This window comes from Carassius auratus, chromosome 32 (assembly GCF_003368295.1).
Source record: "Carassius auratus strain Wakin chromosome 32, ASM336829v1, whole genome shotgun sequence".
NCBI classification, from domain to species: domain Eukaryota; kingdom Metazoa; phylum Chordata; class Actinopteri; order Cypriniformes; family Cyprinidae; genus Carassius; species Carassius auratus.
Genome location: NC_039274.1, coordinates 23,439,450 through 23,511,538, shown reverse-complemented (window position 1 = coordinate 23,511,538; position 72,089 = coordinate 23,439,450). Strand labels below are relative to the sequence as shown.

Below are 72,089 nucleotides of genomic sequence, written 5' to 3'. Positions count from 1 at the left end.
TAGCGGCGCAGACCGCGCGTCGTAATCAATACATTTTCGGGGAAGACGCTAAATACAGGTTCGCGGCTAGAAAGTAGTGCGGGAGCTGCGTGGAGTTCCGATCACATACATATACGAAAATTTCAGATCCGATTTGAGCCTCGGATGCGTTCAAATATTTGAACTTCTGCGACTAGGCTGTATGCGAACGCCCAACCAGATGTGATGTATTCTAATAAAATCTATCGGTGCGAGATCAGAATTACCAATATTTTGTTAATTTTAACATTATTCTTTAAACACAATTTATGTAAAATGGTGGTTTATAATAATTATGGGAGAAAGAATTATTAAACCATTATTTACTTGATTAGCCCCATAAAACCTACTGTTTTATTTTGGGGGTCATCTGATTGTGACGATGTATTACTACATTATATGTCATGTACCATGGAAGGTGGCTTAAAGTTTGTTAAATGAGGTTATGACATAGTTCTGTTGGATGACGATGCCATTTTTTACCACGGAGCTAAGGCATTTTTCCCAGAGTCGTCATCCACACTGAAAGGTCCAAAGATATTATCTGCCTTACCGTGCATGTTTAAACCTCACACAGACATAAGTTTCATGCAATTATTTTGGCAGGACCAATTTATTTAGGGACATATTTCACCATTTACTGGCGTGATCGCTTAGAATTTATCCAATACACCACTACCCTCATTTTGCCGCAGGACAGCAAGAGTGAGTAAAATTCTGTTGTCTTCCTAGGACTATAATATGAAAAGCATGCAAGTAAATATCTTTAGAAACTGCTTGGAAGTGAATAGCACATAACTGCAATTAATGTTATTGCCATAATCATGTATATTGGTATGTTTTACAAGACTAAATGATATTCATTGTTTTAAGAAGCCTCTGTTTCCACAGTCTATACTACAATGTGAAACCAGTGTTCCAAATGTATCCGTTTTGGAGGCTGTTTAAAAAGGCTGGAAGGCCAAAACAAGAGGAATGATGCTTTTCCAACAAGAACGTACTAATGTGGACAAAGGCTTAAGGAATTGTCAAATTAGGCAACCAATCGCTAAGCTGGCAACACGGTAGGCTACGCATTAATTTTTTAGGTTGCCCCATCAAATGTTACTAATCTGTCTACTCTTCCCACAGCCAAGGAGGGGGAAGATGGGCCTAATGGTTAGAGAGTTTGACCCCTAACCCTAGTGTTGTGGGTTTGAATCTCGGGCTGGCAATACCATGACTGAGGTGTCCTTGAGCAAGGCACCGAACCCCCAACTGCTCCCTGGGCGCTGCAGCATAAATGGTTGCCCATTGCTCCGGGGGTGTGTTCACTGCTGTGTGTGTGTTCACTGCTGTGTGTGTGTACTTTGGATGGGTTAAATGCAGAGCACGAGTTATGAGCGTGGGTCACCATACTTGGCTGAATGTCGTGTCACTTTTTTCATTGCACTTTAAGAGGTAATCTGGTGTGCGCAATATTTTAAACAAGCCTCACTAACTAAGTTTAATGCCACAGAGAATGTTAGAATGTATCTCATTCTTTTGTTTCCGTGGTGTTGTGTCGGTCCGGAGCGCATACGACCAATGCATCAGTTTCAACTAAACCTTACTCCAAATATATTTACCTGTTTTGAATACTATATTTAACATGTTCGTTTACGTCCATATTAGGGTTTAATTGTTGAACTTTAAATGAAATCCTCTATTGTTTCACCATTTACCAATTTCCAGTGCAGCTGGAAAAGGTTGCATCCGGTTGATCCAACCTTTGCCTTTTCCGTAAAAAAAAAAAAAAAACCTCCTTCACTGTCTGGCCAAATACTGGCCATACAACTTTACCTTTCCGTCTTACGTTCAGAGAGGCTTTCCCGTTTGATGTCGTATTTACCTCCCATCAGACGTCGGTGAGAGTCTCCCGTCTAGACCACATTACTTTTTCCTTTTCCACTAGAGTTAATTTAACACTTTTACATATATGGGGTGGGGGGGGGGTACTCTAGGTTCGGGCCAGCTTGGAGCCCCTTACCCGGACAGCACGCCAAATATGCATTATATTACTTCAGCTAATTATATGTAAGTGTGAACTCGTGAACATTACATTATTATAAAATTCCCTTAATCATCCATCAAAATGAGAAAAACCAAAGAATATATTTCTGATGTGCAGCAAAAGATAATTGAGCTTCACAAATTAGTGAAGTGGCTTTAAGAAAAGAGCTAGAGCAGTGAAAATTCCCATTTCCACCATCAGGGCAATAATTAAGAATTTCAAATCAACAGAAAAATGTTACAAAACTGCCTGGAAGAGGATGTGTGTCTGTATTGTCCTAATGCATAGTGAGAAGGAGAGTTTGAGTGGCTAAAGACTCTCCAAGGATCACAGCTGGAGAATTGCAGAAAATAGTTGAGTCTCGGGTTCAGAAAACCTTAAAAATAAATTGTCAAACAGAACCTACAGCACCACATGTTGTTTGGGAGGGTTTCAAGAAAAATTCTCCTAGCTCATCCAAAAACAAAGTAAAGCATATTCAGTTATCAGACACGACTGGAAATCAAATGGGACTGGCTTTCTATGGTGAGATGAAACAAAAAATGAGCTTTTTAGCAGCAAACACTCAAGATGGGTTTGGTGACAGAGATAAAAAAATACCCCATGTGTACGATGAAATATACTGCTGTATTTTTAACGTTGTGGGCCTAAATTTCTGCTGGAGGTCCTGGACATCTTGTTAAGATACATGACATCATGGATTCTATCAAATACCAACGGATAAAAAATCAGTAAGTGACTGTGTAATAATAAAATCTCCATATTCATCGGGAAGAAGGAGGCGGGAACCGCCGGACAATCAACTGACATTTTAATTATTCAAAATAAACACAAAACAGCGCACCAGCCCCACACGGACGACTGGTGCGTGCAAATAAAAACCAAAACATAAAATATAGCCCAGGCCTGGTCCTCTCTCGTCCTTCACGGTCGTCGCTCCAGTTTTATATCCTTCCATCTCCTACGTGGGACTCGAGACCGGTGGTGGGTCGCAGGTGTAGCTCATCTCCAATCACTACATTAACATTACAGCAGCAGTATTTTAGCAGTAGCTAAAAGCACATCTTTTTGTTTGTTCAAACTGCGATTTGTATTTGTTCGTTCAGGTGCAGGAGGGACTTCGAGAAGAACTTCGCAGAAGAGAGCTCGGTTCAGTGTCGCTGTCTGTGATATGCGACTCTCTCTCGTGCGCACCGAACACAGCGTGCACATAACCAGCTACTCTGTTCGCGTCTTGTGTTTGGATGCTTTAATGTTTAAATCGACAAGCTGTAAGGCTTGAAAAGACGTGAAAAAGATAAGCTTTCGTGACGATGCGCAGCAATGGCCCGTCAACTGTCCTGAGCATCTTTTTAGGCTGGCCTCAGCCAGTCGGTTATTTGTAATATCAAGGTGAAAGTCATCATAGCTTGCTTATTATAGACCCAGCTCCCAACCCAACTTTGAGAATAGATTAACGGCAATATTTTTTTATCACCCGATAAGAGTCTCATGTTAATGCAGCACGTTAACGCCAATAACGGCCCACCACTACACTGTAAAAAATTTCTGTAAATTTACAGCATATTAACAGCGTAAATATACAGTACTGAACTGTTTTCTAAAATTACGGTGTCTTACCGTAAATGCACACGTGATCGGTGGGAGAGGGGGAACCAAAGGCTAGCTGATGCATGGAGAAGCATGGTTTCAGTCAAAGTTTTATGGATTTCATCTCAAGTTGAGGCTCATTTACAGGTAAGCAGATCAAAGTCTGAATACATTTTTATCTTAAACTGCAGCGTTTTTTTTAATGTGGGCACAATATTTTAATTTACCTTTTGACAAATCTTGCCAAGACGGTGAACTAGCATGTATGCAATTTTTTACAAATTTCTCCTGAAAGTTAAGCGTGTATGAGTGTGTTTGTGAAGGATTTTCATCGGGTTTTTTTTTCTTTCCTGGTGTAAAATCCTGTAAATGTTAAACTTGTAAATAGTTAAATATAAAATACTTGCGTTCGCTGATTATTTAATTGGATATGAATTTAACATATTCGGCAACTTTAGAAGATGAGCACGTGATCGGTGGGGGAGGGGAGCAACGGATAGCGTCTGATACCAGAGAAAAGTCTCTGTGAATAAAACGGATATTATCTCAACTATAATCTCGATTACAGATTGCAGATAACGAGGATATGAAGTAAGTGTGTTATCCTGATTTTCTGAAACACTTATTTGCACAATTATATTTACATTTTGCATTGGCGCCAACCCAGTGTAGTTTAAAATGGAGGATTTGTTTTATTTGCATTAATGTTGCTAAGTTAGGTGCGTATAAAGTTGGTAACTTATATATTATCCTTATATATTGGGAAATCGAAAATAGGCCTGTAAACTTAATTTTACTTAGGAAGCATAAACTCATCGCCTTTTGCATGAGCACTTGACTGGATAGATGGAAAGAGTAGCGTTAACGTTATGGTGAGAAACGTTTGTTTTTTTCGGAGTGACACATTAGTCTTTTAATATAAGTCGTATCTAAAACTAGTTAGAGTGTAATCTAAATATATTCGAACTTATTGTTAATAAAGTGGGCTTTGTATGTGAGCACATTTTAATTTTAATTTTGCACTGGATTTATTGGCACAAATCTCTATATCACAGAGGAAACGTTACTTCATTCACTTACATTTTAACTTGTTCCTCAGCCTCAAATACAGTTTTGTGTGTGAGAGAGAGTGTGTGTGTGTGTGTGTGTGTGTGTGTGTGTGTGAGAGAGAGAGTTAGAAAGAGAGGAAGAGGAGAGAGCAGTAGACAGAATATTTTTAAGTGTTTTTAATGAAAAGTTGAAGGATGTCCTAGGTTGAGAACATAGATATGGTACACCTGCTTGTCAAGATTCTAACGTTAATGTCCCACTTCCAGGAACATGAAGATGGACTGGTTTCACATGCAGATGTAAGTATTTAATTTTCTTCTTTCCACTTCACCACATTATATTATGTAATATTATTATTTGTGTATTGTGTGTTCTCTACAGGTTGCAGCATCTGCATCTGAGGTTGAGAAGACACTCAATCTACCTGCCAATCCTCATCTGATTTTGCTGGGTTAGTGTGTCATTGCACATGATGAAGAAGAAACATTTACTGATGGCTGAGATCTAAAATTGTTAACATTGCTGTTGTGTAGTTTGCATTACATAAAATAAAATAATTTACAGCAAAGAAACGGTTTTATAAATAAAATCCACAAACCTATATTTGACCCAAAAAAAAGTTGTCAGTGGCACTGAGAACTACCCTGAAGAGGATACAGTCCGCACTCATTACAACCCCTATGTTATCGCGACTGTTCAGTCCCAGGTTACACAAAAACTATCCAAACACACAAAAAAATTTCGAGGTTGAAATAATATAATGATTTTATTAAAACCATGAATTTTTTTTTTTTTTTTTTTTTTTTTTGAGTACATGCACACTATTAATCAGTTTAGTTGGTCCACTAATGTTGCTCAAAGTCTGCTTAATATTTAACTTAACACTCATGAAGAAATTAAGTAAATATGTTTTATAATTTTTTTTGTTTTGTTTTAACTTTTTCAAATTACATCTTAATGGTTAAAATACATTTTAGAAATACGTTTTATTCTCAAATTCCATTTTTATTCCTGTTACAATTAAAACATGGAATAACAATTGTGTAATTATTCCTTAAACATCATTTTTAATGATTATTATTATTTTTATTACTATAATTCTTATTTGTATTATTATATTACTTTGAAAATGACATATTCTACTGTACAAAAGTGATATATTTCCGTCACAATCACATTACATTAGAACAAACCTTTATTTTGAAGGATTGATGTGAAGACACTTGATTTTTTTTTTTTTTTTTTTTTGTGTATGTGGGATAGAGCTGCAACTATTGATTATCTTTTCTGTAAACTAATGTGACGTGTGTGTGGAGCTAAAGAATCACTAGCGCCAGTAGGCTTTTGCATTGAGAGCGTTTGGAAGTTGTGACATTAGCGTGAGGAAAAAAAAACATCATCCAAAACAAACCATGGTTAACAGTCAGATTCAGCCGTTTATTTATGATCCAGAATCAGATCCTGAGGCTGAAACTGAACGAGAGCAGCAGCAGCAACGACTCGCTCCGAGCGGGGCTCGAACCCTGGTCTCGGCATGGGAGGCGGACACACTAACAAGGAGGCAGAGATATTTGAAGCAGTTTTACTCACCGCCTGCGGTTCCAACACACGATCGTGACCCTTTTTCGTTGGGATTGCATCATCCTTAAGAAATAAACTATATGCAAATCCGGCGTCAAACTGGGCCTTGTTTGTAAAACAAGCATCTTCCAAATGCAGGGAACAAACAAAAACACTTGCACAACTCCGTTGATGCTCTGTAAAAATAAACTCCATCCACTGATCCCTTAATGCTGTTTTTTTTTGGTAATCTGTGCAGGGTTGTCTTGCCCTGGCAATCAAAAAGACACTTCTTTGTGACATTTTGCGACGCTCTGATCAGGGAATGTCTGTGCTTAGCCTCGCTATACGTGAGCACGCGCTCTTCCGGCAGAAGTGCCCTTAGGACCCATATAAGGAAATTCTGCTCCATCTAACGTCACACAGAGCCATACTCGAAAAAAACTTTCCGAAACTTGTGACAAACCGGAAGGAGTATTTTTGGAACAAAAGTACTCCTTCAAACGTACAAACGTACAAACGTTCAAACGTACAACTTAATTTTTGAAACTTTGTCCATGTTTAGCATGGGAATCCAACTCTTTAACAGTGTAAAAAACTCAGTATGCATGAAATAGCATTTCACCCCCCCCCCCCCCCCCCCCCCCCCCCTTTAATCTAGTGTTCCCTTTTTTGATTAGCTAATTAATCCTTTGGATAACTTTACAAAAATTATAAGTACAGCTTCTAACATAATATTGCAACTTTTATTAATTAATACACTTAATCCACATCGCGATTTCAGTTAGTGTACACTATTTTATTGTATTCATCACAAATGTGACAAATTCTGTGACAATCCACATTATTTGCCTAATTCCGTTTTCATGATTTGATTCCGTGATTGCCTCCACGCTTTTCACATCGTGGAAATCGTAGGGTCCTAAGTTTCTGAAATATTTTATATTATTATGCAGTATACATGTTTTTTGTTACGTTCTATTAAAATTCTGCTGATGTTATTTTAACTTAAAAAGGAATTTTCTCAATGTTTATGTTTCAGACTACACCCCTCCCTGGCTACACTTGCATCAGAGTTGGTGACAGTTTTATGCTTCTGAAACGTTCTTGGACTGTTCTACAAATCCTTGCCAGGTTTTGACTTATTAGACCAAAATACGATTCTTGTTCAGAAGTTGTTTGCCATTTCTTAAAGGCTGTTTTTAGGGGAACGTACACTCCAAGCCCATGCCCATGCATTGTCATACTCATAGCACAAAGCTAGACCTAAAATGGCTGCTTGTTTTGTGTTTTATATGGTCAACTTAAATTAGTTTAAATATGTCCACAGACTTCTGCAGGGTTCATTTTGCACATTGTCTGTTTTGTAAATTGGTTAATTTTCTTCTCTCTTCATCTCATCTTTCTCTAACACATACAAAGACTGACTCTTCCATTTTGATTGCTTTTTTTTTGAGAAAGCATTTGAATTATTGGTTGGGCACTTAAATAAATAGTGTTCTATAAGAAATACCCCCTTGGTCTTCTCTTTTCTGTCTATTTGCTGCCACTTTTTAGTATAAATGAAATGCCAGTTTGTGAATTTGTTAAAATACAGATATTTTTAATAAAGTTAATGATTGGCAAAATTGCCAGTTCTACGGTTTAGAAAAAACAACAACAACTAGAATACAGTAATGATCCTGAAAAATTACGGTACACCGCTGGAAACCCTGCTGCCAGTATATTACTGTTAATTTACAAAAAAAGCTGTAATTCAGAAAACTGTAAAATAACGGTACACAGCTGGAAACCCTGCTGCCAGTATATTACCGTTAATTTACAAAAAAGCCGTAATTCAGAAAACGGTAATAAAACTGTAAAATTACGGTACACTGCTGGAAATCCTGCTGCCAGTATACTACCGTTAATTTACAGGACAATTTTTTACAGTGAATATATATAAGCCTATGTATATATAAGCCTATATATATATATATATATATATATATATATATATATATATATATATATATATATATATATATATATATATATATATGTATATATATATATATATATATTCTTTTTTTTTTTTTTTTTACAACAGTTCAGTAAACAAGTTAATTAAGAGACATGCGTTTTAGACACCATATTGCCTGTTTCTGCTCTATTTCGACAGCAAAAAATAATTCCAAACACAGCCACGAAAGCAGTTTTGTGTCTCTGAGCAACATGACAGTGTTTAGTTCCTGAATAAATCTGCTTTTTAAATGATTGGTTCAATCGCAATTACTCACTTATTAAGACTTCCCTCCTTCTGGCTTTAGAGTCGGTCAGGCGAGTGTGTGACCTGCAAGCACTTTCAGTCAGCACTTTATATCTTGAATTTGGGCCTAACGACTGTAGAAGACTATGCTAAGCTATGTGCCAAAAGTGCTCTCCACTCCATTCAGAGCACAAGTCATTACCCTTTTAGCGCTACCCACTTCAAAAGGTGAGCAGGGTCCTAACCACCCAATCCAGTTTGGGCCCTTAGAGTTTTTGGCTGCATCTGAAAACTGAAAAATGCTGCCTTCAGAGGTCGCATTCCAAGGTAGGAAGGCATCAAGGCACGTCCGAAATCAATGTCAGCTTCATTTCCTGTCTCCTGAGATGCCTTCATCTGGCTGGTTTTTGAAGGCAGCATAGATGCATTCCATTCTGTGACTGTTAAGCCAAAAAATAAAGATGGCGTCTGAAAGTTGCAATCGGTGGTCAGTTTGTGTGTAAATGTATGTTTCTGAACAACGTTTTCCACTTTTTATGTAATTTCTAGTGAGAAATTAATATTGCAGTAATGAAATATCCACTTAGTTATCACCAAAGCTCTCTATATTTTGCTGTAGATCATTAAACCATTACTCCACCTCAGAAGCCTGTCCGAAATCCGTTTCATGAGGTGCCTTCGGGCAAAAACGCTGCCTGCAAAGTCATTGCCTGATTAGACAGCAAGACAGCAAGTCACCTGCCTAAGTTTTCGGATGCAGCCTTTGTTGAGCACTCTGGCCCATTTCCGCACTTAGAGCAGCTCTTTTGAATGCTTTGGAGGCCGCTTTAAAGTTCTGCTGGTGACAAAGCAGGACAGTGAATGCTGTACTGTATAAGATTTCTATTCAAACTGAAAGCATAAATATAGGCCACCCAATGCTGTTTTCAAAGCACAATGCAAAACTGTGACATTCATTCACTGATGCTTTTTAATCAGCAGCTGCGCTAAATCCGGAAGCGCATATACTTGCCGACAACCCGGCAAAATAAAAGCATTAATGAAATGTTTAATCATTGTAAACCATCTGTTAAAAAAAGTGCATGATCATATACATTTTTTATGACATTTTTATGTGAATATCAGGGGTGTGACGGTTAGTATATAACCGTGAGACCGGCGGTTATAGTTGAACACCGTCATTAGAACTCTATAACCGGCAAAACCGTGTCATTAAAATATTTTTTACAAACATTTTTTATCAAAAATTATTTTCATTTTTTAGATAGGATCATAAGATGCGCAATATATCGGGAGACATGGTTTTTACCACTTAATGAAGTTTTGTAAATCGTCAGACATATTTACCACTTCATTAAATTTTGTTTTGTAGAAAACCTTTCTTAAAAACGAATTTCGTGAGGGCGCTAGTGAGCACCGTATGGAGTAGTCGTGTTTTTCCAGGGCTCCTCTCCACGTTTGAAATAATTTGGTCATAACTTAATATTTCACCTACTTTCCCGGTTTCGCCGCATAAATAATTTCATTTAAGTGCCTCGTGATGACAAAACCAAAATCTGAAAGAGGGAAGCGGCAAGAGAAAGCCTCAAGTGAGGCTGATGAAGATGGCCAGCCATGTGCGGAGCTAGCTGCTGCGGCTCCGGAATTAGCCAAGGAGTCTGCTCTGGAGTCTGAATCGAGCATCCTCGCAGCGATACGAAGTATGAGCAAGACGATGAACGACCGTTTCAACGACTTGGAGGCATCTTTGGCATCCACCCAGGCGACGCTGGCGAGTCTTGGTAACCGAATACAGGAGGTGGAAAATGCTAGCTCGGAGTATGACCGGCGCCTCTCACTTGTTGAGCAGCAATGTACGAAAATGCAGTCGGAAAACGAAATGCTTCGTTTGAAAGTAACTGATCTGGAGGCTCGCTCCCGACGGCAGAATATTAAAATAGTCGGCTTGCCTGAGAAAATCGAGAACGGACATCCAACGGAGTTTTTGGCCAAGTTCATCCCTGAGCTGCTGGGCGCTGACAACTTTCCCAAACCTCTGGAAGTGGACCGGGCTCATCGGCTGGGAAGGCGGCTCTCTGAGAACGATGTGCGCCCACGTGTAATGATAGCACGGATTCATCATTTCCAGCTGAAGGAGAAAATACTACAATTGGCCCGCCAGCAGTTTCCTCTGCGCTACAACGGCAAAGCGGTTCACTTTTTTCCTGATTACCCAGCGGAGGTGATGAAGCAGCGACAGGCATTTGATCCCGTCCGCAAACGACTCCGAGATGCAGGTGTGAGGAGCGGTTTCATCTACCCGGCACGGCTGCGGGTCTCCAGTGACACCATGGACAGAGTTTTTTCGTCCCCGCAGGATGCTGAGACTTTTGCAGAGACTCTGTCTTGACTTTCGGTATGTGACTTTTATGCTGTTTGTATAGCAACCGGGACATTTATATGACAGCTTGCGTTTACATATATATTTTTTTTTTCCTTCGCTGTTGATTTTCAAAAACACTTGTCCTCATTAGTGGAGAGGATGCGGGGTCCCTGTGTTAACTTAGTGGCCGGTTAGTTGTTCCTGTATGGTCCGGCAGTCCCCAAGAGAGTATGTTGGGTTTGCAATCTCACTTTGTTTGGGAAAGTGGGAGGGGGGGAGGGGGGTGATGTTCTTGCTCGTTTTCATGTGTTCCTCTTGTCTTTCTTATTATTTTATTAGGGCATTTCATTTGTACGCTGCTACTATGCAAAATCTGTATGCATCCTGATACACCTTCGTCAGGTGGTGGCATTACTTTTACTAGTTGGAATGTGCGCGGCCTGGGTCACGTTCTCAAGCGAGCTAAAGTGTTTTCTCATTTAAAATCTCTGTCTACTGATATAGTTTATTTGCAAGAAACGCATATCAGACCCACAAAGGAAAAGTTACTCAGATGTAGCTGGGCCAATCAGATTTTTCAGTCCACATTCTCCAGTAAAGCCCGGGGAGTGGCAATTCTGATCCGCAAGACTGTTCCTTTCAGGCATGTTTCTACTGTGAGTGACCCAAATGGCCGGTTTATTTTGGTAACTGGCTACATTCACTCATTTCATGTTACGCTCCTTAATGTATATGGTCCAAATTTTGATGACCCAGCTTTCTTCCGTAAGATATTTAGTTCACTGCCTGATCTCTCAGATACACATTTAATTGTAGGCGGTGATTTCAATTGTGTGCTTGACAGCCGTTTGGATAGGTCAGCCCAGTCAAATTACTCATCTACCTCCTCCATGGTTTTAAATGACTTAATGTCTTCTATGAATCTAGTTGATATTTGGAGGCTTGGACATCCTACAGATAGAGATTATTCTTTTTTCTCACAAATGCATAAATCCTTTTCGAGAATAGATTATTTTTTAATTGACTCTAAATTGATATCCAACGTTATTGCCTCAAAATATCATAATATTCTCATTTCTGACCACTCTCCTACTTCATTGGTCCTTGATCTTAATTATAAAAAACAGCAGTTTACCTGGAGTCTCCACCCATCATTGTTCTCCGATGCATCATTTTGTCAATATATATCCACTAAGATTTCAGAATTCCTAGAGAGTAATGACAATTCGGAAGTCACAGACTCCACTTTATGGGAAACTTTTAAAGTTGTGATTCGGGGTCACATAATATCTTTTGAATCTTCTCTGAAAAAGGAACGGCGTAAGCGACTGTCAGAAATTGAAATTGAACTATCGCAGTTGGAACTTTTCTATAGGACCTCCTCCAGCCCTTCCACCTTACAAAATATTCTTAAACTTAAATATGAATATAACACTATACTTTCCAATCAGATATGCGATCAATTGTTTAAGATCAGGCAGAAACATTTCGAGTTGGGGGATAAGCCCCATAAATTGTGGCCCAACAGTTGAGAGGCTTGCAAGCTAGTAGAGCCATTCATAAGATTAAATTAAAGACTGGAGATCTAGTTATTGATCCTAAAAAGATAAACGATCGTTTTAGGGAATATTATGAAGAGTTATATAGGTCAAAAGCAAAAGGGAATGTTTCTGACTGGATGGAGCATCTAAGACTGCCTAAATTAAGTGCGGCTGCTTGTGAAGCTTTGAATTCTGACATTACCACGCAGGAGATTTTGGATGCTTTAAAATCATTTCCCAATGGCAAGGCTGCTGGCCCAGATGGTTTCGGAATTGAACTGTATAAAAAATTTTCTATGAAGGTTGCTCCTCTTCTTTTGAGGATGTTCAATCATTCATTTGGAGTCCAGAAATTTCCGCCCACATTATATGAAGCTAATATTTCATTGTTATTAAAAGAAGGTAGGGACGAAGCTGAACCTTCATCGTTTCGTCCTATCGCACTACTGAACTCAGACATTAAAATTTTTACCAAGTTACTAGCAAACAGGTTAAATAAATATATATCATCCATCATTCAAACTGATCAAACTGGCTTTGTCCCAAATAGATATTCCTTTTTTAATGTCAGAAGATTGATGAATATAATGTATCATAAGTATAGTAAGGGCTCGAAGGTGGCTGCCCTTTGCCTAGATGCGGAAAAGGCATTCGATCAAGTAGAATGGGCATATATGGTAAAGGCCTTGGAGGAGTTTGGATTTGGTCGTCAATTTGTATCGTGGATTACAATGCTATATGCGCATCCATCTTCCTCCATTCTCACGAATCAAGAAAGATCATTGCCGTTCCGATTACACCGCGGGACACGTCAGGGCTGCCCCCTCAGCCCATTGCTCTTTGCCATTGCCATTGAGCCTCTTGCCATTAGTATCAGGAATCACGCTTCTATTGAACCCATCCGACTGGGTAATGTTGATCACCATATTTCCCTATACGCAGACGATGTTGTTCTTTTTATATCACAACCAGAAAAATCAGTTCCTGTATTGCTGGATCTTATTAAAACATTTGGTGAGGTTTCCGGATACACAATTAACTGGCAGAAGAGTGAGTTCATGTCACTGGGCGCGGATCTCAACACTGAATTTTTGCATAATCTCCCGTTCAAAATTACAAACAGGCTGAAGTATCTTGGTGTAGTTTTGCCGAAAGACCCGAAACTAATTTTCAAGATGAATTTTCTTGAGAAACTGGAGAAACTGAGGAGGGACATTGAAAAATGGAGGACTCTCCCTCTTTCTATGCTGGGTCGTATAAATGCCATTAAGATGGTTTCCCTGCCGAGGTTCTTGTATCTCTTTCAAAATTTACCTATTTTTTTGGCACAATCTTTTTTCAAATCGTTGGATTTGATAATTCTTCCTTTTATTTGGGGCTTTAAAGCACACAGAATTTCAAAAACTCATTTACATAAGCCAGGGAAAATGGGTGGGTTAGGACTGCCGAATTTTCTGCATTATTACTGGGCAGCGAATGCTAGAGCCCTGGTTTATTGGCAGGAAGGATATAATATGGAGGTATCTGCCGAGACTCCCCCATGGGTTGCCATTGAAATGAGTGATGTCAAAAATAGCTCTCTTCCAGCACTTCTTTTCTCAACACCCAGACCTCCTGCAACTGTTAAGATGGATAATATGATTATCTTTAATTGCTTAAAAATATGGCAGCAAATTAGGAAAGACTGCCGACTACCAGGCACTTCTATCCATGCTCCGGTATATCGCAATCATGCATTCTCTCCATCCCTCTCGGACGGGTCTTTTAACAGTTGGAGGCTAAAGGGTGTGGTCACTTTGAAAGACCTGTATGTTAATAAAAAGTTTGCCACATTTGCACAGTTACAAAATAAGTTTTCTCTTCCCGCAACACATTTTTTCAGATATTTGCAGATTAGGAATTATGTTCGTCAATGTGTGCCTAACTTTGAGTCTCTTCCGGAAGATAAAAGGATCTATAAGCTTTTGTTGGGCCCACTTGATTCTAGAAAATTGGTCTCTGGCTTTGTAAATATATTCTCTGAACGAACAGTTTATGCTACACACTTTTTGAAAAACTCCTGGGAGGAGGAGCTGGGAATGCAGATTGGCGATGATGTTTGGAGGGAGGGTCTTGCTAGGATCCGATCTTGTTCTATTAGCACCAGACATCAGTTAATCCAATTTAAGGTGATGCACAGGCTTCACTACTCAAAGACCAAATTGCACAGAATTTTTCCCACCATTTCATCCCTTTGTGACAGATGTAAATCTGCAGAGGGCTCCCTGACTCACATCTTTTGGACATGCCCGAAACTGAATAATTTTTGGTGTAGCATATTTAAGTGGTTCTCTGACATGTACAGCTGTATATTTGAACCTGACCCAATGATTGCATTGTTTGGGGTTTCTCCTTCTTTACTTAATCACAGAGTTTCGATGCAAAGCACAATTATGTATGGAATGGTAGTTGCAAAGAAAATGATTTTAAAACTTTGGAAGTCAGATACTGCGCCTCAGTTTAGGATCTGGTTAAGTGAGCTCATTGGTATATTGCATATGGAGAAGGTCCGCTATGGCATGATGGACAATCTTAATAAATTTTCAGATATTTGGGAGCCATTTTTGGCTCACCTTGACAAATATAACACTGAGTTGGAGCAGCAAGGGAGTTCATAGAGTGCCAACCACCTTTATCATCTCTGTTTAGTACTTGTGTTGAGATTCTAATGTCAGTGGTGCAGCAGTGTACTTAATTATTGTTGTTTTTTAATATGCCCTGTTTGTGTGTTTTTTTTTTTTTTTTTGGTGTTTGTGTTCTGTTTTGCTTGTGGTTTCTATTCTGTATATTTTTTCCTGTCTGTTTTTTCTTTTGTTACTTGTATACAAAATTCTAATAAAATATAGGAAAAAAAAAAAAAAAAAAAACGAATTTCGTTTTGTACAAATTTTATCTTAATTTTAATAAATGTTTCATCAACCAATTGCATGTATTTTAATAAATAAAAAGCAAATATAGCAGACAATGATAACCGTGACATGGAAGCACCAGCGTGCCGCGTTCACTTGCACTGCACTGTGAACTAGAGCGCATCTCATCGTAAATGAAACTCAGCGTAGGCCTATGCCTCATACATTAGCATTAAATATCTTTGCTGCATCCTTTCTAGAACAGACGGGTGCGGCTTTGAAATTTGCTCAAAAAACTGTGGCGCGGATGATGAGTTTTGTGACACATCTCCTTAATAAACGGAGGTCTGAAATCTCTGCCCCTTTACCGATCAGAGCGCGCGCTGACACGGAGTTAACCCGCTATCTCCAAGAACAACCAACTGACTCTACGACAGATCCACTAGCATACGTTATGTTATGTTATGAACCGTCACATTTGACTCACGTCATAACCGTCATCACCAATTCTGAAACTGGCACACCCCTAGTGAATATATATTAATGATCTATTTAGCATCATGTAATGTTTGTTAGTGGATTAATAATGAACGCTATTATAAAGTGTTACAGTATTTTTATCTTGTAATGTTACAAAACTGATATTTCTTTTTTAAATGTGAAAAATGTGAGAGAGAAAAAATTAAGTACTTAACTGTAACAACAAATTTCTTCATGAACTACAAAGTAAATGTCTGAATGGCATCTTTACTGAAGAAGAACCAGTTGTCTTCAACCATCCTGGTGAACTTTTACCGGTGTGCGATCGAGAGCATCCTGACCAGTTGCATCACAGTCTGGTATGGGAACTGCTCAGTGGCTGACCGCAAGGCACTGCAGAGGGTGGTGAAAACTGCCCAGCGCATCACAGGGACACCACTTCCTGCTCTTGAGGACATCCAGAAGAAACGCTGTCTACGTCGAGCTCGCAGCATTCTCAAGGACTCCTCTCACCCTGACCACGAACTGTTTAACCTCCTCCCCTCCGGAAGGCGTTTCAGGAGCCTCCGGACAAGGACCACAAGATTCAGGAACAGCTTTTTCCCTAAAGCTGTCTCCTTGCTGAACTCTGCCCTCTGACACCCCTCAACACCCCCCACACCACACATAGACTCCTCCCCCTCTTCAACACTCTGATTTATTTATTTACTCACAACAAGCAAAAAGTAACTTGTTATTACTTGCACTACTGCCTGTTCATCCAGGAACAATGTATAATCCATTTGCACATTGAAATATTTTTTTTTACTGTCCATTGCAATACTGTACTGTAAATTATGTTCATAGTTCTGCCTATAGTGTACATACACTTTTACATAGCCCATCTGTATAGTATGTTCATAGTACACCTATCTGTATATCGTGCTTATAGTATTTAATATCTGTAAATTATGTCCATAATACTTACCTGTATAGTTATTGTACATATTATAGACCTTTATTCTGTACTTACTGCTTATTGCACTTCTGGTTAGATGCTAACTGCATTTCGTTGCCTTGTACCTACATGTGCAGTGACAATAAAGTTGAATCTAATCTAATCTAATCTAATCTTTTTTCTTTTACATATTGCCCTGGCTGCAACTTTCCACAAGAAGAGATCCTATTTTATTGTGCAAAATCTAATATTCTGTAGCATAAAGCATAAAATTTATTCGAGTAAAATTTATTTTTAACCTTAATCTTCTCGCCCAAACACATCAGTATATTCCCCTTCCACATCCGCACTCAGCAAATCAAAACTGGCCCACTCCACACTCAGTTCTGTCAGGTCTGAATGCAGATCTATAGTATAAAAAATAGTCTGGTGAAATCTAAACAATGTCATATTTTATATCTGTCTTGCAGTGTCCCTGGCCAACACGATGGTTGGAGTTTTGGTGGTACCATTTTCTGTATACACTGAAATCTCTCTTCTGGTGACCAACACACCACCGATGTGGTACCAGAGTTGCTTAACAGCCTCACTCAGAACCTTGGCAACCCTGCATGCTAATTGTTCCAGTATTTGCTGGATGCACTTTTGTCTCAGTTAGTACCATCTTCCTGATGACAGTGGAGCACAGTGTGGCAATCCCGCATCCACTGCATAAAGACACTCTTGTGACACAAAATTACACCCTGTTCCTAATTATCTTATCCTGGTCTGGCAGCTTCTTACTGGCAATGCCTCCGCTCATGCTAAGCAACAGCTTCACGTTAGAGTACAATGAATGCAGCAGCATGTGCAACTATGTACCCTTACTAATCAGCAGTGGCGGCTCCAGACAATTTTGATTGGGGGGGCAATGGGGGGTCCTGGTCATTTCAAGGGGGGTCTCACAAAAACCAACAAAAAACACAGTAGACACGGGTAATAACTGCATATTACTGCTACTAACCAACAAAAACAACACAGCATATCAACTACTTTGTTTTTAATTAATTAATCAATTGCAGTGTGCAAACAATATGCTCAAACTTAATATGACCAATAATCCACAAATGACTTAAGCGGTTAACTTTTTTAACGTGGCTGAAACTCCTTCTGAACAGGGCCGTGGAGAGACCTTTGGAGGGGCAGGTGCTCAAAGTATAAAAGGGGCACATGGAACAAGGCTTTAAATGGTGCTTTTCAAAATATCAATACAGCAATATATGGTATTGCATTCCTTGCTGATTCACGTGTAGATATGGTTGGTTATGTATTGTGCTGATAGCCTAACCTGATTTTACCAAGTGAGACATGTTCCTGGGACAACATCGTTGTTGACCCTGGAACAACATTGTGATTAACCAATCAGATTTGAACAACCAGTTTATAGATTTTGTGAAGTTTATGCTTAAAATCAGTGTTTGGTGCTTGTACATCAGTGTCATTCATCTATCATTTCCTCTGATTTAAGGGATTACTCATGGTTAAGGTTAGGTTTAGGTGTATGGATATGGTTAAGAATATATTTTTGGAGTAAAATGTTGTTCCAGGGTCAACAAAATATGTTGACCTAGGAACACATCGAACTTGGCAAAATCAGGACGTGCGTACTGATACAGCAGCAAATGCTTTGATGCAGTTTTGAAAAAGAAACAATAGAGAAGACAATTTTAAGTTTAAAATAATAATAGCTCTGGGATTAGAAACTGAAATGTCTTAAATTGTCCCAACCTGATGGCTTTTTCTTCTAGAAATTATAAATAATAGAATAATTAAGAACAGTTTTTATAGTAAAAACTATAGAAAACACGTGTGCCTCTACATTTTCCTCTTTCTCACCAGCCTCTGTCTCCTGGCTTGCAGTTCCATGCTCTCTTTCTATCACTTGTGCCTCTACATTTCCCTCTTTTTCTTCCTCTTTCTCCATCTCCTCATTTGATTTATTTCTTTCCACTCTCGGCCCATCTAGGAACAAGGCTCAATTTACTATTTCAGCATTAATCTATTATTTTAACCATCACTACTACTCTTGCACCTAATCAATAAGTCCACCTTAAATATTAGGGGTGCTCCGATCACGATCGGCTGATCGTTATGCGCATCTCGTCAGTAAAGCCGGTTCTCTAATCAGCGGTTAGAGCAGATGTTACTACACAGACCCGTTGTTAACTGAGAAGATGCGCCAAAAACGCTGAAAATGAAGTGGATTTGCGCATCTTCTCTATTAACAACGGCTCTGTGTAGTAACATCTGCTCTATGTGAAATCACGCACCTGATGGAATTTACAGCTGATTAGAGAACCGGCTTTACTGACGAGATGCAAATTAACGATCAGCCGATCGTGATCGGAGCACCCCTATTAAATATTGATACAAAACATAAAAAAATGATAAACTGGAATTTAGTGATACATAATATAATTTCTGTTGTAGTTGTTGTTGCCTAAAATCGAACACCTTTGCAATGTAAACAAATGACAGGCTACATTTGTTATTCATATCCCAGTCCCTCCAGAAAAACGCGGATTTTTTTTGTGATTGTTGCGGGCAAAAATCCTTGATTATGCGGCAGGTTTTCTTAAAAAATGCGATGGAATATGCGGGATATTTTTGCAATCTTATGCGATGAAATTGCGGGAACTTGCAAAAACTGCGGTTTGATGAAAAAGAGAAAAAAAGGTGACCCCCTCCCCCCCAACACCCTGTTCTCACTAGGCTACTACCTTACTGTAATGAGTCATTTCTTATGACTTCCTATGATAAGCAAGCATACTAAATCACAGAATATTTAAGTTCTCATTCTGTTTTATTTCAGACCTTAATTAACACATGGCTCAAACTTACAAAACATTGAGTCAAACAATTTCTCTAGCTTTACAAAAGGGATATTCAACTACTTCTGTAAAAATGAATACAAATAAAAATATACACACAAATATACAAATGCTGTTTACAGGAATTGCAAAGTGCAATCTCTTATTGCAACGTAAATTATTTTACATACTACTAATATACTTACAACTGTAAGGTTTTGGTACTATTCTGTAACAAAAAAGTACAATCTTACAACTGTAGAGGTGCATCAACTTCTGAATGAAACTACAACAGTCCACTGTGAAAATGAAAGCTAACTGCGTAGCCTTTAACACTGGCCTATCATTCGCCATACTCATCCTCATCCCTCTCTCAAAATAATTTGCCCCCACTGTCATGTAACACACCGGTAACTGCTTCGCGACGTCTTTTGCGCTTACTTTTGTTGGCAGATGAGAATGATTTGCGTGCTTCACCCTGGTTTCACCGCGGGCTTCACAGATGATGTTCACGTCGCGCAATTACGTCACTTCATAAGGTTCCCATTGGGAAATAATGGCGATTTACTTGTGTTAAGTAAACGCAACATTTTTCAACTTTCTGCTAAGATATATGTGACTTTTTTGCAACGAAAATTATTATGATTATGAAATCATGCGACCTCCGCATATTTTGCTTCCTGAAATCGGGTTCCCTTTCATAGGTCACTTCGATGCTGCGGTGACGTCACCACTTATGGGAACACCTTCGGTGTGACGAATGTCTGAAGCCCTATACCATCCCGCCAATCCTATTGGCCAAATGGCGCATGGCACCACCCTACGCATGTGCACGCATGATATCCCTGGGTGCCGCACGCCATTTCGCTCAGATTTCATTCCTTCAGGAATAGCGAATCATCTGTGCCCTATCATCTCGCGTTCTCCAGCGATCTCTTCGAGCAGTGTTAACTCCTCTTGGCGGACACGATGAGATTTCGTAAATGTAAGGAGCCATGTACCAGGTACATCACGGCGGGTGACACTCATGACAGGTGCGTAGTGTGTCTTGCTTTGCATCACGCACAGGCGGCGCTTAGCGGCCTTTCTTCCTGTCCCCATTGTGATGGCCTGCGGCTCAGAGTACTGCGCTCTAGGGTGGAAGTTTTCTCCGATGTCGCCCTCGAGTCTAACCCCCGTCATGTCACCTCTGCGACTGCCGAGGCACCGCACGAGGCGAGGGCCTGGGGTGACACGTGCGACATGGATTTCGTGGACAGCGCAGCGCTGGAATATTCTCCACATCGCTCGCTCTCCCCTACCCTGCTGCAGAATAAAAGTTATACTGAGCCTGTCGTCTTCTCTAATGAGGATTTACACCCCACACCGGAGGCATGCGCCGCCATCTCCTTCGGTTGTGGACGCTATGATGACGACGTTTTATCCACCGCGGCCTCGGGGTCTGAGGACTTCGCGACCGACACTAGCCCTCTCCCTCCTAGCGGGCAGGAGAGGCGCGTTTCCCCCCCCACAGTGAGCTGTTGGACGTGGTTTCTCGTGCAGTGGGTAAATTGGGGCTAGACTGGGAGGTTGACAAGGCCGAGGCCCAACCCTCTTCTAAGCTGGATGACCGTTTTTTAACTAGTCGGACACCTACACAGCCCCGGAGGCCTTTACCTTTTTTCCCGGACCTCCACCAGGAGGTTTCGAGGTCCTGGAAACAGCCGTTTTCGGCACGGATTACTAATGCTGCGGCCGCGGATTTCGCCACCGTTTCTGATATGGCGAACCAAGACTACACAATAATGCCCCCGGTGGAAGAGACTCTCGCCGAACACCTTGCACCTAATTCGGCTACGTGCTACCAAACATACCGCTCGTGCAGTGGGCCGTTCTATGGCCGGTTTGATTTCGGTTGAGTGCCACCTCTGGCTTAATCTCACGACGGCAAAGGCCTCTCGTTCTTGGGCACCAAATAGCAGCTCCTGATCATTTTGCTGCTTGCCAGGGACTGTGCCCTCCGCTAGAGAGTGCTGTCGGACCGCTTTCGCGCATCCTACACTCTCATTGCAGTCCCCATGCTCAAACATTGACTGTCTCGCCGCAAACAGCGCCTCGAGCGGCATTGGATCGAGCTGTAATGTCAGACGCTCCCTCAGACACTCTGCGCAATCCTGCTTTCGGAATTCGAGGGGCGACTCAGGGATCCTACACAAACGGCCCGTTTATGACGGCTCGCGCAGCCACCTCTTTTTCGCTAGCGGCAGAGCCCGATGTTCAATCTGTTGGCCTAATTCCTGCCGTGGACACGTTTCAGGATTATACTCAATGGGACGCAACGACTCTTATGCATACGCTTCCCCTGTGCACGAACACCACAGGTTTTTCGTGCCCGGACGTTTTAACGAGTATGACAGCGTTGCAGGAAGCGGAAGTTTTGAGACCGCTAGTATGTTTTCGGGCCGCGTGGGAACGCTTGCCCGACATTTCTCAATGGGTGTTACGCACAATTTGTCACGGATACACCATTCAGTTTCGAAAAGGCCCGCCTCCTTTCCGCGGAATTCTTTCCACGACGGTGAAGTCTACGGAAATGGCGGTGCTGCGACAGGAAATGTCAACTCTGCTGAGCAAAGGGGCTATAGAAGAAGTACACCCCTCTCAGATGGAGGCAGGTTTTTACAGCCGTTATTTTGTGGTACCGAAAAAAGACGGCGGATTACGGCCCATTCTGGATTTACGCCGTCTGAATCTTGCACTCAGGCCGAGCAAATTCAAGATGTTGACGGTAAAGTCTATTCTGTCTCAGATCAGACCAAACGATTGGTTTATTACGATCGATCTGAAGGATGCGTATTTCCATATTCAGATCGTGAAGAGACACAGGAAGTTCCTCAGATTCGCTTTAGAGGGCAAAGCGTATCAGTACCGCGTTCTTCCCTTTGGCTTGGCTTTAGCACCCCGTACTTTCTCCAAATGCATGGACGCAGCTCTGGCCCCGTTGCGGCTCCAGGGCATTCGTGTTTTGAATTATTTGGACGATTGGCTGGTGCTAGCGCAATCGCAGACTCAGTAACACTCTCACCGGGATCTTGTGCTGAATCATTTAAACAGCCTGGGCTTACGCACGAATTTCCAGAAAAGTGTTTTAATCCCCTCTCAACGGATAACCTTTCTGGGAATAGATTTGGATTCTCGCGCGATGACAGCGAAGCTTTCTCTCCCGCGCGCTCAGTCGATTGCGTCATGCGTGCGGCACTTCAAAGCGGGTCGCACGGTGAAAGTGAGATTGTGCAGCATCCCCCGTGATTCGTCTGGGATTGCTTCACATGCGCCCCTTTCAGTGGTGGACGAGAAGGCGGAATAACGATTTCGGTGACACGGCGGTGTGTGATGTCGCTAAAACTATGGATGTCGACCGAATTTCTCCTGACAGGAGTTCGGCTGGGAATTTATGCTTTCCGAGAGCCTGTCACGACGGACGCGTCTTTGACCGGTTGGGGAGCTGTTTGTCAAGGGCGCCCAGCCCACGGAGTGTGGACAGCGGCTCAGTGCAGCTGGCACATAAACAGACTGGAATTACTGGCAGTTTTTCTGGCTCTCCAGTATTTCGCGGATCTGCTGATCGGCCGTCATGTGCTGCTCAGATCAGACAACACAGCGGTTGTGTCATACCTGAACCATCAAAGAGGATTACACTCTCGCCCCCTGTGCAGGCTGGCGAGGCATGTTCTTCTTTGGTTTCAGGACAAATTTCTGTCGATCCGGGCCGTTCATGTCCCCGGACAATTGAATTTCAGAGCGGACTTGCTATCCAGACAGGCTCTGGAACAGGGAGAATGGAGATTACACCCCCAGACGGTGAATCTTTTATGGCGGATATTCGGCAAAGCGAAAGTGGATTTATTCGCGTCGAACATGACTACGCATTGCCCGCTATGGTTCTCCCTATGCCTCCCATCGCCCCTGGGTGTGGATGCATTAGCTCACAGCTGGCCCAGGACCAGTCTGTATGCTTTTCCTCCGATTCGTCTGATCCCAGCGGTATTATGCAGAATACGGCGGGACAGAGTGGAACAGCTGCTGCTGGTGGCTCCGCGATGGCACACGCAGCCGTGGTTTGCGGATCTGATCAGTCTGCTAGCGGGCTCTCCATGGGAGATTCCCCTCAGACAGGATTTATTATCACAAGCGCAGGGACTGATTTGGCACCCGAGGCCAGATCTGTGGAAGCTGAGCGGAGTGCGTTAGTATGTCCCGGTCTTTCTGTTGAAACCACTGAGACTATATTGAATTCTAGAGCAGCTTCTACGAGACGCTTATATGCTTTTAAGTGGAGACTGTTTACAGCCTGGTGTGGCAATCGTAATGTGGATCCAGTTTACTGCCCAGTGGCTTCAGTGCTGGAGTTCCTACAGGACCGTTTTTCGGATGGAGTAACACCAGCCACTTTAAAGGTTTACGTGGGAGCCATTTCAGCTTAACACGAATAGTTTCTCGTTAATCCACTAGTTTCTCGTTTCATACAGGGTGCGCGATGGCTGAGGCCTTTCCGCCCCGTGCGAGTTCCTTCATGAGATTTATCCATTGTGTTGCTAGGTTTATCAGGGCATCCGTTTGAGCCCTTGGAGACTGTACCGGATAAATTCCTGACACTGAAGACACTTCTTCTCATGGCTTTATCCTCCCTCAAGAGAGTTGGGGATTTACAGGCTCTTTCTGTTTCACCCTCATGCATGGAATTTGCACCGGGCTCTGTGAAGGTGCTGCTGCGGCCCAGGCCTAACTATGTTCCTAAGTTCGCATCTAACCTCTTTCGCTTTCAGCAAGTGGTCCTGGAAGCTTTTTCCCCTGCTGAGGCTGGGTCAGGAGATCTAAGTCTTTGCCCTGTGAGAGTGTTGAAAATGTCCTTTAGCAATTAAAAAATGCACGTGAGGAATCGTTCTGGTTGGATGAGGTCGTCGTCATAAGGTGAAAGGTCATCATGGTGGTCATTTTATTTACGGCTAAATTATTATTAATAAATTGTACTAATATTATGATTGGGCGTGGGCGGGCATTCACAAAAGGGAATGTTATTTCAAAAAAAAAAATCGAGGAAATTTTGCTTTGACAAAAGGGCACCTAAGTCTTAAGGGGCAAAGGAGCAGGTGCTCAAGTGAACCGGTTCTTTCGGACAGTTCGATGAAATAAAACCAGTTGGAAAAAAAAACGGTTCACCGGTTCTTTTGCGCTCGATGTAATGTCATTCGCGATGACTGCCCTTCATTCAAGCCTTCAGTTTACCCGAGCTCATAACAGTAGCACAGAATCAGTTCAGAATTAATCATCAAAAGAATCAGTTCGGTTCAGACGAACTGTGAGTCAGTCTGCTTCACACTGAATCAAAGAGTATAGAAGTAACTTTACTTTAAGTAACTTTAAGTTACTTCTATACTCTTTGACTGAATCACAAATGTGCAGTATAATCAGCTCCTCGGTTCTCGAATCAGACGCGTCTGACAGAAACGGTTCTCGGTTCAGTGTACGAATAAATGTCGAAATAATAATTATTTATTATTATTCTGCGTAGTTTAAAGATATATTTTTATATATATTTATCCCGGATATATATGTATATAATCACGAAGAGGGTGGGGGGGTCAAATGGGGGGTCAAGGCGTTTTTTGGCAGGGTCTTGAGACCCCCCAGGACCCCCCCTGGCGCCGCCGGTGCTAATCAGACGTCAGTTGCCTCCAGATGCAGACATCCTTCTGCTGTTTCCAGCCTTTGATTTCAGTTTATTGGGTGGAACATTAGCCATCAATATCCTTTCCTTCACCAGTATCAGCCGATACTCCAGCAAACAGAAGCTGCTCTCCAAGGGAAGTCTTGGCAAGGACGCAGGAGCTGGTGGGTGTTCCCACATGCCCTCTTTTTCCGATATCAAAACAGCTAAAACCATTGGAACTAAAACTCAGTCTCTCCTATCACAGTATTTGTGCTAGGGAACATAGTGGGACACACCTGGTGCAACTTCTGATGAGAACTAGCTGCTGAAATGTGATTATTTACAATGTGCACGACGACCAGGACTGACCCCGCTCTTTCAGCAGGACAGATCACAACATCACTCAGAGAATAACGGATTTTTTTCTTTTTTTCTTTTTTTTGACAGGAGCTGGATAAAGGCTGGGTCTGACTTCACTTTCTTTTACATCCTGTCATTTTTGCCTTGAGAGATTAACACTTAGCTTTTCAGGATCTCTTCCACAAACAGTTCAGGGACAACAATAAGCATCATTCCAGGTATTGTGGCATTTGTCATTGTTTTACAGAGAATTATAGTCTTTATTAGAATATCCCTGCAGCTATTTCTTTTTTATTCAGTGCAGAATATCAGAACAAGAGATAGCACCACATCTTAATGTGTGCCATTATATGTTTGAAAAATAGAGAAATGCCTTATTGATTATTGTTTTGCATATTCAGCATAGTTCTGTGAAGTAAGACATTTTTGAATGTGATTTATAAAAACAATTAACCTTTCGAAAGAGTTCTATTGGTAACTACAGTAATCTGGCTAAAAAAAAAAGTGTAATTACGTAAATTCACATAAACCAAACAAAATTAACATGTGCAGTAATATCAAATTTACAGGTGAAATCTGGTTTTGGAATGGTTTTTGGAACGGTGTTAATATGTAAAAGTCATCTGATCACATATGAACACCTGAAAAAAGAAAAAAAGTGATCAAATGTTTCAAACATTTCCCACGTTCCAAAACCATGGGTGTGTTTGCGGAGCTGAAATGTGAGCAGTCAAGTCAGACACTTTCTGCTTTCATGTGGTGTTTGGGTGGGAGACATATAAACCTGAAAAAAGTTTTTATTTTTTACTTCAAATATTAGGCATAAAAAATATTGAGTTGTGTTGTACTGACTCTTGCATTTCCCAAAGTATATGTGGTCTTTTAGATTTTGTATTTGAAATTGGATTTATTCACCAATTTGTTGCATTCATGCCTATTGTCATATGGTGTGACATAAAAGTTATTCTATATAAAATGAAAATGGAATATACTCTGCCTAAGTAACTAATTTCAACATAAATCGTTATCATTACTATCTTAAGATTAAACATTTATTTTGTGCAGTTTCATTAGATTTTGTATCGTTTTTCTAAATCATAATGCAAAGTAAGTCATATCTTCTCAGCCTTTCCAGATATTTTAGATTAATTATGTTAAACCCGGTTATAAATCTATGAAAATGCTTGTGACTCTTGCTGATACTATTTCTCTTGTGTTCCACTGACTTTTTTATGATTTATAATTAAGAAAGTATTTTTACTGGCACAATTCTTAATGTCACACCGAATTATATAGTGTCATGCTATATGATGAACTGCGCCACTCCACATTTGTCAACGCAAAAAACTGTATTTTATTTACATTAAATTAATTCAATTCAGTTAACATTAATAAGACAAAAAACATACTAACATTGTCTTAAAACTTTTTAAATTATAAGAAACTCAGAAATATGAGTAAATCAAACACCATCTCATTTCAATAACATTCAACATGAACAATTTAAAATTAGAGGAGAGTGTGTGTTGTAACAACAATTCTAATAGTTTAACAATAAAAAACTAATCAATTTACAATTAGTTGAATGTTTTAGATTGAAAATTCATGATTTGAAATGGTCTAGAGTCAGCAGATTTTCTAATTTTAAATTAGATCGGAGGAAATTCCAATCAAACGGCCCTGCATACATAAAAGACTTCTTACCTAGCTCAGTTCGGGTAAAAGGAACAGAAAGAGTATAAAAGTTTTGCGAACGAAGAAAATAATTCTTGATAATTTTCTGTTGCATAAAGACAACAAAGATAAGAAGGCAACCATCCCAAGATGGCTTTGTAAATAATTAAGTACCAGTGCATTTTTCTTCTGGTAGACAGAGAAGGCCAACCTACTCTGTGATTCAAGGTGCAATGATGAGTTGAGGATTTACAATTTGATATAAACCTTACAGCACCATGATAAATGGCATCTAAGGAAGAGAGAAGATAAGAAGGTGCAAACTGATATACAACATCACCGTAATCAAGGACAGGGAGAAAGTAGCAGAGACTTATTTCTTTTTTACATTAAAAGAAAAGCAAAACTTGTTCCTGAAATAAAACCCAAGCTTGATTTTCAGTTTATTCTTCAGTTGAGTGATATGAGAGCTAAAAAATAGGGCATCATCAACTATGATGCCTAGATATTTGTACTCTTTTAATAATTCAATCACTGTACCTTGAAAGGTCTGAAGAGATACTAAATTATTGTCAAGTTTTTTTTAATTGGAAAATAACATACTTTGTTTTATCAGTATTCAGAACAAGTTTTAAACTGTGAAGCCTTAACTGAATGATGTTAAAGGCTGACTGAAGCTTAGACAAGGCTTGCTGTCCAGAGGAAGCACTGCTATACACGACAGAATCATCGGCATAAAAATGAAAGTTGGCATCCGGAATGTCATAATCAAGGCTATTTCTATAAATGGTGAATAAAAGGGGCCCCAGCACAGATCCTTGGGGAACACCTTTGGAAATCTCTAATGAATCAGATTGTTTACCTTCAGCTTGAACACACTGGGTTCTTCCACTCAGATAGTTTTTAAACCAAGGAATAACGTGACTTGATAAACCAACAACCTTCAATCTGTGCAGCAATATCCCATGATCCACTGTATCGAAAGCCTTTGATAAATCAATAAAAAGCGAGGCACAAAATTCACCATTATCCACTGACCTTACAATATCATTTAAAACTTTCAAAATAGCCGTTGTAGTACTGTGTTTTTTGCAAAACCCAGATTGATTGATAGACAACACTCTGTTTGCATTCAAATGTCAACTGTTCACTAATAGAATAGATATTAGTAAAACCAGATACAGTATAAAACATACAATGTATCATTTGCCTATGAATTATACAATGAATCTTGAGACCTCCTCTCTCCATGCATGGTCAGCATCGCGTCTTTCCCTGTATTTTTTTTTTGTCCTCTCTTTACCTGAGATTTCTGCCTGACAGACAAAACATTGCATCTTTTAATAGACAAAGCATTGCAAATATTGTAAAACATGGTTAAATTAAGTATAAAATTGAAAAGAAATACATTGATTGTATGAGTAATTTAATGTTCACGATTACATTCATTGAATATGTTTTGAATAGTTATTTATTTATCATTTAAAAAGGTGTATGTAATATTGTGTGACAAATATATCATATGGTGTGACTTAGAAAAAGAGTCACACCATATGATTCAGTGTAACACCATATGATGTTTTGTTCAGTTAAGCTAATCTCTTGGTTAACTAAAAACAGCTAGCTTATACTTAGCACAAATTAAAAAGCCAGAACTCACTTCTTGATCTTTTAAACCCCCCCAGAGATGACACTGCAACTTCCTGGTTGAGTGTTGACTTCTTCACCATAATGATGTCCAAATTATTGCCCGTTCAAAATATAAATTGCAGTGTCACACCATATGATGCCCATTTTACGGACAAAATGTATTTGGCCATAACTTGCTTTAAAATCATACACAGACATCAACACTTTCTGTGTCTGTTGAAATAGCCTAATTCTGTTACTTAAACTGTAAATTTATCAATTATTTATACTTTTCTGATATAATATAATGTCATATTAGTAAGGTCACACATACCCCAGACAGTCACACCACATGACAAATTTGATGTTTAGATAAAAATTTTAAGTAGAGGTCTTTAAACACCAACTACAGCTATGGTATGCTGTAATCATATCTTGTCAGAGGAACAACATGAAGATATATATTTTTAACAAATACTCATTTTTATTAGGTTATGACATCATGGACAGGTAGAATTGCATGTCATGTCTCCCACCCGTTTGCATACTTGGTTACAGATTAAGAAAATGTGACGAGTGGGGCGGGCAGAGAGCCATGGGAACGAGGCCGGTGGAGTTATTTGAAAATGAGCAATACCTGGGGCCCGAGTTTAAACTTGAACTCTGAGTTGACTTACCCTGAGATGGGAAACTCTTGAGTTTTCGGTTACAGAACAGCTGAAATGAGTTTAATCAACTCTAAATTGACTGACTCTGAGTTAAGCGCGTGCACAACAACCATAAAAAGCCATTATCAATGGAGCGCCGATGTTACGATTCACCATGGCAACAGCTCCTGCCAAAAAGCTGTCTACATACTTCCGACACAATACAAATATAATTATTCTCAGTGTTATAATATCACAGGTGAAAATTGGCAGAACGTTAGATTAATGAACTAATAGCAAATCATTTTAAGGTATCATGGGCAAAGAATATATATAAAATACTAATATTAATAACAATATTTTAAATGCATTTTTCTTATTTTACAAATGATCTGCTAATAGAGTAAGAAAAATACGTCAGTGGCTATTTACACTAAGTGGAATTAACATACTTTCTTAGCGATAGATCCTATTTACAGGAAATATGTACAGTGAAAACCGTGATATATTATATTTAAAATGTAAAAGTAGCAGTTCTTTGCAACAGGCTAAGTATAAATAATAATTAGATGCAAGTTACACTTTATACTGGCAGATACATACTAGGCCCATGTGCACCTCGCTATTGTTATACATTAACAGGATGCAATAATAACAGATTGTAAATTATATTAATTACAATTTTAAATAGTTGCATCATTAATTTAACACTCGTTAGGCACTTTACTTCCACTTTTAGAACATTTTGTTAATTTTTATTGAAAATAAATTCTAAAGCGACATGTGATGGGAAAAGTGAGAAGAATGAGCTTGGCAAAAGCCAGACTCTAACCCAATCAATTGCGTTACAAGCTAGTTTTCCGTGCCCAAAACATTACTGCCTACACCACTGAAGCTGTTATTCACATGTGTAATTTTTAACCTTATGTGTCGATGGAGGGCGGAGCTACAGTAGATTTGCACTTAGTAATGGACACTCAGAATAATCTTGTTTGCAATTTGCATTAAGATTATTTGTATTACCACATTGGCATATAATTTTACTTAAGTAAAATGCACCTTTACACGGACAAGGTTCGAAATTGGCCAGTTCCACAGTCTGCCTCGGAGGTTAGAGCGTTTGTGGGACTGTGCTCATACTATCGACACTTTGTAAAGGACTTTTCAAAACATGCAGCCTCGCTGAATCAACTGGTGGGCAAAAAATGTGCCTTTTGTATGGAATACCCATTGTGACAATCAGTGTTAATTTCATTGACGAAGACTATGATGAAAAATATTTGTCAACTAACCTTTTTCACGGACGAAAACTAAATAAAAACTAAATAAAAAGTCAGATATGATGACGAAAAACGTGACGAAATGTAACTGACACTTTAGTCAACGAATAAAAATGAGATGAAAATATATGGGAGGGACGAATGGAGAAGAGATCCAATCAGAGCGAATCTTTGAGGGTAGGTTGATCTATGCAGAAGCAGCCGAGCCATTTTAAAAAGCCTAAGTGTATCACTGATTATTTTTGAACCTAGTTATGTGTAATGCTATGTTTTAATATGAGCATTTATTAAAACAGAAATGTGTATTTTAAGAAAACGTTTTATAACGTGCTCCGACCCGAGCATTCAACACATCAAGTTGGCTTCAGCCCCGCGATGCGGGAAAGTTGAACTGAGCAGCTGGTTACTCGCGCAACACTGAACCGAGCTCTCCTTCAGGACGTTTGCGTCCTCCTGCACCTGAACGAACAAATACAAATCGCATTTTAAATAAACATAAGAAAAAGAGCGAAAAGTGAAAGAGCTCAATTCAGCAGCGCGGTGTTCTGGTGTTCAGGGAGCAAGCAGAGACGATTCTCAAAGTCTTCTTGCTTTTGTACCGACAACAAATACATACTAAATATGTCGAAATACCCGTCTTGGAAAGTGTTTGAAAAAGTCTGTAGTTATGTCTTCAGTGAAAGTAAAGAGTTGGAAAGAAATCGGATGCGTATCTTTATAATGGATGCGTTTGTCTCTTAAAGTGACCGTGCCTAATTTACTAGCTCTGCTGTCAGTGTCTTTAATGTATGAAAATGAAAGTAAATCACTCACTGCTCTTGATTGAATTACTTTGTAGTTTTAACAAGAATTTATCCAAAGTCAATCCAAAAATCAGATAGAATAGATTATATTGTTTTACTAGTGACTAAAAAATACAAAAAAACAAAAACAAAAAATAAAAACCTTTGGGGACCTGAGCATGTTTTGCTTAAGTGTTTCTTTCTTTAATTGCTAATGCAACCTTTTCACACCACAGACTGAACCAAATTAAGCATTGCATCAGACATTATCAAGATGAATTTGTTGTTCTGACACAGTTTAACCCCGAGTTATTGTCATATTTTATTACCAATTTCCAAACTACAGCAAATAAACTGTGATATCGTAAGAAACGTTGAAGGTGTCTGCATACATTTTGGTTTGATTGTGTATTTTATTTTACAGTAAAGACTATGCAGTGCTATTTTAAATGAACAAAAACAAACTTAAAAAAAATTTAAACTTTGTGTAAATAGCACAAATAAAGAAATAGAATGAACATACAATACAAATATAATATAGGTGGTTGTCTATTTCAATAATACTGTACTTCATCTTGAAAGAATGTCATATGCATTGCATATCATTCAGGACGAATGCATATCTTTTTCAGAGAGCATGTATATTTTTCATTGAGAGCAGGCCTTATGTTTATTTTATAAATACCATTCCATAACGGACTGATGGAAACATTTAGTCAAGTCAACTAAGTTGACTTTGTTCTACTAAAAAAAAACTAGACTAAGACTAAAAGACTTAAGACTAGACTAAGTTTAAAACTCTTATGATATTTAGTTGACTAAAACTAGACTAAGACTAAAACATTTCAGATGACTAAAATGTGACTAAAACTAAATGGTGTGTTATTCAAAAGACTAAGACTAAGACTAAATCCGAATTTGCTGACAAAATTAACACTGGTGACAATGCATTCCTTGTCCGTTCCTTGAATGTCACACAGAGACGTTGGTCTACTTTTGACCAAGAATTATGGGCTATTGTTTGGGCAGTGAGAGAATTATTTATTTATTTATTTTATTAGTTTATTTGACAGGGACTGTGCACAGTTCAAGCCCTGTACCAGAGTTAGCTGTAAAGCTAATTTACATCTGTGGTCCCTTCTAGCGCTAAAACGTATGTCCCTCGAGGATGACCCAATGGGCAGAAGGGCTAGATGGCTTTTGGAATTGGACCCCCTGAGTTGGGTCAATCTGCACAAAGAGGGTAATCAACATAAAAATGCTGATGCACTGTCCCGCCACCTAGTGACACCAGACATAAAAGACAGTGAGACGACAGATAAAGTGGTATGGGATGTCATACAATCTAATGGATATTGTTACTATGCAGCAGAATGATCCAGATATCGACACAAGTGCAACAAAAATGGGTAAAGCAATCACAAAGGCCTCATAGGAGACAGCTGGCAGGTGCATCTCGGAATTTACGTAAATATTGGACTGAGTTTAATTGCCTGTTCATAATAAAGTTTGTTAATCTGTATGCCCTGTCTAACCAATCTGCACAGACTGTCAATCACTGCTTGTCTGAGGACTACATTTTGATACACGGCATTCCTGAATCTTTGCACTCTGATCAGGGCCGCCAGTTTGAATCAGAAGTGGTCTCGACTCTCTGTCATTTGCTGAAAATAAAGAAAACGTGCACCACTCCCTACCACCCAGCATCCGTCGGCATTGTGGAACATTTTAACAGAACACAGATGGCTAAGATACTTTTGTCATGTCAGAGTCTGACATGTTGGGGGGCTTGCAGCACAGTGAACCTCAAAAGAATTTAAGTGAGACACTGGAGGGACCTGATCAGTGCATACCTGGTGTGAGTAGAGCTGGGAGGAGGTTGAAGCCTCAGAGTGCAGTAGCAGTTCTGAGCTCTTTCAGAACTTCTGGATTGTGACAACCCTCATACAGTTTCTTTAGTGACTTGGCCTGATGAACCTGCAGTAATGTGATGTGACGTTCGAGAGTGACCGACTGAAAGGGAACTATAATCCAAAATTATATAGTATATACTTTAAAAAATCCACCCACTTATATTTTAAAAATCCAAATAAATATATACGAATGATCAATTCCAGATTTTTCCATAAAAATTTATAAATTTTCACTATGGGTGATTAAATGATGCCTAATATTTGTTAATAAATTGATAGATTTTACAGTGTGTAAGCTAGAGGCTAAGTATAAGTTTAGCACATGTTTTCACTCGCCAAATTCTGACTCAGCACTTCAGAGTTTCAATCTCTGTCAGGCGATCTACGCTATTTTTCAAATCATCTAAATGGAATGTGCAGCGCACCAGTATTCGACATACCATAAACTGTAGTGTAAATGTAAATTGTTTTGTCTCACACACATGCAAAGAGAGAGACAAAGCGATAGAGTCTTACATAACATGTAAATAAATGCACTACATGTAAATTATATTCTTTGTTGTGTTTTCCTGTCAATATACCAATGTTCCTTCGGAATTCTTCAGCTTTTAAGAACGGCTGGTTTCTCTGGTAGTGGGTGGAGCTAATGCACAAAGGACAATCTCACTGGCTGGCACTCACCTATTATCATTCCTGTTTTGATATCAGCAAATCAATTTGAATGAACCCAGGCAACGTGATTAATATTTATGAACCCAGCAGCTCATTAATCCTTAGTGCTTTTTATATTGTTATTAGTAGAATTTGTAGTAGCATTGCTATGTTATCAGTATTTTTATGTTTTTCCTTTTTTATAGAAACACTTTCTAAACACTATATAATAAAAAACATAATCTTAAGCACCACCACTGGCGTGTGCGGCCGCCAAACTCCGCCCCTTACCCGGACCCTTTGTCCATGAACACTGCCCGACCCACACAAACCCCGCAGCACGATGATGACATCAGATCCCCTGTTTATTTTGGACACTCTCCCCCTTTGGCCACTTTTATCCCTGGTTTTGTTTTTAATTTCTGTTAATAAAAGCCTCTCCGAGGCCTGACGCCATGCCCACTGTGTCTGTCATTGACACCTCCCGTTACACTGGTGGAGGATGCAGGCATGGCGGAGCCTAGACAGCGCAGTTGGAAAAAACCTGGTGACGTCACTCCCTCTCACAAAAGTTTGCAAAAACCCAGACTTGGATGGAGGAACGATGGAGATGGCCTCCCAGCCACACAAAGGGGTAAGGGACTTCTCTTTTATTGTCATTTTACCCTGTGGTTGGTTGAGGCTGTCGACTAATACCCAGTTTCTCTGTCCCTGTACCGGTGTGCTGCGATAGGGAGGACTGCCCGGTAGGGATGGGTACCGAAACCGAAATTAAACTGGCCCCGGGGCTAAATTATGAAAGACCGTAGTATGTATTTTTGCTTGATAATGTAATCGTGTAAATTTTATCTCACCAAACATTTCTAATGTGTGACAATATTAAGACATTTGTCTTTGAGATCTGCGAGATCTGTCATGCGCGCCGCGGAGGCTGTCTGTCAGTCACACACACACACACACACCACAACGAGCGCAGCGCACGCATACAGTATGAAAACTTCCGCTTAATAATAAAGAGTGACGATGGTGAAGAGATTTGCTTAATAATTTTATCGTGCACATTTTATCTTACCAAACATTTCTATTTTTCGATATTATTAAGACGTTTGTCTGTGAGATCTGCGAGATCTCTCATGCACGCCACGAAGGCTGTCTGTCAGTCACACACACACAACAATAACGAGCGTGGTGCACACAAACGCATAAGGGGCTGTTCACATATTGCGTCTTTTGCACGCTCAAGTTCGTTATTTCAAATGTAGATGCACAGTATGCGCGCTCATAATGGAAGCGACATGGTCGCGACTCTCACGCGGTGCGACAAGCTAATTTTTTCCAGGCGCGTCCGCACCGCATTGAGTTAAAAACATGTAAACTTTTCAGAATGCCGCAAGCGCACCGCAGGTCCTGTAGCTTCCTCACCTTTTCCGTAACAAAGTTGAAAGCTCAGCCAAGAAGACGGAACAGCTGATCATAGCTGTATGTGGATTTTTTCATTAATTTAGTAGCAGAGCTACTGCAAGCAATTTTTAGTGCTGCAAATCCATTTATCCATTGCTGAAATTTCTGCGTCTTCATGGAGAGAGCAGGTCATGGTTGCTTAGCAATGGCAGACGCCTCAGGAGCACAAGTGTCCAAAGGCTTTGGGGGAAAAAAAATCAGAAATCGGCGCGCCCTTCATTTTCCATGCGTTTTTAGATGCAGAAACACAAGCAATCTTAAGCCTTCTTAATCGTTAAGCAATATCGGTAAGAGTAGTAATACCGTTAAAACCTTAATGATACCCAACCCTACTGCCCGGAGAGGAATCCCTGCCCTGCCCACTCAAACCGTTTGGAGCCTGGTTGAGGAAGGTAGCATTCCCATGTGGGCGGCGCCCTGATTACGGGGATGTCGCTTGGGAGGGGGAATGTGACGAGTCAGCTGCGTCCTCCCTGATTATCATCGGCACCCCGTCCTAAATCATTGCCCTTCACCAGGCTCCCAACAGGAGTGGGTGTGTGAGAGAGGAGGGGTGCTGGATAAGTCAGGGCTGGCGGCGTGTGATGGGGCACACCTGATGTGAATGGAGCCTCATCACCGCCGCTGTTTAAAAGCCCAATGCACCTCTCTGCGAAAGACCGGTCTCTTCCCCGTGCAAGCACACTGGTGTCCTCGTGGGTCCAGGAAGGGTGCATTGAGGGATTATCACACCACCAGAGAAGTGAGCTGCCGGACCCATGATCCGGATGAGAACCACACCCGATTACACGGCAGACGGGCCAGAATGCCGGGCCGTCCATCCCCTGCAAGTGCCATGGCCAACGAGCAGGATGCGGCCACTAGAAGCACCCCGGACCGAAGAGGGGAGTGTGTGCGGCCGCCGGACTCTGCCCCTTACCTGGACCCTTCCTCCATGAACACTGCCCGACCCACACGAACGCCGCAGTATGACGAGGAAACCAGATCCCCTGTTTATTTTGGACACTCTCCCCCTTTGGCCACATTTATTCCCTCCTTTGTTTTATTTTCTGTTATTAAAAGCCTCTCCGAGGCCTAATGCCACGCCCACTGTGTCTGTTGTTGGATCCTCCCATTACAATATACTTACATACATACATTTATACATATTATTATTGTTATACCCTCAATGGGGCTGAGCCCCCCCTAAAATGAAAATCCTAGAATTGCCCCTGCTGGTACAGAAGTGCATGATCTAGGGGTGTTGAAATTAATCTTTGTGATGTGGACGCGGACAATTCTGCATCAATAGGCTTGTTCGAGATGCATAGCAGACTGATCGGCATATGACATCAAAGTACAGCGAGAGCAATTTAGAACCATAAGGTGCATTCGATTTCATGCATCAATGCGCAAACTGATTGGTGGCTGACTTGAAAGCAGTGCATTCCGGTTAGAAATTTTGTCAGACTTGAACTGGTGCCGACACCATGTCACTGTCACGTGTGGCACCAAAGTACTGTGATAGCGTTTTGATGAACAAGACAAGAATTCTTGCTGTTTAAGTTGTACGTTTGAAGGAGTATTTCTGTTCCAAATATACTCCTTCTGGTTTGTCACAAGTTTCGGAAAGTTTTTTTCGAGTATGGCTCTGTGTGACGTTAGATGGAGTGGAATTTCCTCATATGGTTCCTACGGGCACGTCTGCCGGAAGAGCGCGCGCTCCCGTATAGCAGAGCAGAGACGAGACATCCACTGACCAGAGCGAGAGCGTGCCTGAATGTCACAAAAGAAGTGTGTTTTTGGTTGCCAGGGCAAGACAACCCTGCACAGATTACCAAAAGAGAAACAGCATTAAGGGACCAGTGGATGGAGTTTATTTTTACAGAGCATCAACGGAGTTGTGCAAGTGTTTGTGTTTGTTCCCCTGCATTTCGAAGATGCTTGTTTTACAAACAAGGCCCAGTTTGCACATCGTTTATTTCTTAAGGATAATACAGTCCCAACGAAAAAGGGTCACGATCGTGTGTTGGAACCGCAGGCGGTGAGTAAAACTGCTTCAAATATCTCTGTGTTGTTAACTTAGCTATCGGCGTGTAAGCACATCAAGTAAACAACATGCAATGTTGTCATCAAACTGCACTTTCCACATGTACAGCTTAAAAAAAAAAAAAAGACGACAAAGTGATACTTATTCATTTTCCAAAACCGCTAAGCAAATATATACAGTTTAAGTACATATCACATAGAGACGTCGTTGCTGAGGCTGCTCTTGTTAAATTGCAGCCTCTGGATCTGATTTTGGATCATAAATATACGCTGAATCTGACTGTTAGCCATGGTTTGTTTTGGTTGGTTTTTTTCCTCAGCTTCCAAACGCTCTCAACGCAAAAGCCTACTGGCGCTCGTGATTCTTTAGCTCCGCCCACACGTCACGCCTCCAGCCGGTCGTGTTTTTCCGGGAAAAATCGGTACAGACTATCTTTCTCTTATGAATATAATAAAACCAAAGACTTTTTGGAGTTAGGAAGGATGCAGTACTACTCTATAGGTACTCAAGATTAACAGGATATTGAGTGAGAACGAGCATTTCACCCCCCCTTTAAGCTGCGTCTCCAGCCAGTCGTTTCCCATCATGCTTTTGATCTGCGCAGTCGTTTGAGAGCAACTCCCCTTGACTGCGCAATCCAACACAGCTGCCTCGCCATTGCGACAGTTTTTTGGCACACATCAGCATGACATCGGTGCAAGTCAAGCGTAACTACGACATTTTTCTAACCAGCATGTATCTCGTGGTGATCACCGGTGATCAGTTCTGTGCAGATTTTGCTAATCTTAGACAAGCCTATTATCTTACTGTAGGGAGATGAGGGTCTGTATTACTTATGAAGAAAGCATAATGGCTAATTTGAATCACATATGCTGTAATAACCAATCACATTACGGCCTTGCTGTAACAAAATTTCATTCAGAGTTGCGACACTCAGTCATAGTTTACGGATACCATAGGAATTAATGGAAAGTGCCGTAAACTGTATCTCACCTGTCACAAAAATCAGTGACTTCTCTTATAAAACAGCATTTTTTTCATGGTAAACTCTAAAAATAGTTTAATCCAAAAGTATTGTTTAGTGTAAAACATGTTTAAGATTAGCAGATAAGGTTGTTGATTCATTAAATTCTAAGCCTTTTCCTCTAAAAAGCTGTTTATTCATCGTAGTGAAGCCTCTCCACCATTGACATCCATTCCAAACAAAGCAGCCTCTGGTCTCCTTTCCCCAAAATTCACCACATGACAACAATGACTTGTGTTACTAACATATTCAATTATAATACTACTCACGAATCTGTGTTTTGACTTGATGTCTTCACTTTCAATTCCACCCCTAACTGCAAGCGGCTTCTCTTGGCAATCAATCTGCTCTGCACTGCATGTAGTCGAACACACTGAATGCATCCACCTGCCATTATTTCAGTGTTTTACTTTAGAAGTGCTTTTTTTGATGAATGCAGTAAGTATTAGATGCATGACATTTATTTACAGACTTTCACATTTGCTTTGGTCAAGTCAGGTCAGGGGCACATTAATGCACAGACTTACAGGGGCTGTAGCCCTGGGGAGAGGCCTACTGACTGTGCCAAAAAATAAATAAATAAATAATTGTAAGGTTTGCTGATAATTCATTTAAATTAACATGAAATCATCATTTCTTTAATAAAGGAGATTTATAATTCAGCAGCTTTTAAAAAAAACAACCTTACAGGATTTTTCAAGCCTGCAGATAATATCTGTTGTGCAACAACTGATGTTAACCAGCCTTTTGAGGATGATAGCCAAAGTGACGGTTTTCGAAATGGATCTAAAATATGCCCTGTAGACAATCAAGACAGCGGCAATAAAACAACGAAATCTTCTGAACAACACTGGCCAAAAGGTGAGAGAATATCTACACCTGTTATGGGCCTTGATAAAGATGGAAATGTGTCAGTTTCAGACGGCATGTATAAACGTAATTTCTCACAGTTATTTCAGACGTGACCTGGGAAATTGAGAGTGTAACCAGAGAATGGGTTTTGTATTCACCTTCCCAAGGAAAAATGTTTTGTTTTGCATGCAAAATTTTTGAAGAAACAGCCAACATGTTCACACGTGGTTTCAGTTACTGGAAGCATGCAAAATAATGCAAAATGTAGCATGAGCGTTTTGAGACTCACCGAAGAGCCATGCTAACTATTTGCTGGAAAGTGCAGAAAAAGTACAGGTGGACTTTGAACAGAAGAAACAATTTGAAACAATGCGAGTACTCGTCCCAAGTGTTAAGAATGGTGGTAGCAGTTGTAAAAGTCCTGGTAGTAGCTGGCTTTCCTTTAGGGGTCATAGTGACGTTTTTGGTAAACCCAGCATTAGAAACTATTTGGAAAACTTAGAATTAATTAGCCAGTTTGAACCATTCCAAAAAAAGCACACATCGAAAATATAAATATAAATAAAAATATAAATATAAAAAAATATAAATATAAATATAAAAATATAAATATAAATAAATGGGAAAGGACAGCCTTCTTACCTTTCTCACGGCATCTGTGTTGATTCTACCCCTGTTGTGGCATACACTGATCAGCTCACACTGATTTTCACTGATTCAGGGAAAGGACAGCCTTCTTACCTTTCTCACGGCATCTGTGTTGATTCTACCCCTGTTGTGGCATACACTGATCAGCTCACACTGATTTTGCATTACCTTTCATAAGGGGGTTTCACTGAGGAACGTTTCCTTAAGTTCTTGCCCATCACAAGACATACGGGCGATTATCTTTGCTCATCTCTGCTGACTGCTTTAAAGGAGATGAAAATAAACATGTCCAGCTGTTGTAAGGGCTTGCAGTCATGTATCAAAGAGATAAACCCTTTAGTTGAATGGGTGCCATGCACTGCCCATAGACTTAATTTGGTTGGGGTAAACAGTGTGAACTGCTTTCTAGAAACAGAAGACTTTTTCTGTTTTGTTGAGACCCTTTTTAATTTGTGCACGAGATCCCCAGCACAATGGCAGACTATCACAGCTGGCTTGCATCCAAATGACAACAGTAGGATTAGAGACCTTGAAAATACTTTTAGATACGAGGTGGTCAGTGAACGCCCAAGCCACTAAAGCACTCTGTTAAAATTTTGCGAACATCCAGGAACCCTTGAGAAAGATAGCTGATGACACTATCCAGCAGTTAACCACTCGTGATGAAGCCAGCCGACTAAGATAACATATAAATGTATAAACTGGAAATTGCTTTCCTTTGTAACATGTGGAATACACTTTTGAAGTGATTTTACAGTATAGGCACAACCAATCAAACTGTTGATTTCGATTTGTCCGTTGCTATACAATTGATATGATCATTAAGGGACTTTGTTGTAGAACGCCGAAATCAGTTAGACACTTTTGAAGCAATGGCAAAAACAAATGTCTCCAACAGTGTCTGTGGTGTACAAATCAGACTCTCAACGTCAGAGAAAGCTCAAAAAGCACAGTGATGAATCCACAGAGCCAGACCAGCACTTGTCAGGCTGTGATATTTTTTTCATCTAGCATGTTTGTACTGGTGATTGACAGACTGGTAGTGGAGCTTGTACACAGATTCAGTTCCTATGACAATGTAAACCAGCCTACTGTAAAGCTTTAGCCCAGGGGCCTTTAGTCACCTAAAGTTGTACCTGCACCAGGTGCATAGGATGTAAAATTGTCCCCAAAAACAAGACAGTCAGCTAAGTTGCTTGCCTCACTTTGCTTTTTCACACCAAGGTGTCTTTTCTTGGGGGCCTCTTTTATTTATTTATTTGTTGCTCTTTCTTGCCTTACCTTCTTTCTTAACTACCTTTCTTCCTCTGCTAAAAAAAATTATAGTCTGTGAAGATGGCACTTGTTTCTCTCTTTCTGGGCTTGGCAACTGCTTTTCATGGAGGAGCCTTGTGGAAGGGCCTGACTAAAGCAGGATTGAATTCGGGCACAGAGGAGCCCTGGTGGAGAGTGGCAGAGTCCTGGTGGAGTGTGGTGGAGCCCTGTTGGAGACCAGAAGAACCAGCAGAGGATGTCAAGGCAGTTGGCTCTGGTCTGTGGCTTGCATATGCAGGAGCAAAGTCATTTTCCCCAAGGAATTAAGCTTGTAGGGCCAGATGCCAGTACACCTAGATAGATAGATAGTCAGAGAATTTATTCATCCCAAAGTAAATTAAGGATTGAAAAAAAATTATATATATATATTAGGGGTGTAACGGTTCACAAAATTCACGGTTCGGTTCGATACGATACACTGATGTCACGGTTCGGTTCGGTTCGGTTCGATACGTTTTAGATACAGCAAAATGTAAAAACATCTCAACTTTTCAGAATGCCGCAAGCGCACCAATCAGCTTCATCCTTTCCCGTAACAACGTTGAGAGCTCAGCCAAGATGAAGGATCAGCTGATCATAGTTGTATATGGATTGCAATTTTGAAATAAATTTAGTAGCAGAGCTACTGCAAGCGATTTTTAGAGCTGCAAATCCATTTATCCTTCGCTGAAATTTCCGCGTCTCATGGAGAGAGCACGTCATTGTTGCTTAGCAAAGACAGACGCCTCATGAGCGCTTCTGCCCAAGCGCTTTGGAAAGGAGGAGAAAGACGCGCTTAGCGTTTTCCATGCGTTTTTAGGCACGATATGTGAACGGCCCCTAAGGCGCTCGCTCACTCAGCACGTGCTGAAGGCTCGTTGCAAAATGTCGAATGCCTTTAACAGACCAGAAATATAAGATCCTAAAATAACCAACAGGTCTGGTGTTTGGGTTGGATTCCCTGTAAGCTATAGTTTCTAAATGCTGCAGGGATAGTTTGCTGCGTGCATGTTTCTCCTTTTTTTCGTCTTTTCCCAGATAGTACTGACGCATATATCCCAGATATTCCCGCTGGTGTTTTTTTTTTTTTTTTTATTATTCCCGCTGGTGTACCCTGTCATGTTGCAGATGCGACATACCGTTGTTTTTTTATCCACCACTCTCTTGCCATCACCATTATAGCTTAAAGGGAATCCAAAGTGCACCCAAACACCAGACCTGTTGGTTATTGGAGGATCTTCTCATTTCTAGTCTGTTAAACGCATTGGCTATTTTGCAACGAGCCTTCAGCGCGTACTGAGTGAGCGAGCGCCTGCTGAGTAGCCTAACATAAACATATAAGATGGTGTTTTTTTCTTTTTCGGGAGTGTCAGGGGCGTTGCCTGTTACGTTGTTTGGGTTATTGGGCTACCTTGTTGAACGCATATCATTATATTTCTCTCTCTCTCTTTTTTTTTTTTTTTCAAATATAATTAATTACTCCAACGAACCGTTCGGTATACATAATGCGTACCGCGTACCGAACTGAAAGCGTCGTACCGAACGGTTCAATACGAATACGCGTATCGTTACACCCCTAATATATATATATATATATATATATATATATATATATATATATATATATACATATATATACCTGAAACCTGATATGATGTTCGCTTTATATGATATGACCTTCCTGATATGACCTTCCTTTAGAAAGAGCAAAAACTGTTCTGTCCAGGGAACAGAACTTATGGGTGCAATGTGGTGGGAAAGTAAGCAGAACGTTGCCCCATTCCCACAGAAATCTATGGCTGGGACAGACAGGGGGGACACGTGATTGTCCAGCAAGGGCTTCGTATGGTTGGCAAAGTGGTGAAGGAACTGCAACAATTCCTTTGCTTCCATCCAACCAGACCCATTTGCTGCTCCAGCTGATGCAGGCAGACCTTTGTGGTTGAAGTGAGAATGAAATCATTTGAGGTGACATACAAAAAAATGTAGGGATTAAACTACCCAGGGTAATGGACACTGCAACAGTCACAAGCATACACCCTTCCTCCAGAGGTCATTGCTCCTGTCTGGCGGACTCTTTGTATAGTTATTATTTTCTCTGGGGCCTGCACTGTGGTCACATCAGTTTTGTCTATGTTCCATATATTATTTGGAGTGAAATTGTGTGTAGAGTAGAGAGTGTGTAAATTGTTGAAAAAAACAACCCGACTTTTGTGTGAACATTAAAACTAGTAGCTCTTGCTAAACTGGTGGCCATTTTTTTTTTCTGATCGAAGGAGATTGGTTCGGTAACACTTTCTATGAAGCCCGTATTTATAATACATTATAAGGGTATTTGTAAGGCATTATAATTAATGTATAATGAATTGAAAAAAAACATATGTTATATAATATGTTATATAATCTCATGAATATTCATAAGAACAGTTTTAATATATTATAATTTACTTATTTGTGGTTATAGCTTTTAAGAGTATGATGATTTATAATGAAAATGTTGTTTCCACTTTTTCAATGGATTATAATGTATTATATGTCTCTTATCTTGCCATTTTTCTGATGCTACTTTATTTAAAGCGGTCAAAGACCACTTATAAGTAATAATAATGATAAAAAAATGTATTATTCTTTCAAACAGCCATAAGGTCATGTAACAGATCAGATGAATGTGTGATATAACACATTTGCTTTGAACTATTTTTATTGTAATATCAGTTTGATTATTCTGATGTTGATAAGTAACTCTGCAACTATATCAATTAGCGGTCATTAGAGTATTAGTATGTCTGCTACTTTAATTATATGCTAACACTTTATTTTGGTGGTCAACCAACTCTAAGTGTCTTTGCAAGTATGTCAGCTTATTCTAGAACACTAGATTCTACCATTCTTTAGCATACTAATACTCCAATGAGAGTTAGTTGGCATGTAGCTGCAAAGTTGCTTATAGTCGATTGATTAAGGGGACCATCAAAATAAAATGTAACCATATAAAACATTGCATCTTTTTCAGTTGGAGTATTAAGCTCACATCAATTAATTAAAATTAGCTCCACAGGAAACACTCAAATTGTAGTGGCTTTCTTTCCTTCTTAAGCCACTTCTGTGAAGGAAAGTATGTTTGACGCTGCACCTGTTTTAACCAGACTTTAAATTTATTGTAACAAAAAGGTGAAAACTTGGAAACAAAACTCTTAATTCAAAAACAAACAGTGTGGTGTAATGTAGGTCAAAGAACTATCTCCCTTCCCCGTGATGAACCTCTGAGGGAGGATTAAAACTCCATTTGATTCCCTCGTTCAACATTGCACATTTTATCTTGCTGTTATCTAGCTGAGCGAGACAATCTCTAAGCTCTCGTTCGGTTCCTATGTAATTAGTTCCATTGTCTGATATCATTTCTTGAACCTGACATCTTCTACATATGAACCTTCTCAAGGCCAAAATGCAGGAATCTGTATCCAATGAATAGGCCATTTCTAGATGTATTGCTCTGCTCGCCAAGCATGTAAATAAGTAACTGTATCTCTTTACCAGGCTCCGGCCCCTTTTTACCTCAACTGGACCACAATAATCTGTACCTACACATGTAAATGGAGGGGAGTCACAAGCTAGACGACTTCGAGGTAGATTTGCCATTTTTTGCTCCATTACTGGTGCGTTCCAACGTCTGCATGGCAGGAAGTTCCTGACTAGCTTCCGGGCAGCGGAATTGGCATGAACTATCAAGCATTTCTGGTGAAGCTTTGAGAGTATCTGATTTTTCCACAATGACCTGCTGATTGATGAATGTGATCAAAAAGTAATGTGGACAGATAACTGTTTTTTGGCAAAATTACTTGATGTTTCAAATCTTCAGGCATTGACATCTTATGCAGCCTCCCTCCAACTCTTAAGATACCATCCATCAGAAAAGGATCGAGTTTGTAGATACCGCTAGTTTTCTTAACAGTATGTCCTTTTCTCAGAGACGTCATTTCCGATTGAAATGTCTGTTTCTGGATAAAGCTTACTAACGCCTTCTCTGCTTGCTTAAGATCATCCACTGAAAGCTCTTTATCTCCAAATTGAGTTTTGCTCTCAGCTTTCCTGTCATTGGACCTGGCCGAATAATGAGGATCAATGGTTTGTAGATGAAGAATTTAGTGAGCATCTTTTTGTTTTTGGCTCATCATCCGGAGCATCCTTTTAAACTTCAGGATCCATGCAGTAGCCCTTTTGAGGCTATTCCAAGAGGAGAAGTGCTCGATAAATTTGTTAACAGTATCAGATTCTCCTGTTAAAACTATAGTAAAAGCCATAGCCCTTTTCACTATCTCGGAGTCATCACAAGATATGGTCATTTGCTCCTCCGGAAAGCAAGGCCAGTTTGATTCAGGTAATGAAAGGAATTCTGGACCATTCCACCATCTTTCTGAACCAAGAAAGGAATCGACTGACAAGGCCGCATGATGCCGCATCTCCAGGGTTCAATGAGCCATTTACATAATGCCACTGGGCTTTCTCAGACAAATCACGTATTTTGCAAACTCTATTTGCAACGTATGTTTTTAATCGTGTTGTGTCATTAAAGATGTATTTATAACAGATGTGCTATATGTCCAGAAGACAGATTTTGTGAGTGGAATTTCAATTTCTCATGAACATCACCACTGATCTTGGTAAGACGCAGGTAACTAGCAGTACCATACCCTGATTCACTCGCATCACTAAAGTGATGTAGCTGGGCAGTTTTTATTTTGCCGTAACTTGTTTGTTTGATATATCTGTGAATACATAGATGGTTAAGTTTGTCCAAACCCTCAAGCCATTCCTTCCAATATTTTGTTAAATTGTCTGGAATCTTATCATCCCAACCACAACTGACTCGGCAAAGTTCCTGTTGGATTCTTTTTGCAGGAAGAATCAATGGGGCAAGAAACCCAATTGGATCGTAGATGGAATTCACAGTAGAAAGAATAATCCTCTTGGTGGACTGTTGCTCCTTTAAGTTAACATTAAAGAAAAATGAATTCCAAGAGCTCTTTCCACAGGGAGTTTATCAATATCAAGATCTAATGCCTTCACGTCTTTGGCCTTCTCCTCTGCTGGAATTGAGGCTAGGACAGAGCGAATATTACTTTTCCACTTTGTCAGTCTAAATCCGCCGGTGGTGCAGACTGCTGTCAAGTCTCGAATCAGGGCAATAGCTGCATCCTCATTGGGTAAGTAATTTAGGCAGTCATCAACATAGAAGTTCCTTCGAATGGTACTAAGAAGTTCTTTACCAACACTGCCCTTGTTGTCCTCTGCCGTTTTCTGGAGTGCATAGTTTGCACAACTAGTTAAAGAGACGGCACCAAAGAGGTGAACTAACATCTGATATTCTGCCAATTCTGCCAACAGTTAGGCCACCATAAGAACCGCAGAAAGTCAACGTCCTCAGGTGTAACTTTAACCTGATGAAACATTCCTTCAATATCCACGATAACTGCCACGGGTTCTTGACGGAATCAAAGGATAACTCCGAGGAGACTGTTAGAGAGATCAGGTCCCTGTAGAAGCTCTTTATTTAAGGATGTGCCTTGAAATGAAGATCCGCAATCAAATACAACCCTAATTTTCTTTTTCCTCTTGAGGTACACGCCGTGATGGGGTATGTACCATACTCTTCCGAATTTTCCTGACAGCTGATCTAGTGTCACCTTTTTGGCATACCCTTTCTCCAAGAGGTCACCCATGAATTCCTTATAATCAGCAAATAACATGTCGTCTCTATGGAATCTCTTCATGAGGGTATTAGCTCTCTGTTCAGCTATCATTCTATTATTAGGTAGGTGAACCTCCTCTTGACGGAATGGAAGTCGAAGTTGATAGTGACCATCTTGTTCAACAACAGAGTCTGCAGCAATTTTGAGGAACATCCTGTCCTTGGCTGAATACTCAGACTTCTCATCACATACCTTTTCAGGAAAATCGTGATTCAGCTGACTCAGGATGAGCTGTTCCATGCTGGAAATTTAAATCCTATTACAGGATACCTTTAGTCGTTCAATTCTGCTTATAGATGGGCTTCTGCCCAATGGTCCATTAATAAGCCATCCCAATTGAGTTAGGACTGAATAGGGTCCGTCTTCTTGACTATTAATGACCCTCCATGGCTCTATAAGCTTTGGAGCATTAACTCCAATCAACAGACCGACTTCCGCTTCAATGGAATTCAAACTGATCTCTTTGAGATATGGTCAGTGCTGAATGTCCTCTTGAGTAGGAATGTTTTCTTTACCAACTGGTATAGAAGCTTGAGTAAAAACCTCTGGCAGGGGCAAACAATTGTTACCGTCAAGGCTACTTACTTCCAGCCCATCCAATTTGTATGTATATATTGGTCTTTCTTATCCCATAGTCCTGAGTAGAACTTCTGTTCTCCTCCCTCTCACATGCAGCTTTTCTGTTAGACTTTCTGTACAGAAAGTTGCAGAACTTCCTGGATCGAGAAAAGCATAAGTCTCTATTATGTTACTCCCATAAGTCTCTATTATATTACTCTTCACTGTCAAAATAGCAAGTTTATAGTCTAAAGGGCCTGGGTCCGCCTGTTCTGCTGACACCATGGAAATTGTAATTAAGTTATTGCAACCTTTATCCTTCTGGCAAGTGTCTTGCTCTTTGAGGGGCATACTTTCGACATGGAGAATTGTGGGGTGGCTTCTGTGACAAGTCTTACAATGCAGACGTTTTCTACAGGCTTTGCTCATATGCCCCTTTAGAAGACATGCAAAGCATAGTCCTTTTCCCTTTAGAAAATCGATCTTCTCTCCATGAGGCTTTAACACTATCTGACGACATGCTTCCAATGCATGATTGCCAGAACAAAACAAGCAAGGAGCCTGTAATGCAACGCCTATAGCCTCATGGATCTTTATTTCTTTCATACTGGTTATCAGTGGCGATATGGAAGTAGCAAAGCTTTTCTTACTCCCGGACTTGAAAGGACCTTAATGCCCTTTGTAGCAGAAGTAGGGTCTAGAATATTGCTGAAGAGAGGGTCTTGAAGTATCTTTGCCTGTTTTTCAATAAAGGCAACCACATCCTGGAATTTGGCTCTACTGTGTGTTCTTTCAAGAATGTCACATGCTATGTTTCTCCACCTTTCACATAGTTTATATGGGAGTTTGGATATAATCTGTTTAAGATTGGGAGGCAAATCAAGATCAAGCATGTTAGGAAGGTCTTCCACAGCATTGCAACAGCCTCTCAAATAAAGTAAATAAGCACTAAGGGCCTTTCCATCATCGGTCCTGATATTACTCCAGCCCAGGGCCTTTTCCATATAAGCACTGGTAATTTTCACTTAATCACCAAAATGACATTTGAGGAGCTTCTTAACTTCACCATAACCCCTTCTAGTATCCATATGCAAGCAGCTTCGGACAAGTTCCTTTGACTGGCCAGAAGTAAATTGGCCAGATAGTAAAGTCTATGCCTATTATTGTCTGTATTATCTTCTATGTTCAAAGGCTTGCATGAAAGGGCGGAAATTTAGTGGATCTCCATCGAACACTGGAATTTCTCTAGATGGGAGTAAAGTGTGCTTTTGCTGCAAGACCAGAAGTTCAGCAATGTCATTTTGCCTCTGCACCACATTCAAAAGATTCATATTTGTAAGCCCCACTTCTGTGCAACTAACAGATGGATTTTGAAAAGTTGTAGCAGAATTATCAGATGTTGCTGCTGTCGCCTCCTCAACATTGGACTTTCGATGAGCTACTTGGTTCAGTTTTGGAGGTTGAAACATTCTTTGCAATAGAGTTTTTAGGATAGCTCCAAGTTGAACAAATTCAAAAGATGGCGTGGGTCCTGGTGATGTATGATCCTGTTTAGTTGATGTCTTAGAATTCTCGGCGCCATACTTTTCAAGATACTCATTCATTTCATCCTTAGGTTCAAAAGATTGCTGGGAATTAACAGATCAAACTTGTAGACTTGGGCTTGCTGTTGTTGCAGAGTCTTCAAAGACCTTCAGTTTAGCATCGTTTGCAGCTATGTCACATTCCAAATTTACTGTTTCCAGTCTCATATTCAAAGCAGCTTTTTTCATTTCAAGGGCATGTTTTTGTTTTAATACAGCTTTGCGAGCAAGAAGGGCTGCTTTATCAGCAGTTACTGTTATCCTAATTGATGATACAGATGATGATATACTTGAGCTGTGAGAACTACGAGATTTATGTGACCTCTTGGACACATTCGAAATGCTATCACTTGGCTCGATAAGTGTTTGTGGATCCTTTTGAACTTTTTTCCACATCTCACATTCACTCAAAGTTCTCAAATGTAGCCATTTTGACTTAATGTAGTGGCTTCTTTTCCTTCTTAAGCCACTTCTGTGAGGGAAAGTATGTTTGATGCTACACCTGTTTTAACCAGACTTGAAATTCATTGTAACAAAAAGGTGAAAACTTGGAAACAAAACTGTTAATTCAAAAACAAACAGTGTGGTGTAATGTAGGTCAAAAAACTGTCTCCCTTCCCCCTCCCCCTTTGCCACATAACTTTCTGTTTAAGATGGCTACCTTCAGGAAGTCCCCAAAAGGGGTGCAATTCTTTCCATTTACCACAGGGGGAAGAACAGACCATAGCTACATACAGCCGTGACATTAAGTAACATTATTAATAGCCTTATGGCTCCTACACAAATAACACTCAACATCTAACCACTCACAAGCTGTAGTAAAATACTGTTCAGATCTTAAAGAATGTCAAGATATGATACAGTCCATTATACTGTACATGAATTAGATTTAATATAGTGTTCATTGTGTGTTATAAATAATCATACTCTTAAACTAAAACCACAAATACATAAGTATTATGATGTATCAAAATTGCTGTTATGATCAGAGGTGTAGTGGTAAAAAAAGAGGTGGGTAAACTATAAATTCTGGGTGACCACATCATGGTCACGGTAAGGTGGGCCACTGCCTACCAGTGTATGTGTATCTTGATGACATCGCTATAGTCTATCATTTGATATTACTAATAAGGGTATCACTAGTTGTTCCCTCATATAGGTCACACAATCACTATTCAATTCATAAATTAATCTAAGTTCTTGTAAAAGAGACTTAGAAGGAATAATAAGGTTGAAATCTATAGTTTACTAAATGACAAAACAGAGAGAACAATTTTTTTAAAGAGGAATAGAGAGGGAGGCTTATATCGAGGGGTTCCAATGCAATGCACTTGTACGTTATGATTAGGGATTTGGGATTATTTTCATAGTCGATTAATCTGTTTTTATATATTTTCTAAATTAATCGTTTAGTTGTTTGGTCTATAATATGCCAGAAAAATGTGGATCAGTGTTTCCCTAAAAGCCCAGGAATGGTCCTTAAATGTCTCGTTTTGTCCACAACTCAAATATATTCAGTTGACTGTCACAGAGGAGAGAAGACACTAGAACATATTCACATTTAACAAGCTGGAATCAAATATTTGTTTTACTTTTGTCTTTCATATATTTTATCAATGACACAGACAGCTTCATTGCAGAAGGATATTCTTTTGGTCACGTGGTTCACGTGAGATGATTGACAGCTTTACAAACTAATGATATTGCACTGATGTCATAGCTGACGCGAATCAATAAGAGGAGTAATCACTAGCTCTGTTAGCTGTTTTAGTTCTTCAGACCACATAAACCAGTGTAAAATGAATAGAAATGTTATTCTGTATGACGAGATATTTTACAAACATGTCATAAAATTATTATCTATTCAAATGTGTGCACCATTGGACTATAGCCCTGGCGGATCGTGGATATTGTATATATACGAACACATATAAACCGGAGATGAGATGAATGGCTGCTGTATGAGTGATGAATTCTATTCAAAATAATGATCGTTATTATTATTATTATTATTATTATTATTAATTGCCGGATATCCATTTTTGAATCTTAATGCAGTCTGTTGCGTGTCGTTCATTTTGAACGAATCTTTAATATGACTCAGGACTATCGAGTTGTCTCAGAGAGTGAGTCGTTCATTTTGTGTTGACCGCACATGCGCATTACACAACATATGGGTTCTGAATCGACAGGTGAGGTCCGAGTCTTTTATTCTTCATGTCAGTCCCATAGAGACGGGAAGAGAAATGATTAGTTAATTTTGCTGAACGAGACTCAAAGATCTGAGTCAGTAAAATGATCCGAACTTCCCACTACTGGCAACACCGCAAGCAATTGGTCAACACTGACAAGTTGCAGTGCAATATGAAAGTATCTTTAACAACAAACACCCTATGAAACTAATAATGAACAATATGAAACTAAAACGACATGAGCTTAATTTAAAGTGTCATAGGAACTGTAGGCTATTTAGAGGTGGATTAACTCAATTTAGAGGTGGATAAACGCACTTTGTAGGTGGGTAAACGCTATTTCCCAATTTTGGGAGGTGCGTAAACGGCGTTTACGTGCGTTTAGCCTCCACTACATCCCTGGTTATGATTATTCATAAGTTGATGTAACATATTATTAAGTTTTTTATAATGCATTATGCATTTATTATAATGTCTTAAGAATACCCTTATAATGTATTATAAATACAGGCTTCATAGAAAGTGTTAACATATTTATTTTAATTTTTTTTTTTTTAATTGTTGACTTACATTAAGTAACATTTTGTTTACATCAAATGTATTGGTATATGTAGTCTTTGGTGTATGGTATATATTCTTTAGAAACATTTATATTTTTATTTTGCATGAATGTTTTTATATTTGGGGAAAAAAATATTGGTGTACAAATATGACAATAAATGTCATTTCTCTGTCTTTACTTGCCAAAATCTGATAAACCACCATGTGCTTCAGGTTCAGATCCTGTGTCCACCAGCCAGCTGTCTGCCATAGAAGGAATTGAGACTGAAACATGGTAAACAATACAACAGTCTTCAGCTGAAATTGATACCCCTTCTCTAATCAAATGGGCACATGTACTTATGTGGTGATTTCTTTGGAAAACTGACTTGGCTTTTAGTTTAGCCTTACATGCAAAATATAAATTCTAAACTAAAAGTTAAACAAGCCAGGAATGTCCCTTGATTTTCACACACTACCGTAGCCAGTCTTATGTGGATGTGTAAAAATAAGAATTATATAAAAAAAAATAAAAAATAAAAAAAAATCATGGGTAAGACTGCTGACCAGAAGGCCATCATTGACACCCTCAAGCAAGAGGGTAAGACACAGAAATACATTTCTGAACGAATAGGCTGTTCCCAGAGTGCTTTATCAAGGCACCTCATTGGGAAGTCTGTGGGAAGGAAAAAGTGTGGCAAAAAACGCTGCACAACGAGAATCTTCCTCACAACCCTGAGGAAATGGGCTACAGGTGCCGCATTCCCCAGGTAATGCCACTTTTGAACCAGAAACAGCGGCAGAAGCGCCTGACCTGGGCTACAGAGAAGCAGCACTGGACTTTTGGACAAATTTTGCATGTTATTCGGAAATCAAGGTGCCAGAGTCTGGAGGAAGACTGGGGAGAAGGAAATGCCAAAATACCTGAAGTCCAGTGTCAAGTACCCACAGTCAGTGATGGTCTGGGGTGCCATGTCACCTGCTGGTGTTGGTCCACTGTGATTTATCAAGGGCAGGGTCAATGCAGCTAGCTATCAAGAGATTTTTGAGCACTTCATGCTTCCATCTGCTGAAAAGCTTTATGGAGATGAAGATTTCATTTTTCAGCATGACCTGGCACCTGCTCACAGTGCCAAAACCACTGGTAAATGGTTTACTGACCATGGTATTACTGTGCTCAATTGGCCTGCCAACTCTCCTGTCCTGAACCCCATAGAGAATCTGTGGGATATTGTGAAGAGAAAGCTGAGAGACACAAGACCCAACACTCTGGATGAGCTTAAGGCCGCTATCGAAGCATCCTGGGCCTCCATAACACCTCAGCAGTGCCACAGGCTGATTGCCTCCAAGCCACGCCGCATTGAAGCAGTCATTTCTGCAAAAGGATTCCCCACCAAGTATTGAGTGCATAACTGAACATAATTATTTGAAGGTTGACTTTTTTTGTATTAAAAACACTTTTCTTTTATTGGTCGGATGAAATATGCTAATTTTTTGAGACAGGCATTTTGGGTTTTCATGAGCTGTATGCAAAAATCATCAGTATTAAAACAATAAAAGACTTGAAATATTTCAGTTGGTGTGCAATGAATCTAAAATATATGAAAGTTTAATTTTTATAATTACATTATGGAAAATAATGAACTTTATCACAATATGCAAATTTTTTGAGAAGGAGCTGTATATTTGTTTTTAATAAAACACCTCTAGCACAGTTTCCTGACAGGCTTATGTTTACTTAATTCCAAACTAATTAAATCATAATTCAAACTGTTTACTCACCTTGCTGGACCAATCTGTATGTTATTGGTACTTTGAAATAAGCACATTTATGCTGTCATCTTTTTATTTAAAGTGCTATAATGAGCAGTAATTATGCTCAAGAGGATAGCCACCTAACATGGTGTATTGCAACAATGTGTGATAGTGAGGTATCGAACACCTAGCTTGTACATGGTTCGCAGAATACACAAACTGCTGTCAATTAAATGTCCAGCTTCAACCCCAATCAGACTCGCTTGTCTTATTCTGTTCAAAGGCTTCCAATATATCTGCAACAAAATTTTAGTTTTAGTTTATTTAAAAATGCTATAAACATTTATAAATACACATAGATATTCACACTACCACGATAATTCCATTGTGCTTTGGGGAATATGGTGTGGGTGGTTGTTACAGTGTTTGTGTAGGTCACTTCTAATCTTTTTTAACTAAGATTATGGAATCATCTGTTTTTTTCACTTTACCTCTCTTACTGTAAACAGCTGCATAATTTGAAGTATCATTCATGTTTAAGCAACAATGCTATACCTGGGTGTACTGGAAATGTGTCATTGTCAGTATTGACATCTGTTTGATTCTATATGGTATTTGATTTGATCTGTTTGAGTTATTGCAAGGATTTGTACAGTATTTACTGCTGCTTCACTATCTTACCTTGACTGCTAGTAGCAAACTTGAAGACCTCTGGGTATTTATGACACATCCTGTGGATTACATCAATCTGCTCCAAGGTCTGTCTTACTACATCTTTGTACTGTGTATTAAATGGTACATATGCAGCCCAGAACTGCAATAAAATATTAAATAAAATATTATTATATTACTATATATTATATTATATTATTATTATATTATTATTATATTACTGCAATTAAATATTACCACACATTTGTTTGTCAATTATGGTGAATGTTTCTATGTTTTGTATGTAGGCCTGTTTGTTTGTGTTTGTACCTGTGCTGAGAGGTGCCCTTCTTAGATTTTTGGAATTTGGTGTGTGTGGAGTTTAGTTTGTACAACTCCACCGAGATGGGAGTTTTACTTACTCAAACATGTTCTGTGGGCAGAAAGGAAAGTGGTTGGTTTACAGATTCAACCAATGAAATTGAAGCAACGGAGTTGAAAAGTGTGGAAGAAATACTTCAGACAGATACATTACTGACGTTTCGTGGGAGGCATTTATTGCAAAGTTAATTTACTGTGCATTCTTATGAAAAAATGAACATCTCTAACATTTTAAAAGATAATTAGCGAATAAAAGATACAAAGAACAAATAATCATGGACTAAATATCATATAGCATGCATTTTTACTTGACTCCATCATCAGTTGATTCCACCAAAGCTGGTTATGAGGTAACTGGAGTAAAACATGCTTTTCCAATGCTTCTACGCTGTCTGGGAAACTGATATGAGCGAAAAATAACTCGTTCATATCTTCTTGACATTACATCAGTCAGTTAACATTAGCATTAGCATTAGGATTGCTCTCAGGGCAGGAGTACTCCATATTCATATTACTGTTATTTTACTAAACTATGTGCTTCTCTCAAGGCAGGAGTACTCCATATTCATATTACTGTTATTTTTAATGAACTGTGTGTTGCTCTCAGGGCAGGAGTACTCCATATTCATATTACTGCTATTTTACTAAACTATGTGCTGCTCCCAGGGCAGAAGTACTCAATATCCATGTTACTATTATTTTACTAATCTATGCGTTGCTCTCAGGGCAGGAGTAATCAATATTCATATTACTGTTATTTTAAGTGTAACGTGCTGCTCTCACGGCAGGAGTACTCAATATTCATATTCCTGTTAAGTTTAGTGTATTATTTGCTGCTCTCAGGCAAAAGTACTCAATACTCATATTACTGTTATTTTTAGTGCACTATGTGCGGCTCTCAGGCCGGGAGTGCTCAATATTCATATTACTGTAAAGTTTAGTGTATTATGTGGTGGTCTCAGGGCAGAAGTACTCAATATTCATATTACTGTTTTTTTTGTGCACTATGTGCTGCTCTCAGGACGGGAGACCTCAATATTCATATTACTATTATTTTACTAAACTATGTGCTGCTCTCAGGGCAGGAGTACTCAATATTCATATTCCTATTACTTTATTAAACTATGTGCTGCTCTCAGGGAAGAAGTACTCAATATTCATTTTACTATTATTTTAATAAACTATGTGCTGCTCTCAGGACAAGAGGACCCAATATTCATATTACTATTATTTTACTAATCTATGTGCTGCTCTAAGGGCAGGAGAACTCAATATTCATATTACTGTTATTTTGATAAACTATGCGCTGCTCTAAGGGCAGGACTACTTAATACTCATATCACTGTTATTTTTACTGTTCTATGAGGTGCTCAATGCTAGAGTAATCAATATTCATATCACTGTTATTGTTAGTGTACTATGTGTTGCTCTCAGGGCAGGAGTACTCAATATTCATATAACTTTTATGTTTACTGATCTATGAGCTGCTCTCAAGGCAGGATTACTCAATATTCATATTACAGTTATTTTCTACTTTTCTATGAGCTGCTCTCAGGGAAGGAGTACTCAATATTCACATAACTGTTATGTTTACTGTTCTATGAGCTGATCTCAAGGTAGAAGTACACTCAATATTAATATTACTCTTATTTTTAGTGTATTTTGTGCTGCTCTCAGGGCAGAAGTACTTGATATTCATATCACTGTTTTTAGTGTATCCATTTCCTAACCACTGTTAATTCTTTTAAACAACACATATCAATCATGAACAACATTCATTAAAAATGGCTGTCAGTGCCAGTGTAGTCTAATTTACAGCATAGTCTACACTGCATAGATATATTTTTTTAATTTTGTTATATATAGTATTGATATAGTTTTCCTGTTAATATTAATGTGTTATAGGCTAGTAAACTTATTAATATTTTTAAGAGTAATCTTTTTTTAATTATTAAATTTTTAAATCAATAGACAATTTCTGCATTATTGAATGATCTTTTATTTTATTTATAAAAGCACATAATAGCCAAATTTGAAGGGTAATTGGTCCTATGGGGACGTAAGCGATTATCAACATTTACAGGGGTAAGCCTGTGATTTTATTGCCATCTGAATCCATAATGTCATTGTTTTTTCTCCCACCATCCCCATGAAAATGCCTGGCTGAATCCCAAGGTCATGTGGTAATTCAACTGCTGTCCAAATCCACATCTCTGAGAATGAATAATTTCAAAAGTAACCATTTAAATAAAATTTCACCTCTATTTAACACCATATACTAACTGTTGTACTTTGCATGCATATCACTGAAAAAAAGTATATATATATATATATATATATATATATATATATATATATATATATATATATATATGCACACACACATCTGTCTTCTCTAATGTGAATTAATCATCAAATCCATGAGTTATCACTGAGGTGTAATGTAAATAATTTCTGACATATGTTCATATGAATAACAATTGCCATCTGAATTGTGAATGTGATTTCAAAAGTTCTGGGTGTCGAACTATGTGCAACCACTTAATGTTCTCATAGGCTGTTGCAGAGGAATTAAGCCCTGTAATTCTAAAAATTACAAAAAAATGTTTTCTTTTTTTTTGTGCTGTAAATGTTGTTTTATTCAATGTCTGTTGTACAGATTGTTTGTGTAAGAACAAAATGAAATGTTGATTGAAAATAATCAGATTATAAGTCTAATATTACAATAAAATATCAAATATAATTATCACTTATTTCCTTTTTTAAACAATTACAATTACAAACAAACACAATACACAGGAAGATTTTGCAGCAAAAGGTAGGTGCATCATTAAACTGCTGTAGTTTGAACGTGCTCCCTTTAAACCAGGCCCTAGGTCTGATATCTTCTCAAAGCCAGTTTCTCAAAGTGTTTGCAACGTCTTCCTGCATTTGAAATGCATAAAGAGTCTGGTTTCAATTTACACTGATGATTATGAAAAAATAAGTAAAAATATAAAAATATAAACAAAAACATTATTTTACCTGAACTCTTTTGGACTAACTCTAATTTAACTACAGTGATTGAGGGCAGATTAGAGTAGTAGACGTTTGAAGGACAGCTGATGACGTCCATAGGCTAACATTATGCAAACAAACCTAACAGGTAACTGGTATCATGAAGTGAGATTGAAGATTCTGACACTCATTTCAGCAGAGTAGATCAGAATCAATGTTCTTACTTTTATGAAACAACACCTTATTTAATCTGTAAACCTTTGCAGATCCAAACAGCTATTTTGCAATTCATGAAATATAATATCTGAGGGGGAAATAATATGGGCACTTATATCAGAAAGAATATGGGCACAAATATCAGCAAGATTCTCAACTAAAACTAGAGGAGCTTACAAAGAAAGTCCAGAAATTTCCTTTCTCTAAAAAGGGACCACTGATGGCTTCTGCCTTTTCCAAGAATGTTATTCTGCAAAGAGAAGTACAACTACATGAAACATATGAAACAAATGTATGGGCCCTGAGAGCAGCACATAGTTTAGTAAAATAATAGTAATAAGAATATTAAATACCCCCCCCCCCAAGAGCAGCACATAATAAACTAAAAATAACAGTAAAATGAATATTGAGTACTCCTGCCCTGAGAGCAGCACCTAGATTATTAAAATAACAGTAATATGAATATTGAGTTCTCCTGCCCTGAGAGCAGCACACAGCTTACTAAAATAATAGTAATTTGAATATTGAGTACTTCTGCCCTGAAAGCAGAGCATAGATGATTAAAATAATATTAATATGAATATTGAGTACTCATGCCCTGAGAGCAGCGCATGGATTATTAAAATAATAGTAATATGAATATTGAGTACTCCTGCCCTGAGAGCAGCTCATAGAACAGTAAAGATAACAGTAAAATGAATACTGAGTTTTCCTCCCCTGAGAGCAGCGCATAGTTTATTAAAATAACAGTAATATGAATATTGAATACTCCTGCCCTGAGAGCAGTGCATAGATTATTAAAATAATAGTAATATGAATGTTGAGTACTCCTGCCCTGAGAGCAGCTCATAGTTTAGTAAAATAATAGTAATATGAATATTGAGCACTTCTGCCCTGAGAGCAGCACATAGTTTAGTGAAATAATAGTAATATGAATATTGAATATTCCTGCCCTGAGAGCAGCATATAGTTTAAAATAACAGTAATATGAATATTGAGTACCCCTACCCTGAGAGCAGTGCATAGATTAGTAAAATGATAGTAATATAAATATTTAGTACTCCTGCCCTGAGAGCAGTGCACACATTATTAAAATAACAGTAATATGAATATTGAGTACTCGTGCCCTGAGAGCAGCAAATAATACACTAAATAATACACTAAAAATAACAGTAATATGAATATTGAATATTCCTGCCCTGGGAGCAGCACATAGATTATAAATAATAGTAGCATGAATAATGAGTACTCCTGCCCTTAGAGCAGCTCATAGTTTGATAAAATAATAGGAATATTGAGTACTTCTGCCCTGAGAGCAGCACACAGTTCATTAAAAATAACAGTAATATCAATATTGAGTACTCCTGCCCTGAGAGCAGTGCTAATGCTAATGGTAACGCTAACTGACTGATATAATGTCAAGGAGGGTTCTTTCTTCGCTCATATCGGTTTCACAGACAGCGTAGAAGCATTGGGAAAGCATGTTTTAATCCAGCTACCTCTTATTAAATGTTAGAGATGTTCATTTTTTTTATGAAAATACATGGTAAATGAACTTACCTTGCAATAAATGCCTCCACGATATCAGTAATGTATTTATCTGAAGTATTCCTTCCACATGTTAAAATTTCCTGATTCCACCTCTGCTTCAATTTGCATTGGTTAAATCTGTAAATCAATCATTTTCCTTTCTGCCCTCAGAACATGTTTGAGTAAGCAAAACTCCCTAAATCTGCCGTTTTTAACTGATTATTAAACAAATCTCTGCCAGGGAAGGTCATTCTGTCTGTTTCATAAGATATTTCAAATCACTTTTCAGCTTGAATCATAGATAACAAGAGAAAAAGAAAGAGAAACAAGAGAACGTTTCCTTGTAAATTCAAGCATCTGTGTTTTACACTTTATTACTTGTTTATTGCAATTACTTATTTGTACCTTTCAAAAGGATACATGCCCCACCTCACAACAGCTTTTGTACATTTTTTATTAGAGTAGCAGATCTATCTGTTGCTGCAAAACATTTGTAAAATGAAACATTGTTTACATGCACTAATTTTAAAATATGAGAAGGAATTCGATCTGATTTCAGTGCTGTATAAAAGAATATTTTTATTTTAAAGATTATGAGGGCACAAGATAAAAAAAAAAATATTAGCACAGATAAAACATTTATAATAAACAATACAATATTAAAAATGCTTATTTCATAGTGAAATTTCTACTTTGATATCTTGTTTTACATAATAATAATAATAATAATAATAATAAGAAGAAGAAGAAGAAGAAGAAGAATACAATGTTTAGGCTACTTAAGAAGCAAAACTGCATTAAGGTAGATAGATAGATAGATAGATAGATAGATAGATAGATAGATAGATAGATAGATAGATAGATAGATAGATAGATTTGGATGGATGGATAGATAGATAGATTTCTTTATTATTATTCTGTTTTAGTAGAATAAATAGATTGACTTACCCATCTGTAAGTGGAGAGTTAGCCATAAACAGGACAGATATTCCATAAAAGACATGTATTTAGTTTTAACTAGAGAAAGGTGAAATAAGTGATTATGTAAAAAGTACATTAAGTGAGTGAGCTGTTTTTTTAAAAACCCTAAAAATATTAAAGTTTCAAGGACGAGCGTGGAGGATGATTTAGCTACCACCAACTCCAGCTTTAATATTGGCAACTCTGTCAACGTTGAAAACTGGATTAGAGAGCTCTCTAATTGGAATTCTGACTAGCAAGAATTCAGTTGAAGAGCTCTGTTATTAAAACTGAATGGAAGTTAATGGAGACATATGACTAGAAAAAACTCTAGATAGCTACTCTAGATAGCTCTAGAAAAAATTTGTAGAGCTATCTAATTGGAATTCTTACTAGTAAGAAATGAATTAGAGAGCTCTATAATAATAATTGTTAATAGTAATTGTAGCACCGCCACATAAGGAGAAGTTTATTTATAGCTGCAGGTACCTATTGCAATGGTCTGCTTATTTATTTGTTGATTGCTTTCTCTCAGTGTACTGTTTTCTCACTGTGGTATCGCTGTGATTGACCCAGAATTATTGTATTGCGAGATTCATCTCGCGCCCCATGGTCACATGCCGTGGCGTCGGTAATGGGAAGTGTTTTTTTTTTTCTTTATAGAATGCTGGCATACCAGCGTTCGTGATCTGCGTCTATATAAATATATATCGTACAGTACAGACCAAAAGTTTGGACACACCTTCTCATTCAAAGAGTTTTCTTTATTTTCATGACTATGAAAATTGTAGAGTCACACTGAAGGCATCAAGGGCTATTTGACCAAGAAGGAGAGTGATGGGGTGCTGCGCCAGATGACCTGGCCTCCACAGTCACCGGACCTGAACCCAATCAAGATTTTTTGGGGTGAGCTGGACCGCAGACAGAAGGCAAAAGGGCCAACAAGTGCTAAGCATCTCTCTGGGAACTCCTTCAAGACTGTTGGAAGACCATTTCAGGTGACTACCTCTTGAAGCTCATCTAGAAAATGCCAGGAGTGTGCAAAGCAGTAATCAAAGCAAAAGGTGGCTACTTTGAAGAACCTAGAATATGACATATTTTCAGTTGTTTGACACTTTTTGTTATGTATATAATTCCATATATAATTCCACATGTGTTAATTCATAGTTTTGATGAAAAAAAAAAAAAAAAAGGAAAAGCTAAATTCTACAGTATATTGTACATTTCGTAAATCCTATTGATTTTATTATTATTTTTTTTTTACTTGAATAAATTCACTTGTAAAAAAAAAAAAAAAAAAACAGTAATATAGCACATTTTTGATTAATTTATTTTTTTTGTCACCCCTGTATATATCCAAGTTAAATTTGAGAATATATTAATTATTTATTTTTTTCTTTGAAAGAAACTCCCTACTTCTTTTCATGGCTTGGCACTGCTCTCTTCCCTGCCTTCAAAATAAACACTTATGTGTGTCTGTTATTCTCAATCTCAAAAAAAAAAGAAAAAAAAAAGAATAAAAATTGTGAATGAAATGCACAGAATGCATCCATGTAATTTCACGTGTAAATGACTAAGTTAGGCCTGACAATTTAACTGACTATCTAACTGACTTACTCTCAAGCATTAACAAGTAACGTTTCACCAGACAATTATTATTATGGAACATTCTGTGCATACTGTCATTTGGTGCAATCTTGCTATGTGGTCACTGTCACAAAATAAACTGCTACAAAATATGCAAATCACCATGGCTGTTTATTGTTTGATAGCACCCAGCGTATTTTACTTTTATTGTGTTTTATTAAATCAACTACGACCAACGCGAGCAGAGCCTGATGGGGTAAAAACATTGATCTGAGAAAACCATACAAACATATTAAACCGAAAGGTTACCTACCAGCTCTTTGTTTGGTGTCTTGTGATGTGTCCTTCTTGAACAATTTGAATCTTTAATGTGACTAGGGAAGAACGAGTCGTCTCTATGACGGAGACATCACTTTGATTGTTTTTTTTTTTATTTATTTTTTTTTTTACAGTGGATTCTGATCTTCAAAAATGACCGTGTTGTATGATTTATGTCTTTTGAGTTCACCCTTCAGTAGAGCCCGACAGATTTGGATTTTTGGGGGCCGATGCCGATATTAACTCGAAAAGAGCCGATTTATAAGCCGATATTTTGATTTTGAAAATAAACTGGATATTAGACCCATTTCCTATAAACTGCACTTACACAACATTCAATAGCTAAATATCTGCCTGTTCTATGTATGTGGGCTGTATAAACCATTTTCCAGAAGGGATTTATGTTAAAAAAAAAAAAGCCTTAGATTACAGTCTCAATGACTAAACAATTGCACATAAAAAGTATATATTTTTTAATGATCAAAAAACAGTCTGGTTTTAAACATTTAACACTTTTACTTTCTACCAGTTGAAGCTGGTTTTAACAGTCTGTGTGTGTACTGTAAATAAATTATAATACTAAAGTTAAAGTGTTTGCAGAAGTAGTCCCACACTTTGCTGCTACAGCATTCACCTTTTTCAGGCATCTGTAGGGCAGAAAGAGAGACAGAGAAAGAGAAAGAATAAGCATGTGTATTAATCATGTCATCAGTAGAATTATAATAATAATAATAAACAGGGATCTCCTACATAGGCAAAAATGAGAAAAATATATATATTTTTATTTGTCAAGCAATAGGTATTACCTACTTATATTTAACTATATTATTTCAACATTTCCCTGTTGTGTCTGTAAAGCTGCTTCGAAACAATATGTAAAAAAAAGAAAGAAAAAAAAAGAAAAAAAGCGCGTGTTCAGCTCACATTTATTTACATGTCCCCTCTGGTTTAATCATTTCTGACGCACCTACTGTAGTTACTGTAACTACACTATATTTGCTCTCACAGACACATTCACAACGGACCCGTATATCTTCTCCTCTTCTCTTTGTGCAGTCTGAATCAAAACATCGTCATGCGCTGGCGAACGTAAAGTTAGCCTACTGTTACCGGAAGATTACGGAATCAATTCGAAGTTGAATGGTTAACGTTAGTGTCATGAACACACCGCTGTCAATTTTGAGAAGAACCACCTTCAAACAAGTTAATAGCAAGCATTTAAGGGGCCTGCTAAAAAGGAAACTATATTAGCGTTAGAGTAACGTAACCAGCCTGAATTCACCAAATTGAATTGGGTAGCCTCTTCTTCCTTGCTTCTCTCTTAATTCTCATCAGCAGGACTAGCGCTATCGCTCGCTTCTTACAACGGGACAGATACATGTTTGCTGCTGACCGAAAGGAGGAACAACAGACTATGAAAGAGCTCCCGCTAAAAGTTTTTAAAACTCCGCCAACGCCATAGCGCAGCGCAAATCGCGTTGAATCTGAAGGGCAACGCTAAACCCAGCGGGCAAGCGGCGTATACCGCGTCCTGTGTGAAAGGACACGGTCATTACGTGGGAAACACACCGCAATAGAATAAGAATAAGTTAAATGCTAACGTTATAGTTTGACCTCTTATTAACGTTCGCGCTCTTCCACTGATAAACATGGTATTAGCTTTGTGGCTAATCTAATATAGCAATGCATTAGCAGCTGTAAGTGATGTTGCAGAATAGAAGTTAGAAGTGATAATGATAGGACCGTTAGCTAGAACTACCACACCGTTTTTATATACAGTGTATGAACTAAATCTACAATCATTTCACATGACGAACGACAGACTCACCTGGGTGGCTTGGCTGATCGCTTTCTTCTGTAGTGAATTTCTGGCGCTGTTGTCAACTCTGGAGTTGCAGACCGCCCTCTGGTGGGAAAACTATGCAACACTCATAACATGAGTGAAGCATGAGACTCCGTTTCTCATGTTTCATCGGCCGTTATAAACGCCGATGCCGATTTAAATGCAATTAGCTCATATCGGCTGATAATATCGGCCGGGCTCTACCCTTCAGATTAGACTATAGAACTGTAGTGTTACTTGTTTAGGATTCAAAATGTTATTTGCTTTTAATTTATGTCATAATGTCCTTTTTGAGCAAGCATCTTATACATATATTAGACAAATTTGACAAGTCTGCCTAGGAAAAGCAATTATTATACCAGCAAACTCAATATTGGATTAAAAATTAAACTAGGCTATAAATACTATATACTAGATTATTTTATTATATTATTATATAGCCTAGTGTTTATTTACTGATAGACAGTCAAAAAGACAAATTAATCAATATTTTATTTATAACAGGGTTTTATTTATTTATAAAATAATAACACACCACAGATCCTCAAGAAACAGTAACAAAAAACACAGTGACAGAAATAGCGCATGGATGTCACGTGATTAAGAAATGATTTGAACCTGAAGACTTGTCAGACAAGAGGTGAGTTGATCACAGACAGAAGACCAAGGTAAATAATTAATTAATCTTTTCTGTATCTTTATAGCATTTTAGTTTTGTATTGTTTGTAGTGTGATCAACGTTTGCGTAAGTACTAGATGTGTTGGGGAAGTAACACGTAACATTTTAATTACATTTTGCTAAAATGAACGAAATGACTCGAAAAAAGATTCGTTCATTTTGCTGAACGCGACTCAAAAGTCAGAGTCGGTATAATGATCTGAACTTCCCATCACTAGTGTCTCGACTTCCCACACTTGAAGTCCGCGACGAGCGTTGTTTCTCTGATGACGCTGCACTTCTTTGAATCGCGAACTTCAGTGGAGTCTATAAAATGATTGGACATAAAATGAACCAAACACACGACATCTTTTGGGGGGGGCACCTGGGGTGGCCAATCAAATTTCAGGGGGGGCAAGACCCGCCCCTGTCGAGGAGAACTTTGCAAAGGAGAGTTCGGTTTAGTGTTGCTGTCTGTGAGAAGCAGCTCTCTCTCTGTGTGCTCACTGAACACAGCGTGCGAGTAACCAGCTACTCAGTTGAGCGCTTTTCCGCGTCTTGTGTTTGGATGCTTTAAACTCTTTTTAATGTTTAAATCAACAAGTGGCAAGGCTTAAAAACACGTGAAAATGGTAAGTTTTCGTGACCACAAGCAGTAGTGGCCTGTCAACCCTCGGCCGTGGGCCCCTATAATCGTCACCACCTTTCACCCCACTAGCGAGGCCCTGCACACACATAAAGAATTGTATCTTGTTTTAGGGTTTGTTTGCTGTGAAATTGAATGTATAAAACACTTTGTTTGGCTATTTAATTTGGCTTATGAGATCTCCTTTATACACTCGTTCGTGCTCCCTTTGTTTAATTTGTGTAGCTGTCACACTTTGCCGGGAATTGTTACATACTGGTGGCCAGTACGGGGACGTTCTAGTTGTGTACTATTGTTAAATATTTAGTTATGGAGTAGCCAATACCCAGTTTGTAGTGGTTGATACTAATGACAATGTGGAACAAAATGTCATTGAATCTAGGGTTAGCCCAGATGATACCCCTGTTATGGATTTCACAGCAGCCCTTTTGTCACTAGACGTAATCCTACTGATGAAATCTCATCTATGTTGAGTTCACTGTATATTTCTGATAATGACGAAACTGATGAGGAGGATGATGAAAGCTGTGTAATGAATGTTAATGTGGTGCAAACTTTAAGGTGGATTTATTGGCTCTGAGTTCAAAAGTACAATCAGTGGAACATGAATTCGAGCAGTCTGTTGAAAGCACTATTAATCGGGAGGAGAGTTTCAGAGAGGCAGTGGACGCTAGTTTAGCAGACGTAGAGGAATATTTGCGATCCAACTTAGAGAAGTTGGAAAGGACTGTGGCTGACTGTTTGATAAGGAGAGATACCAAGTGGGAAAATCTAATAAAAAAGCTATGACTAACTAGTACCCCTTATCACTCAAGAATACCTCCTGCTAACTCCATTTCCTCTGTTCATGTTCCCATAACCCCAGTACCGACACCCAGTGTTAAAGTGCCACTACCAAGATCTGCCAATGCAACATATAAAGTTTGCCCAGTGTCTACTCCCAGAACCACAGTGCTTAACCCTCCTGTTGTTCCCAGTAACATCACGACCAAAGGGCTATTCCAATTACGATCTATGCCATATGGGCTACGGAATGCCGCTGCCACCTTCCAGAAACTGATGGAAAGGTTCCTGCTAGAGTTGAGGGCAGAATTCTATTTTGTCTACATTGATGACATCATCATCTACTCAAAAACCCAAGATGAACATATTCAAGTGAAGTGAAAAAAAAAAAGTGAAAGTGAAAGAAAGTGAAGTGACATTCAGCCAAGTATGGTGACCCATACTCAGAATTTGTGCTCTGCATTTAACCCATCCGAAATGCACACACACAGAGCAGTGAACACACACACACTGTGAGCACACACCCGGAGCAGTGGGCAGCCATTTATTCAACATCAAAACATCATACTCCAGAGACTCACCCAGGCAAACCTTACCATGGAAATATGAAAAAATGTCACTTCTTCAAACAGCAGTTGAAATTCCTTGGACACATAGTTTCAGCAAAAGGAGTTGAAGTTGATCCAGCAAAGAACCAAGCCGTCACCCAGTATCCTCTGCCCTACAACCGTAGAAAGTTTCTTGGGGTTGGTGGGATGGTACCACAAATTCATACCCCATTTTGCTGAGATCACGGCACCTTTAAATCACCTGAAAAAGAACGGAGTGAGATGGGACTGGACACCCAAATGCCAAGCCAGCTTCGATACCCTCTAACAAGCATTGCAAAACATACCAGTCTTAATGCAGCCTGACCTCAATCAACAGTCCAGGTTCATACGGATGCTACTGAGGTGGGATTGGGTGCTATCCTGACACAGAAAACTCAAGAAGGTGAAGAAAAGTCATTGCATATGCTTCCAGAACCTTACGAGGAGCAGAGTTAAACTATTCAACCTCTGGAAAGGAATGTCTGGCAGTGGTGTGGGTGGTAGAAAAACAGAAACCTGGAGGGAAGTACATTTGACGTCTACACAGACCACGCCGCGCTGTCTTGGGCGTTCGATTGCCCCAAAACCTCATCTCGCCTGACCTGCTGGACTCTCAGGCTACAGAAATTCCACTTCCAAGTTCATCATTGGAAGGGGTACCTGAACATAGGACCAGACGCCTTGTCCCGAACCTCTGACTCTGTGAAGGCAGAACAGGCCCACTGCATGGTGATAAGGTCTAAGAATTCATCTGACATCCCAACCAAGTTATGTAATACAAGTTATGTTTAACTCGGTTCCCGAAAATTATAATCCACATGTAAAACTAAGTGCAGCACATGTTGCTGAGGACAGTTTCCTCAATCTCAATCAGTTTAATGCCGGATTCGCACAAAGATTATTCTTGAAAGATGGAGCAGTTCCCTCTTTGTTTGGAGAAGTCATCGTTTATGGACCACAACCGGTAAGTGTATTTTATATTTTTAAGTTGGTGCGTTCACAGTTTCTGTAACTTATTACACAAAGGGCAACGCTGTTTAGCTTTGTTAACTAGATGTTAGGGCTGTTCAAAAAAATCGAATGCGATTTTCACGCGCATCTCATCATTAAAGGTGCTCCTGTGATTAGAAGTACATCTCCAGCAACTGCGTTCAGATCAGGATTGCCAGGTTTTCAAAACAAATCCTGCCCACTTGCTTAAAAAAACTACTCCAAAACTAGCCCAATCGCATTTCCAGGAGGGCAGCGTGAGTTAAGCTGGTGTCGAATCACAACACAGGAACTGCTGGCACAATCAGAACTCGCTATGTATTTCTGAAGGAGGGACTTTATAGAACAAGGAAGACATCAGCCATTTTAATGAGAGTGAAAACAGCGGTATACAGATAAGTGAACATTTACAAGCGAAAAATGAACACATTTTTATTGCACACTGTAAACACAATAGAAGCTTCAAAAAAGCATGAAAAACGGGACCTTTAATATCTGGGTTTCTTCACTACTTTCATGATAATCCTCTGGTCATCTGGGTCGATTAAAGACCCTGTTGATGATTTTAGATGTGGCTTGGTGGCAAACAGTTCGCCGGGATGTCTGGCAGTACGTCAAAGGCTGTGATACTTGTCAGAAATACAAGCATGATAACACCAAACCAAGTGTTTTTTTTTTTTTACAAAACACATAGGTGACTGGGCCAGGGCACACTTCGGGAGTGGATTTGATGGGACCTTTCCCTTCCAGCAAAAAAACGTAATGCTTATCTCCTCGTTGTAGTGAATTACAACACCAAACGTGTAAAGATGTTCCTGCTCAGAAACAGCAAGATGCAAAAAATTTTGAAAATTCTTAAGGAAGAGATCTTTACCCGGTGGGGAGTGCAGAAATACATCATCTCCGACCGTGGTGCACAGTTTACCTCCAAGCTGCTGGCTGAGCTGTGTAAAACCTGGGGTAGTATCCAAAAACTCACAACCAGTTACCATCCAAAGACAAACCTGACAGAAAGAGTAAACCGGACATTAAAAACAATAATTGCTTCATATGTGTGTCAACATCATTAGTTGTGGGACCAATGGTTACCAGAATTTCGGTTTGCCATTAACACCGCTTACCAAGAGACCACTGGAAAAAGACCAGCAGAGTTGATGTTGGGTAGACAACTTCATGGTCCATTGGAAAGATTGGTGCATAGGGCAACGGCCCCCGATATACTCTCATATAACTTATTGGACAGACAAAACATCATGGCAGCGGAAGTAAAATCTAGGATGAAAGTACAACAAGCCAGATAAGCTAGATACTACAATACCCATAGGAAAGATGCACAGTTTCACTTGGGAGATCTAGTCTGTATCAGAACACACTCTCTTTCTTCAGCCTCAAATAAATACTCTGCTAAGCTAGTGGGACCAATAAATACTCTGTTAAGCTTACTGGCCCAAGTGGGAGGGACCGGCAAAAATAATAAAAAAATGGGGCCAATAAATTACACAGTGCAATGGGGAGACCCACTTAAAACAGAAAATATAAATGTGGTTAAACTGAAGTGCTGGTACAGACGTTCGCCTCCGATGTCGTTGGCTGGGGAGGGGGATCTATGTAGCACCACCACATAAGGAGAAGTTTATTTATAGCTGCGGGTACCTATTGCAATGGTCTGTTAGTAATTTTTTATTGCTTTCTCCCCGTGTACTATTTTCTCCCTGTGGTATCGCTGTGACTGACCCAGAACTATTGTATCACGAGATTCATCTCGCGCCCCGTGGTCACAGTCCATGGCGTCATCCAAACGGGAAGTGGGAAATTAGTTTTTCTTCATAGAATGATGGCATACTGGCGTTCGAGATCTATGTCGCTCACAAGCCTCTTTCAATCCAACGACCGGACAAAAGGAGTACCTTTCTTCTTGGCTGTGTTTTCCCTACGGGATTGTATGACTAACGGTTGGGACATTGAGAGACTTTACACACACACAAATCATAGTCATACTCTTTATTATATTCTTTCCTCTATTTTTTTTTTTCAAAAAACTTACTAATCTTAAAAAAAAGTATATTTTGCATGGAAGTCAATTGAGTAATTGTATAATTTTAGAGGTAAAAATTTTCAAAAACAAAAATCATAATTTGTTGAAATGCATAAATTGTTTTTTATGGGTTTAAACCATGATTAAAGGTGAACAATTGCCAAAAAGAAAAAAAAACTGATTTTTTTTGTCATCAGATAACCAACCTGTATTGTAAGTTTGCCACTGATCGATTTGAGAGACTCAAGGTCAAAGATGAATAAGGTTAAAGGAAAACAAAGCTACCAACATTAATTAATAATGATGATAATATAATGTGCTAAAAAAAAAAAAACTTGCTTACAGAAAACAACAAATCCCTTTGCCATGGGATTGATCTGGAATTTACTTGGTAACTGGTTTCTCAGGTAATTTCTGTATCCCATGCTTGTGTTATTCCCCTTTCAGCTTATCAGTTTGTGATGTCAGTCTTCCGTTTTCTCCTCCTATATGGGCTGACAGTTTAAAACCATTGTCAGATCATCAGACTGTCTGTTTAATATTATTCTTTGCAGACATTGATTCACACATACAAACATGGCTCAACTAGATGTCACCGAAACTTTTCACAGCTTTATGTTTCCTGGGCACATGCATACTCAAGACTCACTGAATTACACAGTGCAATGGGGAGACCCACTTAAAACTAGGGATCGGTATCGTTTTAACGGTATTACTACTCTTACCGATAATGCTTAACGGTCCGGTACTTTAACGGTATTCTTATCGGTACTTTGGGTTGTGTGTGTGTGTGTGTGTGTGTTTTTTTTTAAGAACAAGTTGAGAACAGAATTAACATTTCTTTATTTTTTTTTATGTAAAATTAATAATGGGCTTGTCTTGGACCAGCGGTGTTAGGAGATGGTTGGTTAATAGTAGCTGCAGCTTAAAAAAAAATGTATGTATATATATATATATATATATATATATATATATAATAAAAAGGTTGCAAAATGTGGCAATTGGCTATTTTGTAAACTAACTTGAGGTGCTGTGCATTTAAGTTAGCCAAATAAATGTTTACATTTACATACTGATTTTTCCTTATTTGGAATTTTAAAAACAAGTAGAAAATATGTTGATTTCATTCTAATTTTTCCCAAAAGAAATCAGAGATCTGAGTGAACTCTCATGCACGTTCATTAGAGTACGAAAACTCTTTGTATCAAGCGGGAGTTTTCGTACTGTTATGCGTGTACCGCGCTCATTCTTGTGGTGTGTGTGTGTGACTGACAGCCTCCGCGGCGCGCATGCGAGTTCTTGCAGATCTCACAGACAAACGTCTTAATATCGCAAATTAGAAATGTTTGGTGAGATAAAATGTGCACGATAACATTAAGCAAATCTCTTCGCCATCGTCACTCTTTATTATTAAGCAGGATTTTACGTACAGTTAATGCATGTGCGTGCGCTCGTTGTGGTGCGTGTGTGTGTGTGTGTGTGTGTGTGTGTGTGTGTGTGTGTGTGACTGGCAGACAGCCTCCGCGGCGTGCATGAGAGTTCACGCAGATCTCACGGACAAACGTCTTAATATGATCACACATTAGAAATGTTTGGCGAGATTAAATGTGCACGACAACATGATTAAGCAAAAATAATCAATTGTTTTTATGGGTTTAAACCATAATTAAAGGTGAACAATTGCCAAAAAGAAAACTGATTTTTTGTCATCAGATAACCAAATTGTATTGTAAGTTTGCCACTGATCGATTTGAGAGACTCAAGGTCAAAGATGAATAAGGTTAAAGGAAAAGATAGCTACCAACATTAATTAATAATGATGATAATATAATGTGCTAAAAAAAAAAAAAAAAAACTTGCTTATATATTACGGAAAACAACAAATCCCTTTGCCATAGGTTTCATCTGGAATTTACTTGGTAACTGGTTTCTCAGGTAATTTCTGTATCCCATGCTTGTGTTATTCCCCTTTCAGCTTATCAGTTGTGATGTCAGTCTTCTGTTTTCTCCTCCTATATGGGCTGACAGTTTAAAACCAT

General features: G+C 39.0%; 1 long non-coding RNA gene and 1 pseudogene across 2 annotated transcripts; both read left to right on the top strand.

Moving 5' to 3' along the window:
* The first annotated feature begins 3,731 nt into the window (after positions 1-3,731).
* On the top strand, positions 3,732-5,116 carry LOC113051896 (uncharacterized). 2 transcript variants are annotated; one of them, XR_003276956.1, is made up of 4 exons: positions 3,732-3,787; positions 4,209-4,231; positions 4,957-4,989; positions 5,072-5,116. It is a non-coding gene; the product is annotated as an uncharacterized LOC113051896 (long non-coding RNA). The 2 variants fall into 2 exon arrangements; XR_003276955.1 differs by lacking the exon at positions 3,732-3,787 and having other exon boundaries at positions 4,147-4,231; positions 5,072-5,112.
* Positions 5,117-17,139: 12,023 nt separating this feature from the next.
* LOC113052405 (olfactory receptor 6C3-like) lies at positions 17,140-25,998 on the top strand (annotated as a pseudogene).
* The last annotated feature ends 46,091 nt before the right edge of the window (positions 25,999-72,089 follow it).